Raw genomic sequence first — 72089 nt, 5'->3', positions numbered from 1 at the left:
TATAAAATACCTTAAAATCTAGGTCCACAGTGTCTTCACATTCACTATGACTACTGAACACCTGGAAGGTGACTATCCAAACTAAGATGTGCACTAAATGTAAAACACACACTTGTGCCTGGTTGGTGTGGCTCAGTGGTTGAGCATCGACCCATGCACCAAGAGGTCGCCGGTTCAATTCCTGATCAGGGCACATGCCCAGGTTGTGAGCCAAATCCCCAGTGGGGGGCATGCAGGAGGTGTCCAATCAATGTTCTCTCTCATCAATGTTTCTATCTCTTTCCCTCTCACTTCCTCTCTCTCTAAAATTAATAAAGAAAATAATTATTTTTAAAAATACACACTGGATTTTGAAGACTTAGTATGAGAAAAGAATGTATATTGCCTTGGTAAATTTTTTTATTGACTACATTTGACATGATAATAATTTGGATATATTGGGTTAAACAAAATACATGATGAAAATTAATTTCATCCATTTCTTTTCACTTTTTAAAATGTGGCTGCCAGAACATTTTAAAGTACATGTTTACTCTGCATGTAGGGCTTGCATTGTATTTCCATTAAGCAGAGATGGTTCAAGGGGAGTGGCAGATAGTATATGGATTATTTCCAAACAGTATGGGTTACAAAAAAAAATGTTTTTAATTATCAATAAGATGAGAAAGGGAGCTTCAAATGAGGGACAGTGTGAACAATCTGGATGTTCAAGGCCTGCTGGAGAAACTGATGTATTGAGTGTGTATATAAAGCAACTCTACCCAATTGAGTGTCCACCAGGTCACCTGGGGATATTGTTAATGTGCCATATCTGACTTAGGTCTGGGTTGGGGCCTGAGATTCTGTGTTTTTTACAAGATCCCAAGGCTTTGTGGACCACACTTTGAATAGAGAAGTTTCAAAAGTCTGTTTAGAGTTGGCCAGGTGAAGACGGATGGGAAGGAGTCCACACCATTAGAAGCCTCACCCAAGGCTCTTCCAGCATCTCCCTGCTGTTTATGGCAGGATCTGATTCCTTGGCTGTTAATATTGCGTGTTCAAAATTCCCCACTGCCCAAAGCTGCTGCCCTGCCATGAATGACTAGAGGAAACAAATCAGAGAAAGTGGATTTGGGAATTCATACGATGTCTAATTTACTAAGACACCACCAAGCATCTACCCAGGGCTCTATTATTCATGTTGAGCCTGAGACTTGGACTGGCCAGAACCTCACCCAAAGTCAGGGGCTTCCGCTCTGTATGCCCTGCCCTCTTTCCTCCAGATCCACACTCTGTACTCTGGAGTTCCCTGAGGAGGGAAAATGGGGCACACCGGGCAGCTTAGGGGATTGCAGGCTTGTCTCAGGCAGGCACTTATGTTCAAATTATCACATATAACATACTTGGGATTCAGCATGTCACAAGGCAAAGAAATCGATTTTAGAGAAAAACTATATAGGAGGAAGATATGTGAAAATGGATGCACATATGCCAGACAGTAGGCTGTGGGGGTACAGTAAGCACACAAAGTGAAGGCAGAGACTAATGTGGGGAGCAGTGAAGAAAGGCGATGCCAAGGCACACAAGTCACATTGAGGTGCATGAACTTTATTCTGAGGGTAAAAGAAGCTGGTGTCATAAAGTAACAAGACAAGAATTGGTTTGGGAGGGACCACCCTGGAAGCAGTAAGAAGGAAGGATTTAGGATTCCGGGAACAGATAAGATAAACCTGAACTTGGAGGACTTCAAAAAACTTTTAATAAATTAAGTCAGAGGAAAGATGGCAGCGAGCAGAACCAAAGGGAGGGTGAGTGTATGAGAGAGTGAACTAGTGTATGAGTGAACGTGAAGGTGGACGACCAAACTCGTGCAGTGCAGAGATGAGGAGCAGAAGGTTCCTGTGCTGTGGACAAGAGCAGCGGGCTACAGTGATAAGCGGCTTTTCAGGGCGCTTCTCCCTGCATCGTGGGAGGTCCCACCATTTTGGAAGATCCTGGGTCTTCTCTGGGAGGAGGCAGTGGGAGCTGCTAGGGTCCAGCAACCTGAGCCCACCAGTGCACCTGGCACCATCGGACCAGTGGACACCCTGTGTCAACACAGACCAGAGCACAGTAGTGGAGCTGCCAAGGTGCCAGTTGCGGAAGCCACAGACCGGCTGGGAGACCAGCACCATCCCCCACAGTAGCAGCCAGATCAGAGTCGAGATATACCCCCAGCAACAGAGGTTGGGGAGCAGGTATTTATCCCCAGGCAACAGAAGCACAGACCAGCAGCTGAGACCCATCCCCAAAAACTACAGCAAAAGCTGAGAAAGCTAGGTGTGGAGTCAGATCTCCAAGGAGACTGTGTGAGCCAGCTGCCAACTGTACAGGCAGGGAGCACAGTTCCAACAGGGCCTGAGCTATACAGCTACAGGTGGCACCAGCGACCAGTTGGGAACACAGCTCCAGTGGGGCCCACATAATCCAGCAGCAGCACCTACCAGGATACATCAACACCAGCCACCAGTAGTCAATCCTCCATGATCCACAGCAGACAAGAGGCAACACGCAACAGAACAGTCTGGGAGGCACAGTAGCCTTATTTGATATACAGTGAGCTGCATACACATCCAAACATCCCTCAGCAGGTCTAGAGCTACCAGAAGGCTAAAATGGGGATACGAAGAAACAACACTGAAAGGAAAGAAAGAGAAGGGTCACTAGGAAAGGAACTACAAGAAATGGAAGACAAGGAGAAAAAATGGCAGCGGAGTGAATGGAAGCTACACAGACCATCTCCCAGGACCAAACTGGATTTAAAACGTAAATAAAGACAAATCATCAGGAAGGGGCAACCGAAAGACACCTTGGAGGATCAAATAACCAGGGACACCGACTCAATCCTGGTAGGCTTGCGAGGACGCAAGAGGGAGCCAGGAGCCCACGGTCCGCAGCGGCTGGGGCTGGGACCAGCGGATTCGGCTGGGACCAGGGGACTTGTCTGGAAGCTGCTGCCACCTTGGCTGTGTCCCGCTACCACGGCTGAGTCCTGCAAACTCGGCTGGGTGCAAGCCCTCCGCTGGTGCTGCACGGACTCGACTGGGACCAGGGGACTCGGCAGGAAGCTGCTGCTGCCTCGGCTACAACTGCAGCTAAGTCCTGCAAATTTGGCTGAGTGCTACACCCTCTGCTGGTGCCGCAGACTCGGCCGCCATTAGCTGGGAGCAGCACCATCGGGTTAAAAGTCCCAGGTGGCTCCATGACGCAAAGTCTGGACAGAGGCTAAATTGGCAGCAGCCACTCACCTTGGGCTCCAGCAGAGGGAAGGCAGACTGGACTAGAACTGTGTGGGGACACTCGGGATTTGGAGGGTGCTCAGAGCTTTGGCTGAGTGCAGCCACGCAGGACTGTGGACATCTTACTCCTTCCCAGGGCCCTGGGGAGAGGTGGTGGCCCCTCCCTCAGAGATTCAACCCCACCTGGTGGCCACTGAAATGCTAATTGAGGCCTATTAATAACCAGCAGCTGCCCCACCCTCAGGAAATCCTCTTACACTGAGCACCTGAGAGAGTGTTTCAGGTAACTCAGCAACCAAGTTCTTCAGGTGACCTATACTAATAGCCTCCAGGCCAAAAAGCTAGAGGATAACTACTATTTTCTGGGCTAGCAACACTAAACAGAAAAGCTAAGACTTGACAGTGGTGTTTAAAGTGGGTCCTCACTGCCTCATCCAAACCCAGGAGAGGGAGCCACAAACAGTAGAACACCAACACCCACAGGGAAAATATGGCAGATTCCAAAGCCCGCTGTGATAGCCAAAATGGTGAAAAACAGAAACAAAAGCCAAATGAAAGAACAAGAGACCTCTACCGAAGATGAGATAAATGAGGTACAGTTAAGCAAGTCAAAAGAACTAGAATTTAGAGCCATGATGTTGAGGAAGCTCAACAGCATGTGTAAGGACATGAGCACCATGAGAAAAGACATAGAAATGTTGAAAATCAACAAGTTGGAAATTAAAAACTACCAAGAAGAAATGAAAAATGACATATCAGAAATGAAAAACACATTGGAAGGTCTAAAAAGCAGAGTAGGGGAAACTGAGGACCAGATCAGTGAATTAGAAGACAGGGTAGAAAAAATCGACCAATCAGAAAAACAAAAGGAAAAAACTATTAAAAAACAGGAAGACAGCTTAAGAGAACTATGGGACAACTGGAAACGTAATAATATTCACATCATAGGAGTCCCCGAAGAAGAAGAAAATGAGCAAGGGTTAAAGAATATGTTCAAAGAAATAGTGACAGAAAACTTCCCTGATTTGGTGAAGGAAGGAGGCATTCAAGTTCAAGGAGCACAGAGAGTCCCATGTAAGAAGAACCCAAACAGGCCCACACCAAGACACATAATAATCAAACTGCCAAAAATTAAAGACAATGAGAGAATCGTAAAAGCAGCAAGAGATAAGCAACAGGTTACCTACAAAGGAAATCTCATAAGGCTCTCAACTGACTTCTCAACAGAAACACTACAGGCCAGAAGGGAATGGCATGAAGTAATCAAGGTCATGAAAAACAAAGATCTGAATCCAAGACTACTCTACCCATGAAGGCTATTATTCAAAATAGAAGGTCAAATAAAAAGCTTCCCAGGCAAAAAAAAAAAAAGGCTAAGGGAATACATTAGCACCAAACCAGCACTGCAAGAAATGTTAAAAGGACTGCTGTAATTAGCAGGAGAAATGGGAAGAAAAATAGAACCACACTAAACAAAAATGGCAATAAATAAGTACATATCAATAATCACCTTAAATGTAAATGGACTGATAGCACCCATAAAAAGACACAGAGTAGCTGATTGAATAAGAAAGCATGACTGCCCTGGCCAGTTTGGCTCAGCGGTTAGAGCGTCGGCCTGCGGTCCAGAGAGACCCGGGTTCGGTTCCCGCTAAGGGCACGTACTTCGGTTGCAGTTTGTCCCCGGCTCTGGTTGGTCGTGCGGTGGCAGCCACTCGATGTGTCCCTTTCACATCGATGTTTCTCTCTCTCTCTCTCCCTCCCACTCTATCTGTACAAAAAATGGAAAAATATCCTCGGGTGAGGATTAAAAAAAAATTTAAAAAGAAAGCATGACTCATCTATATGTTGTTTACAAGAGACCCACCTCACAACAAAAGACTCACATAGGCTGAAAGTGAAGGGATTTAAAAAAACCTTCCAAGCAGAAAGGAAAAAATAGCTGGGGCAGCAATACTCATATCTGATCAAATAGATTTCAAAATGAAAGCTATAATTAGAGACAAAGAAGGACACTACCTAATATAGAAAGGATCTATCCAACAGGAAGATACAACCTTGATAAACACCCAATATAGGAGCACCAAAATATATTAAAAATCTTCTGGAGGACTTCAAAGGAGAAATCAATAGCAATACAATCATAGCAGGGGACTTCAATACACTGCTGACATCACTGGATAGATCCTCTACACAAAAAATTAGCAAAGAAACAGATACTCTAAATGAAGCACTAGACCAAATGGATTTAATAGATATCTACAAAGAATTACACCCCAAAATTCTCATTCTTCTCAAGTGCACATGGGACATTCTCAAAGATAGACCAAATGTTAGGGCACAAACTAAGTCTCTACAAGTTCAAGAAGACTGAAATCATATCAAGTATCTTCTCAGATTACAATGGCATGCAACTAGAAATCAATTGCAAAAAGAACATACAAAGACATTTGAACACATGGAAGCTGAATAGAATGTTATTAAACAATAAATGGGTCAGCGAGGAGATCAAGGAAGAAATCAAAAACCTCCTGGAAAACAATGAAAATGAAGACACAACAACACAAAATATATGGGATGCAACGAAAGCAGTTCTGAGAGGGAAGTTCATAGCACTACAGTCCTACCACAAAAAAAAAAAAATCAAGAAAAATCTCTAATAGACTATCTAATCTCACAACTTAAAGAACTAGAGAGCAAACAAAAAGAAAACCCCAGAAATAAACAACATAGAGACTAAAAAAAAAAAACCATTCAAAAGATCAATGACACAAAAAGCTGGTTCTTTGAAAAGATAAACAAGATTGATAGACCTTTAGCCAGACTCACCAAGAAACAAAAAGAGAGAAACCAAATAAACAAAATCAGAAATAAATAAAAGCGAAGTAACAACCAATACCACAGAGATACAAAGAATCATCGAAACATACTATGAACAATTATACACCAACAAATTGGACAATCTAGGAGAAATGGACAATTTTCTAAAAACACACAACCTCCCAAAACTAAACCAAGAAGAGATAGAAAACTTGAACAGACCAATAACAACAAAGGAAACTGAAGAAGTAATCGAGAAACTCCCAGCAAAAAAAAAAAAAAAAAATGCCCAGGCCCACCCAGATGGCTTCATAGGGGAGTTTTACCAAACATTCAAAGAAAATCTAATACCCATTCTCCTCAAACTATTCCAAAAAATCCAAGAAGACAGAATACTTCCAAACTCATTTTATAAGACCAGCATAATCCTAATTTCAAAACCAGAAAAAGACACTACAAAAAAAGAAAACTACAGGATAATATCCCTGATGAACAGAGATGCCAAAATCCTGAACAAAATATTAGCAAATCAAATCCAATAATACATCAAATAAATTATTCATCATGACCAATGGGTTTCATCCCAGGCATGCAAGCATGGTACAATATTTGCAAATCAATAAATGTGATACACCACATAAACAAATGGAAGGATAAAAACCATATGATTAAATCAATAAATGCTGAAAAAGCATTTGACAAAATCCAGCACCCATTTCTGAAAAAAACTGCAAGGTGGGAATAGAGGCATCATATCTCAACATAATAAAGGCCATATATGAAAGACCTACAGCCAACATAATACTGGCACAACATAATGGGCAAAAACTAAGAGAATTTTTCTTAAGAACAGGAGCAAGATAGGGGTGCCCACTTTCACCACTCTTATTAAAATAGTACTGGGAATCTTAGCCACAACAATCAGACATGAAGAAAAAATAAATGGGATCCAAATTGGAAAGGAGGTAGTGAATCTGTCATTATTTGCAGATGACATAATATTATACATAGAAAATTTTAAACACTTTATCAAAAATCTACAACACTTAATAAATGAATTTGGCAAAGTAACAGGATACAAAATTAACATCAAGAAATCAACAGCATTCTTATACACCAATGATGAAATCACAGAAAGAGAAACTAAAAAGACAATCTCATTTACTATCACAGCAAAAAAATTAAGATACCTAGGAATAAACTTAACCAAAGAAGTAAAGGACCTCTTCACAGAAAACTATAGGTCATTGAAAAAAGAAATAGAGGAAGATATAAAAAAGTGGAAGCACATACCTTGTTCATGGACTGGAAGAATTAACATCATTAAAATGTTCATACTACCCAAAGTAATCTATAGATTCAATGCAATCCCCATGATAATACCAATGACATACAGAACTAGAGCAAACACTCCAAAAGTTTATACAGAACCAAAAAAGATCCCAAATAGCCACAGCAATCTTGAAAAAAGAAACATAAAGTAGGAGGTATCCCATTACCAGAGTTCAGGTTATACTACAAAGCCACTGTAATCAAAACAGCCTGGTACTGGCACAAGAACAAGCAGATAGATCAATGGAACAGAATAGAGAACCCAGAAATTGGCCCAAGACAATATGGTCAATTAACATTCGACAGAGGTGGCAAAAGCATACAGTGCAGTCAAGACAGTCTTTTCAATAAATGGTGTTGAGAAAATTGGACAGCTACTTGCAAAAAAATGAAGCTAGAAAACCAATTTACACCATACACGAGAATAAACTCAAAATAGATAAAAGACTTAAATGTAACTTGTGAATCCATAAAAATTTTAGAAGAAAAAGTAGGGAACAAAATCTCAGACATCATATGCAGCAAAATTTTCACTGATACAACACCTAAGGCAAGCGCAATAAAGGAAAAAATGAATACATGGGACTACATCAAACTCAAAAGCTTCTGCACAACAAAAGAAACAACCATCAAAATGAAAAGGGATCCCACTGTATGGGAAACGATAATTGCCAATGATGCATCAGATAAGGGGTTAGTATCCAAAATATATAGAGTACTCATACAACTCAACAAAAGCAAGACAACAAACCAAATTAAAAAATGGGCAGAAGAATTAAATGGACACCTCTCCAAAAAGGACATACAAATGACCAAGAGACATATGAAGAAATGCTCAATGTCACTAATCATCAGAGAGATGCAAATTAAAACAACTATGATGTATGACCTCACTCACACCTGTCAGAATGGCCGCCATCAACAAATCATCAAACAACAATTGTTGGCAAGGGTGTGGATTAAAGGGGACTCTAGTACACTGCTGGTGGGAATTCAGACTGGTGCAGCCTCCATGGAAAACACTATGGTGTTACCCCTAAAAGTTAAAAATTGAACTACCATTTGACTCAGTGATCCCACTTCTAGGAATATACCCTAAGAAACCTGAAACACCAATCAATGTAAGTACCCCTATGTTCATAGCAGCACTATTTACAATAGCTAAGATCTGGAAACAACCCAAGTGTCCATCAATAGATGAGTTGATTAAAAAGCTGTGGTATATGTATACAATGGAATTCTATGCAGTGTAAGAAAAAAAAGATCTTTTATATTTTGAGATGGCATGGAAGGACCTGGAAAGTATTATGTTAAGCAAAACAAGCCAAGCAGAGAAAGATAAATATCACATGATCTTACTTATTTGTGGAATATAATGAACTAAACAAACTGCTGAACAAAATTAACACAGAGACATAAAAGTGGGGTACAAACTGACAAGCTTCAGAGTAGGGAGGATTTGTGGGGGAAGAGATAAAACACAGAACTTACATGCATGTATGACCAGTGAACATGGACAACAAAGCTGGGGATAGGGTGGGGGGAAGGGGAGTAGGGTGTCAATGTGGAAAAAATTAGAAACATCTGTAACAAAAACAAATTAATAAATAAAAATTTTTTTAAAAATAAATTAAGTCAACAGAACTTGGGTATTGAGAGTGGGGAGATGTGCAGAAAAAAAGATAGTTGATGGTGCTATAAAAGAGACCATACACACACACACACACACACACACACACACACACACCAAAATTAGTGTGCTTGGGCTTGGGCTTGGAGAGAAAGATGAGTAGTTCATTTGGGGATGTGATGGTTTTCAAGTGCTCTAAAGAACAGGCAAGTTCACAGATGCAGCCAGCTCCTGGATACATGAATCTAAAACTCAGGAGAAAAGTCATGGCTGGAGACAGATTTGAGAGTCACCCTAATGCAGGTGGACATTATAATCATGAGAGGAGATAATACTGCCCAAGGGTAGTACACAGAGAGAGGAAGGTGGTGAGACAAAGACAAAGACTGAGGAGGAGAGGGAAGGTGCCTGGGATGAAGTGAGATGCAAGCACAATCAAGAGAAGATGTTGACCAAGAATGAATAAGGGCTTCAAGACCCAAGGGTGGTTAATATCACCAAATGTGGGATCCACCAAATAGGAATGGCAGAAGTCCATTAGACCAAGATATTAGGCTGTCTGTGATCTGTTTAATAGCTGTATCAATAGAATATTGGGGTCAGAAGTCAAATTACAAGAAATTACAGAATAGTGAAAAATAAAGAAAACATAAAAAGTAGATTTATTCAGTCCAAAGAGGGGAAAGGATGGAGCAGGAGAGCGACTCAAGGAAGACATAGTTCATGAGAGGGTTCAAAGCCTTTTTTCTTTATTTTTAGTTGTTTTAGAATGAAAACACATTCACTCAAAATTAAGAAATTTTAGTTTGAAAGAATTTGTAAGTTCTGGGGCTGGATCTGACATCTGAGAGAGAACTATAGTGAAAACACACAAACACACGCGTACCAGCATGGCACATAGTGAAAATATACACACACATACACATACACACATTTGAAGTTATCACAGTGACATATACATATACACATCAAAGATATGTCACAGGATGCTAACACATACACATCAAAATTAATGTTGTACCATAATCTTAAAGTCCATGCATTTCTATTCCAAGTTTGTATTCTAATAGGATAGAATAGGTTATTTGATTAGAGAATCAAATGCCAAGGTTATGGTCCTGGCTCTTCTTCCAAACAGTCGTGTGACCTTTCAGTCACTTTGTTCTGAGATTCAGTAACCTTACCTGAAAAATTAGAGAGCTGAACGAGATTGGGAATGACATCTTAAATACCGGCTCTGATGGGTTGACATGGGCTGCTCCGCCTGCTGTGTTGGAAGGTTTCTGAAGCTCTGTCTAGGCTTAACAAGCAAGACTATTATAAGACCAGCGATGTCTGCCATGGCAGGAAAATAGCAGTACTAAGTGTTTATTATTTCTAAACTCCTCAACTAGAACACACCATAATTCATTAAGTGCATTATCATCCTATAATAATGCATTATGACTTTGGTCTAGTAAAATGCTCTATAGTCATTTTTACCCCAGTTAGTCCAAACCCCATCAATTTTTTTTATTACTAAGAAAATAAATGGCTCTGAGATCACTACTTCTGTCATTCTATTCAGAGATTAAGCCTACTTTTTCTGCGTATCTTTCTGATAAGTTTCTGTAACAACTGTACCATTTAGGAAATACATCACTGGTTGTAAAAACTGCCTTCAGATATTTGAAAATGCATTGATTACTGACTATATGAGATCTCAAATAAAGTCTAGAATGTCTTTATTGCGACAAAACGTATTTTCAGGCCAGATCTAGTGATCCTTTGTTGCTAGATTCAAAAGTCATATTATAGTGTTTCTAATACCCAAGTGAGGGATCCAATTCCCCATTCCTTACATCAAGGTCCCTTGTCCTACAATGGTGCTGTTTCCATCACAGACTTGTGTGGCAACTAGTTCTCTAAAGCACAATGATGAAAGATCCTGCCTCTCTCATGTGTCCCCAAACTCTCAAGGACATTTCTTTTCTAACTGCATACTATAAATATAGCTCTGATTACATCTTCAAGTGGACTCCGGCCCTGCAATTAACATGTGACATTTCTATCTGATGGCCTGTAATTTCTGATAATACTGCCTATACCACTCTGAGAAGCTCCAATGAATTTTAAAAGAAAGTATTCTGTCAAGTCCCGGTCATTGTATTCATAAACAGTATTATTACTGTCTCTACTCTTTTCTTTAGCATAGAAGCCCTAAATAGGAAATGATGGGATATTTTCTAACTGCATCTATGACCAGCCCTTGGTCAAAGAACCAGAGAGGCAAGTCACTGGGCTTTCAGCAAAAAAAAAAAAAAAAACCTTATACTCAAAAGGTATTAGTCCACAAGCCCAGTGAACTTTGCCATGAATATCCCTCATTGTTTTTATCAATATTTATAAAATGTGAGTATTTTATTTGTAGAAAGGTTTATTTCATACAAAACCAGGGAGTCCCCTACTCCTCTCCCCATCTGGCTGTCCCCTCGGGAGGCAAGTAGGCAAGCTCTGGCTGTCTGTGAACATCATTTCCGACCCATTTGTCCCTTTAGCTCCTGGAGGAACTCCACTGACCTGTGTGCTTCTCCTCCACTGCCTCGCTTTGATCTCTCTCCTCCTCCCTAGTCATTTCCATCCCATTGCTCTTTTCAGCATTTGGGGACTCTCTCAAGCGAGTTCTCTGTATCACTGATGCAATTATTCACAGGGTCTACTGTAGGACTACTAACCCACTTCAGGTTTCTGCCAACTCCTTTTTTATGTCAAAGCCATTATTCTTGTTTCGGTCTGGCTTCCTGTTTGATTTTTATATATATAAATTTATTTTTGGTACAGATGTTCCTCCTTTTTTCCCCATTGACATCATCCTCCTCATCCCCCCCCCACCTCATCCTCAGCTTTGTTGTCCATGTCCATGAATTATGTGTACATAAATATAAATTTTGTGGTTTATCTCTTCCTTCCCCCACATCCCCTCTTCTGAGGGTTGTCAGTCTGTACCCTACTTCCACGTCTCTGGGTCTACCCTGTTCCTCAGACTGTTATGTTCATTGTATTCCACAAATAAGTGAGATCATGCGATATTTGTCTTTTTCTGCTTGGCTTGTTTCACTAAGCATAATACTCTACAGGTCCCTCCATGTCGTCTCAAAGGATAAGAGATCTTTCTTTCTTAGAAACAGCTGCATAGTACTCCATATGTATATGTACCACAGTTTCTTTATCCATTCACCTACTGATGGACACTTGGGCTGTTTCCATATCTTAGCTATTGTAAATAGTGCTGTTTTCCAGTGACTACACCAGTCTGCATACCCACCAGCAGTGTATTAGAATCCCCTTCTCTCCACACCCTCGCCAACACTTGTTTGATGATTTGTTGATGGTGGCCATTGTGACAGGTGTGAGGTGATACCTCATTGTTGTTTTAATTTGCATCTCTCTGATGATTAGTGATGTTGAGCATTTCTTCACATGTCTCTTGGCCATTTGTATTTCCTATTTGGAGAGGCGTCTATTTGTATGTCCTATTTGGAGAGGTGTCTGCCCATTTTTTAATTCGGTTTGTTGTCTTCCTTTTGTTGAGTTATATGAGCACTCTATATATATTGGAAATTAACCCCTTATCTGATATATAATTGTCAGTTATGCTCTCCCACAGAGTAGGTTGCCTTTCCATCTTGGTGGTTATTTCTTTTGCTATGCAACAGCTTTTGAGTTTGACGTAGTCCCATGTGTTCATTTTCTCCTTTGTTTCTGTTGCCTTAGGTGATGTATCAGTGAAAATTGTGCTGCGTATTATGTCTGAAATTTTGTTGCCTACATTTTCTTCTAAAATTTTTATGGATTCATGAGTCACATTTAAGTCTTTTATTCATTTTGAGTTTATTCTTGTGTATGTGGAAGTTGATGATCTACTTTCATTTTTTTGCATGTAGCTGTCCAATTTTCCCAACACCATTTATTAAAGAGGCTGTCTTAACTCCACTGTATGCTCTAGCCACCTTTGTCAAATATTAATTGAGCATATTGTCTTGGGTCTATTTCTGGGTTCTCTATTCTATTTCATTGATCAATCTGCCTGTTCTGCCAGTACTAGGCTGTTGTGATTACAGTGGCTTTGTAGTGTAACATGAAATCTGGTAATGCAATTCCTCCAACTTTGTTCTTTTTCAAGATTGCTGTAGCTATTCGGGGTCTTTTTAGGTTCTATATGAACTTCTGAAGTATTTGTTCTAGTTCTGTGAAATATGCTGTTGGTATTTTGATGGGGATTGCATTGAATCTATAGATTGCTTTGGGTAATATGTATATTTTAATGATGTTAATTCTTCCAATCCATGAACAAGGTATATGCTTCCACTTTTTCATATCTTCCTCTATTTCTTTTTTCAATGTCCTGTAATTTTCTGCAAATAGGTTCTTTGCTTCTTTGGTTACGTTTATTCCTAGGTATCTTAATTTTTTTTTTTTTTGCCACAGTGGTAAATGCAATTGTTTTTTTAGTTTCTCTTTCTGTGAGTTCATCATTGGTGTATAAGAATGCCATGCATTTCTTGACATTAATTTTGTATCCTGATACTTTGCCAAATTCATTTACTAAATTGGTAAATTTTTGATGGCATATTTAGGGTTTTCTATGTAGAATATCATGTCTTCTGCGAATAAGGACAGTTTCACTTCCTCCTTTCCAATTTGGATCCCTTTTATTTTTTCTTCATGTCTGATTGCTGTGGCTAAGACTGCCAGTACTATGTTAAATAAGAGTGGTTAAAGTGTGCATCCCTATCTTGTTCCTGTTTTTAAGGAAAATGCTTTTAGTTTTTGCCCTTTGAGTATGATGTTGGCTGTAGGTCTTTCATATATGGCCTTTATTATGTTGAGATATGATGCCTCTATTCCCACATTGTGGAGCGTTTATATCAGAAATGAGTGCTAGATTTTGTTGAATGCTTTTTCAGCGTCTTTTGATATGATCATGTGCTTTTTTTTTTTTAATCCTCACCCGAGGACATTTTTCCATTTTTTGTTCAGGTAGAGTGGGAGGGAGAGAGAGGAACAGAGAGAGAGAGAGAGAAACATCGATGTGAAAGGAACACATCGAGTGGCTGCCACCCGCACAACCGACCAGGGACGGGGAAAAACTGCAACCGAGGTATGCGCCCTTAGCGGGAACCGAACCCGGGTCTCTCAGGACCGCAGGCCGACGCTCTAACCGCTGAGCCAAACCGGCCAGGGCTGATCATGTGCTTTTTATCTTTCATTTTGTTAATGTGGTGTATCACATTTATTGATTTGTGAATATTGTACCAGCCTTGCATCACTGGGATGAATCCCACTTGGTTATGCTGAATATTTTTTTTTTCTGGTGGTACGTGATCCTAGTGGGAACCGAACCTGGGAGTCTCTGGTCCGCAGGCCGATGATCAACCACTGAGCCAAACTAGCCAGGGCTGAATAATTTTTTTTGATGTATTGCTGGATCCAATTGGCTAGTATTTTGTTAAGGATTTTGGCATCTATATTCATTAGGAATATTGGCCTGTAGTTTTCTTTCTTTGTAGTATCTTTTTCTGGTTTTGGAATTAGAATAATGCTGGCCTCATAAAATGATTTGGAAGTCTTCCTTCTTTTTGAAGTTTTTGAAATAGGTTGAGAAATATGGATGTTAGTTCTTTATTGCCTGTTCAGTAAAACTCCCCCATTAAGCTATCCAGGCCTGGGTTTTTGTTTGCTGGGAGAGTCTTGATTACATCTTCAATTTTCTTAGTTGTTATTGGTCTGTTCAAGTTTTGTATCTCTTCCAAGTCTAGTTTTGGGAAACTGTGTGTTTCTAGAAATTTGTCCATTTTGCTTAGATTGTCGAATTTGTTGCCATATAATTGTTCATAGTAGTTGTTAACAATCTTTTGTATTTCTGTGGTGTCAGTTGTTACTTCTCATCTTTCATTTCTGATTTTGTGTATTTGGGTTCTCTCTCTTTGTTTCTTAGTGAGTCAAGCTAAGGGTCCAACAATCTTGTGTATCTTTGAAAAAACAGCTTTGTTTTATTGATCCTTTGAATTGTATTTTTGGACTCTATGTCATTTATTTCTGCTCTGATCTTTACTATTTCCTTACTTCTACTTGCTCTGGGGTTTTCTTTTTGTTTGTGTTCTAGTTCTTTAAGTTGTGAGGTTAGGTAGGCTATTAGAAAGGTTTTTTTTGTTTCTTGAGGTAGGCCTGTAGTGCTATGAACTTTCCTCTCAGAACTGCTTTCACTGCATCCTATAGATTTTGTATTGTTGTGTGTTCATTTTGATAGGTTTTCATGAAGTTTTTAATTTCCTCCTTGATCTCCTCGGTACCCCATTCATTGTTTAATAACATGCTATTTAACCTCCATGTGTTCCAATGTCTTTGCATGTTCTTGTTGCAGTTGATTTCTAATTTCATGCCATTGTAATCTGAGAAGATACTTGATATGATTTCAGTCTCTTTGAACTTGTTGAGACTTAGTTTATGTCCTAATATGTGGTCTATCTTTGAGAATGTCCCATGTGCACTTGAGAAGAATGTGAATTCTGCAGTTCTGGGGTGTAATTCTCTGTAGATATCTATTAAATCCATTTGGTCTAGCGCTTCATTTAGAGTCTCTGTTTCCTTGCTAATTTTTTGTCTAGAGGATCTATCCAGTGATGTGAGCGGGGTGTTGAAGTCCCCTGCTATGATTGTATTACTGTCAATTTCTCCTTTGAAGTCCTCCAGAAAAATTTTAATATATTTTGGTGCTGCTATATTGGGTGCATATATGTTTACCAAGGTTATATCTTCCTGTTGGATAGATCTTTTCAATATTATGTAATGACCTTCTTTGTCTTTAGTTATGGCCTTCATTTTGAAATCTAATTTATCAGATATGAGTATTGCTACCCCAGCTTTTTTTCTTTCTGTTTGCTTGGAAGATTTTTTTTCATCTCTTCACTTTCAACCTATATGAGTCTTTTGTTGTGAGGTGAATCTCTTGTAAACAACATATATATATATATATGAGTCATGCTTTCTTTTCAATCAGCTACTCTGTGTCTTCTGATTGGAACATTCAATCCATTTATATTTAAGGTGATAATTGATGTGTACTTATTTATTGCCATTTTTTTGTTTAGCATAGTTGTATTTTTCTTCCTATTTCTTCTACTGATTACAGCAGTCCTTTTAACATTTCTTGCAGTGCTGGTTTGGTGCTAATGTACTCCCTTAGCCTTTTTTTTGTGTCTGGGAAGATCTTTATTTGACCTTCTATTTTGAATGACAGCTTTCTGAGTAGAGTAGTCTTGGATTCGGATCCTTGTTTTTCATGACCTTGATTACCTCATGCCACTCCCTTCTGGACTGTAGCGTTTCTGTTGATAAGTCAGTTGACACCCATATGGGGGTTTCTTTGAACATTAACCTGTTGCTTATCTCTTGTTGCCTTTTGGATTCTGTCTTTGTCTTTAATTTTCGGCATTTTAATTACTATGTGTCTTAGTGTTGGCCTGTTTGGGTTCTTCCTACTTGGAGCTCTCTGTGCTTCTTGAACTTGAATGCCTTCTTCCTTCCAAACAAATTTGGGAAGATTTCTTTCACTATTTTTTCAAATATATTCTCTAACTCTTGCTCATTTTCTTCTTCTTTGGGGACTCCTATAATACAAACATTATTACGTTTCCAGTTATCCCACAGTTCTTTTAAGCTGTTTTCCTGTTTTTTATTTTTTTTTTATTTTGTATTTCTGATTGGTTGATTTTTTTTTTTAATCAGAGGTGTGAGTTTATTAATTAATTTTTGTTACAGATGTTTCTCCTTTTCCTTCACTGATTTCCCCTCCCCCTCCCTCCCTGCCCTGTCCACAGTTTGTTGTCCATGTCCACTGTTCATGCATACATGCATATAAGTTCTGTGGTTTATCTCTCCCCCACTTCCCCCTCTTCTGGGGATTGTCAGTCTATACCCCACTTCCACATCTCTGGGACTACCCCATTCCTCAGACTGTTATGTTCATTATATTCCACAAATAAGTGAGAGCATATGATACTTGTCTTTTTCTGTTTGGCTTGTTCCACTTAGGATGATACTTTCCAGGTCCCTCCATGTAGTCTCAAAGGATAAGAGATCTTTCTTTCTTACAGCTGCGTAGTACTTCATTGTGTATATGTACCACAGCTTTTTCATCCATTTGTCTACTGATGGACACTTGGGCTGTATCCAGATCTTAGCTATTGTAAATAGTGGTGCACAAACATGGGGGTACATATATTCTTTCTGATTGGTGTATCAGGCTTCTTAGGGTATACTCCTAGAAGTAGGATCACTGGGTCAAATGGAACTTCAATTTTCACCATATTGTTTTCCATAATGGCTGCACCAGTGTGCATTCCCACCAGCAGTATACTAGAGTCCCCTTTTCTCCACGCCCTCGCCAACACTTGTTGTTTGATGACTTGTTGATGGCGGCCATTCTGACAGGTAGGTGTGAGGTGATACCTCATTATTGTTTTAATTTGCATCTCTCTGATGATTAGTGATGTTGAGCATTTCTTCATATGTCTCTTAGCCATTTGGAGAGGTGTATATTTAGTTCTTCTGCCCATTTTTTAATTGGGTTCTTTGTCTTCCTTTTGTGGAGTTGTATGAGCACTCTATATATATTGGAAATTAACCCCTTATCTGATATATCATTGGCAATTATGCTCTCCCATACAGTGGGTAGCCTTTCCGTTTTGATGATTGTATCTTTCGCTGTGAAGAAGCATTTGAGTTTCATGTAGTCCCATGTGTTCATTTTCTCCTTTGTTTCTATTGCCTTAGGTGATGTATCAGTGAAAATTCTGCTGCGTATACTGTCTGAAATTTTGTTCCCTACAGTTTCTTCTAGGATTTTTATGGATTCATGAGTCACATTTAAGTCTTTTATCCATTTTGAGTTTATTCTTGTGTAGGGTGTAAGTTGATGGTCTAGTTTCATTTTTCTGCATGTAGCTGTCCAATTTTCCCAGCACCATTTATTAAAGAGTTTGTCCTTACTCCACTGTATGCTCTTTATACTTTTGTCAAATATCAATTGAGCATATTGCCTTGGGTCCATTTCTGGGTTCTCTGTTCTGTTCCACTGGTCTATCTGCCTGTTCTTGTGCCAGTACCAGGCTGTTTTGACTACGGTGGCTTTGTAGTATAACCTGAAATCTGGTAATGTGATTCCTCCAACTTTGTTCTTCCTTTTCAAGATTGCTGTGGCTGTTCGAGGTCTTTTGTGGTTCCATATAAACTTTTGAAGTATTTGTACTAGTTCTGTGAAGTATGCCGTTGTTATTTTGATGGGGATTGCATTGAATCTATAGATTGCTTTGGGTAATATGGACCTTTTAACGATGTGAATTCTCCCAATCCATGAACAGGGTATGTGCTTCCACTTTTTTATATCTTCCTCTATTTCTTTTTTCAATGACCTGTAGTTTTCTGTGAATAGGTCTTTTATTTCTTTGGTTAAGTTTATTTCTAGGTATCTTAATTTTTTTGCCGCAATGGTAAATGGGATTGTTTTTTTTAGTTTCTCTTTCTGTGAGTTCATCGTTAGTGTATAAGAATGCCATCAAATTTCTTGACATTAATTTTGTATCCTGCTACTTTGCCAAATTCATTTAATAAGTCTAGCAAACTTTTGATGGAGTCTTTGGGGTTTTCTACACATAGTATCATGTCATCTGCAAATAATGACAGTTTCACTTCCTCCTTTCCAATTTGGATCCCTTTTATTTTTTCTTCCTGTCTGATTGCTGTGGCTAAGTCTTTGAGTAATATGTTAAATAAGAGTGGCGAAAATGGGCATCCTTGCCTTGTTCCTGTTCTTAAGGGAAATGCTTTTAGTTTTTGCCCATTGAGTATGATGTTAGCTGTAGGTCTTTCATATATGGCCTTTATTATGGCAAGATGTGATCCCTCTATTCCCACATTGCTGAGCGTTATTATCATAAATGGATGTTGGATTTTGTTGAAGGCTTTTTCGTCATCTATTGATATGATCATGTGGTTTTTATTCTTCATTTTATTTATGTGGTGCATCACGTTTATTGATTTGCGAATATTGTACCAGCCTTGCATGCCTGGGATGAATCCCACTTGGTCATGGTGGATAATTTTTTTGGTGTATTGCTGGAGCCAATTTGCTAGTATTTTGTTCCGGATTTTGGCGTCTATGTTCATTAGGGATATTGGCCTGTAGTTTTCTTTCTTTGTAGTGTCTTTTTCTGGTTTTGGAATTAGAATCATGCTGGCTTCATAAAACGAGTTTGGAAGTCTTCCTTCTTCTTGAATTTTTTGAAATAGTTTGAGGAGAATGGGTGTTACTTTTTCTTTGAATGTTCAGTAAAACTCCCCTGTGAAGCCATCCTGGCCTGGGTTTTTGTTTGCTGGGAGAGTCTTGATTACCTCTTCAATTTATTCTGTTGATATTGGTCTGTTCAAGTTTTCTATCTCTTCCTGGTCCAGTTTTGGGAGACTATGTGTTTCTAGAAATTTGTCCATTTCGCTTAGATTGTCGAATTTGTTGCCATATAATTGTTCATAGTAGTTGTTCACGATCTTTTGTATATCTTTGGTGTCAGTTGTTACCGCTCCTCTTTCATTTCTGATTTTGTGTATTTGGGTTCTCTCTTTTTCTTGGTGAGTCTAGCTAAGGGTCTATCAATTTTGTTTATCTTTTTGAAAAACCAGCTCTTTGTTTCATTGATCCTTTGAATTGTTTTTTTGGTCTCTATGTCGTTTATTTCTGCTCTGATCTTTACTATTTCCTTCCTTCTACTTGCTCTGGGATTTTCTTTTTGTTTGCTCTCCAGTTGTTTATGTTGTGAGGTTAAATAATCTATTAGATGTTTTTTTGTTTGTTTTCTGAGGTAGGCCTGTAGTGCTATAACTTCCCTCTCAGAACTGCTTTTGCTGCATCCCATAGATTTTGTGTTGTTGTGTCTTCATTTTCATTGTTTTCCATGAAGTTTTTGATTTCTTCCTTGATCTGCTTGGCGGTGACCCATTCATTGTTTAATAACATGCTAATTAGCTTACATGTGTTCAAATGTCTTTGTATGTTTTTCTTGCAATTGATTTCTAGTTTCATGCCATTGTGATCTGAAAAGATGTTTGATATGATTTCAGTCTTCTTGAAGTTGTAGAGACTTAGTTTGTGCCCTAACATGTGGTCTATCTTTGAGAATATCTCACGTGCACTTGAGAAGAATGTGAATTCTGTAGTTTTGGGGTGAATTCTCTGTAGATATCTATTAAATCCATTTGGTCTAGTGTTTCATTTAGAGTCTCTGTTTCCTTGCAATTTTTTGTCTAGAGGATTTATCCAGTGATGTCAGCGGGGTGTTGCAGTCCTCTGCTATGATTGTATTGCTATTGGTTTCTTCTTTGAAGTCCTCCAGAATATTTTTAATATATTTTGGTGCTCCTATATTGGGTACATATATGTTTACCATGGTTATATCTTCTGTTGGATAGATACTTTCAATATTATGTAGTGGCCTTCTTTGTCTCTAGTTATATCCTTCATTTTGAAGTCTATTTTATCAGATATGAGTATTGCCACCCCAGCTTTTTTTTCCTTTCTGTTTGCTTGGAAGATTTTTTTAAATCCCTTCACTTTCAGCCTCTGTGAGTCTTTTGTTGTGATGTGGGTCTCTTGTAAACAACATATAGATGAGTCATGCTTTCTTATCCAATCAGCTACTCTGTGTCTTTTAATCAGAGCATTCAATCCATTTACATTTAAGGTGATTATTTATATGTTCTTATTTAAGGCCATTTTTGTTTAATGTGGTTCTATTTTTCTTCCCATTTCCCCTGCTAATTACAACAGTCCTTTTAATATTTCTGGCAGTGCTGGTTTGGTGCTACTGTACTCCCTTAGCCATTTTTTTTTTTGTCTGTGAAGCTCTTTATTTGACCTTCTATTTTGAATGATAGCCTTGCTAGGTAGAGTAGTCTTGGATTCAGATTCTTGTTTTTCATGACCTTGATTACCTCATACCATTCCCTTCTGGCCTGTAGTGTTTCTGTTGAGAAGTCAGCTGAGATCCTTATGGGGTTTCCTTTGTAGGTAACCTGTTGCTTCTCTCTTTCTGCTTTTAGAATTCTCTCTTTGTTTTTAATATTTGTCATTTTAATTACTATGTGTCTTGGTGTGGGCCTGTTTGGGTCCTTCTTACTTGGGGCTCTCTGTGCTTCTTGAACTTGAATGCCTTCTTCCCTAACCAAATTAGGAAAGTTTTCTGTCACTATTTCTTCAAATATATTATCTAACCCTTGCTCATTTTCTTCTTCTTCAGGGATTCCTATGATGCGAATATTATTACGTTTCCAGTTTTCCCACAGTTCTCTTAAGCTGTCTTCCTCTTTTTTAATTGTTTTTTTTTCCTTTTGGTTTTCTGATTGGTTGATTTTTTTCTACCCTGTCTTCTAATTCACTGATCCGGTCCTCAGCTTCCTCTACTCTGCTTTTTAGACCTTCCAATGTGTTTTTTATTTCTGATATGTCGTTTTTAATTTCCAACTGTTTGATTTTCAACACTTCTATGTCTTTACTCATGGTGCTCATGTCCTTACACATGCTGTTGAGCTTCTTCAACATCATGGCTCTGAATTCTAGTTCTGTTAACTTGCTTAACTGCACCTCATTTATCTCGTCTTCGGTAGAGGTCTCTTGTTCTTACATTTGGCTTTTGTTTCTGTTTTTCACCATTTTGGCTATCACAGTGGGCTTTGGAGTCTGTCCAATTTTCCCTGTGGGTGTTGGTGTTCTCTTGTTTGTGGCTCCCTCTCCTGCGTTTGGATGAGACAGGAAGGACCCACTTTAACCACTACTGTCAATTCTTAACTTTCCTCTAGCTTTTTTTTTTTTTTTTTTTTTTTTTGCCTGGAGGCTATTAGTAGAGGTCACCTGAAGACCCTTAGTTTTTAAGTTGCCTGAAACACTCCCTCAGGTGCTCAGTGTAAGAGGATTTCCTGAGGTGGGGCAGGTGCTGGTTGTTAATGGGCCTCAATTAGCATTTCATTGGCCACCAGGTGGGGTTGAATCTCTGAGGGAGGGGCCACGACCTCTCCCCAGGGCCCTGGGAAGGAGTAAGATGACCAAAGTCCTGCGTGGCTGCACTCAGCCAAAGCTCTGAGCACCCTCCAAATCCCGAGTGTCCCCACACAGTTCTAGTCCAGTCTGCCTTTCCTCTGCCGGAGCCCAAGGTGAGTGGCTGCTGCCAATTTAGCCTCTGTCCAGACTCTGCGTCAAGTAGCTGCCTGGGACTTTTAACCCAATGGCGCTGCTCCCAGCTAATGGCAGCCGAGTCTGCGGCACTAGCCAAGGGTGTAGCGCTCAGCCAAGTTCGCAGGACTTAGCCACGGTCATAGCTGAGGCGGCAGCAGCTTCCTGCCGAGTCCCCTGCTCTCAGTCGAGTCCGTGCGGCACCAGCTGAGGGCTTAGCATGCAGCCGAGGCAGCAGCAGCTTCCCGCTGAGACCGCTGGTCTCAGCCAAGTCCATGCGGCACCAGCCGAGGGCTTAGCACACAGCCGAGGTGGGAGCAGCTTCCTGCCAAGCCCCCTGGTCTCAGCCGAGTCCATGTGGCACCAGCTGAGGGCTTAGCATGCAGCCGAGGCAGCAGCAGCTTCCCGCCGAGCCCCCTGGTCCCAGTCGACTTTGCTGGTCCCAGCCCAGGCCGCTGCCGACCTTGGGCTCCCAGCCCCCTCTCGCATCCTCGCAAGCCTTCCAGGATTGAGTCAGTGTCCCTGGTTATGAGGTCCTCCAGGCTGCCTTTCAGTTGCTCCTTCCTGACGATTTGTCTTTATTTTCGTTGTAGGTCCAGTTTGGTCCTGGGAGATGGTCTGTGTAGCTCCATTCACTCTGCCGCCATTTTGATTTTTTCTACTCTGTCTTCTAATTTGCTGTTCTGGTCCTCAGCTTCTTCTACTCTGTTGTTTAGTTCCTCCAATGTGTTCTTTATTTCTGCTATGTCATTCTTTATTTCCACTTGGTGGTTTTTAATTTCCAATTGGTTGATTTTCAGTGTTTCTATATCTCTATTCATGGTGTTGATGTCCTTACTCATGCTGTTAAGCTTCCTCAAGATCATGGCTCGGAACTCTATCTCTGATCATTTGTTTAACTGCATTTCATTTATCTCATCTTTGATAGAGTTCTTTTGTTCTTTCATTTGGGATTTGTTTCTTTGTTTCACCATTTTTTACTATCTCAGTGGGCTTTGGAGCCTGCCAAATTTTCCCTGTGGGTGTTGGTGTTCTGCTGTTTGTGTCTCCTCTACATGAGCGTGGAAGGACCCACATTAAACACCACTGTCAAGTCTTACTTTCCTGGGTAGATTTTCAAGCCAAGGAAAGATTCAATTATCCTCTAGCTTTTTGCCTGGAGGCTATTAGGCTCAGTTACTTGAAGAGCCTTGGGTTTTCAGTTTGAAAAACTCCCTGAGTGTAAGAGGATTTCCCAAAGGTGGGGCTGATGCTGGTTTTAATGAGCCTCAATTTGCATTTCTTTGGCCCACCTGGGTGGGGTTGACTCTTCAAGGGAGGGGCCACTGCCTCTCCCCAGAGCCCTGTGATGGAGTAAGATGGCCACCATCCTGTGTGGCCCTGACTAAGCAAAAGCTCTGAGCACCCTCCAAATCCCAAGTGTCCCCACACAGTTCCAGAGCAGTCCACCCTACCTCTGCTGGAGCCCAAGGTGAGTGGCTGCTGCCAATCTAGAGCTCTGTCCCAGCTCTTCACACTCTGGGGCTGGCTTGAGATTTTAACCCTGAGGGTGCTGTTCACAGCTAAGACCACTGCTGTCCATGGGCTCTCTGACCCCTCCTCATGCCTCCACAATTTTACCAGGATTGATTCAGTGTCCCTGGTTATATGGTCCTTACAAGCTGCTTTTCTGTTGCTTTTTCCCAACAATTCATCTTTATTTTAGTTGTACTTCCAATTTGGTCCTGGGAGGTGGTCTGTGTAGCTTCCATTCATTCCACCGCTATTTTCTCTTGTCTGATTTTTGCCTTCCTATAAGCAAGCTGACTTTTGATATTTATTGTCTTATCTCATCTTTAATCTCATGTTTCATAGAATCCAGGCTTAATGGAATTTGATCGAAAGTACAAGCAGATGCTGCTTTAAATTACTTTTGTTTTCTATGGTAAATCTTTGTTTAGATATGTCCTTCCTTTGCCTCCTGTGAGCTCTGTTCTTCTTTTAAGCTTCAAAGCCTTTTCATAAGCCCCAAATTGATATGTGTGGATCTTTCTTCCAGTTCATCCATGCTCAAAAATGAGAATTCCACACATGACTGAAATCTCCAGAAATGGGTGTAATTAAGATCTACAAACCAGATGCTTTCTCAGTCTCAAAGAAAGCTCCCACTATAATAGGGGCAACCAGGACTTGCTCCATTATTTTCTAGACCCAGTCCCAAGTATAAATATAGGGTCCCTTGTTCAAAAACCATTAGGTTCAAGATAGTGACAGCAGCATATTAATCAAAATTTAGGGTCCTTCTGCATGAGAGATGCTGTGTGGCTGCAAAGGCCATACATCCATGAGGCCAGCCTTTGTGGGTGTGACCCCCACCATCCAAAGCAGGGTTCTGGACCACCAAGTAGCACTTATAAGAAAGTATCTGTAAATGGGTTTCTGGAAAAAGATTTTCAAACCTTAGCACCTAAAAGGTTGACTTACAGTAGCTAAAGAGTGAGTTGAAATTTGGAGGATTTCTCTGGAGCCATGTATGTGTGTTGTGAGAAGGCCCCTCCTCAGTGAGTGTGGCATTAGGGAGATCCCTTGAAGAGTTGTCCATGGGCAGATGTGAGCAGGCAGTGAGAGAGCAGCTGCATCTCCATCCAGAGAAATGCAGTAGTGTTTCCAGGGAGAAATTTCTGAGAACCTACACAGGTGCCCCTGGAAAAGAGTCTCAAAGAGTCTCGATCTTGAATGTCTGCCAAGCCAGGAGAGCACCAGATAATGGGAGTGCCAGCCAAGATGTCCCCTGCCTCCTGGTCTGGGTGTGAGGTCCAAGAAGTAAGCAGAGCAAAGATAAGGGAAAAGAAAAGCTTTGTATTGAGGTTTGAACAGTTACCAGTAAGGAAATGAGGCTGTTCTGCGACTTGAGGTAATCAGACCTGTCCTACTATCTGAGGGTAGCTAGACCAGCCAGGTGCCTCACCAGGGGCAAAGGGGAAGAGCCACTCTGGCAAGCTTGCATGCTGTGGCTTTCTAATTGGCCCTCACCACATTCTGCTTGTTTCAGTGCACAGGGTTTCTTTTACAGATCCCTTCAAGTTCTGCAAGTTAGCTGAAGAGACCTGTTGTTGGATGTTTCAATTAAGCACCAGTTGCCTTTTTCATGATCCAGCATCACAAAGGGAGCTAGAGGGAGAAGAGCCTCTGACAACTTCCCTCAGCTTGGTGCAGCTCCAGCTCCAGGTGCTAGGTCTAGGGAGATACACCTGCTGCCTCAGGACACCCTCCCAGGTCCTGACTGCTGCCTTAGCAGGGCTGACACACCTTTCTGCCCACCAGGTCTCATTTCCCATCATCCTGAACCCAAAGAATCTGCTTATTTGAGAACTGTGCCTGCAAGCCTTCCGCTGCAGGGACAGCTTCTCAGATTCTGTTCCTGAAGGTTAAAGGAAAAAGTGCTACTGTCCACACGAGTGTAAGCTGCAAGGATTGGGCACCACTGGGAAATCCCTATTCAGGGTGACTTGAGCCCTTTATGCGCCGACAAATCTCTACCACTGCTGGCCCCTCACTCCAGCACCAGCCCTTTCTGCTCTGAGCTACAACCCACCAGCAAGCTTCAGTGTGTGCACTGGATTCCCATCCCGCCAGTTTAGTATAGCAGAATCACCTAAAGAGCGTTTCACACACCAAAGCCTGGGCTTCGCCCCAGACCAATTGCAACCAAACAACTAGGGAGCGAGGCTCAGACATCTGGGTTTTTCATTACTCTCCAGGCAATTCTAATGTGCAGGATGACTCACAGGCTGTTGCAGGTTTTGCTCAATTCAGTCTCATTTTGCAGAAATTTCTCATAGCCTTTGGCATGTGGGTGACAATGTTTCCTATTTTTCAGTGCTGACATGGTTTTTTTATATATATATATTATTATATTGAGATCAATTCAGATTTGTCTGCAATACAAGGAAGACTCTCCTAACTGTCAGTGTTAGGAAATAACTGTGTAACCTAAGGGAGATATGAAATCTTCCTCCTCAGAGCTTGTAAAAACAAGCCAGAGTCACCTCGTTTTCTGCAGCTGTTTAGGTGGACAGTTATTGGGCCCAAGTTCTTTCTCAGGCTGTGGATTTACACCGGAATCCTAATCAAGCATGGAAGTGAGAGTCCCTCCATCATTAGAAATTCTCTGTGGGCAATTCTTTCCTAGTGAAGGGGTAGAAATGAAGGATGGTCCCTGTGTACATGAGTAAACAAATCCAGACACCTTTGTGATCCAAATTCCTCATCTCTCCATAATTGCAATGTTTTATTGATGTTCAAATTTGAAAAATATATTGTTTACTGCAAGAAAATGTAGAACTACCCCCAGAGGAATAAAATCGATCTTGATGTCTATTCTATGCAAATTTAAATATTAAAATGCAACAATCACAAAATGCATTGGATTACATTCAGCCTCTAACTTTGTCTCTGTCCATTACCCTGAGCAACAGCAATTATTGTCACTTTGTGCCCTAATAAGCTTTCACATTTGTCCACTCTTTAGGCAACTGAGCATGCATTTCCTCAAGGATTTTGTTCACCTTCATTTGCCTTCAGAGCTTGGAATGGAAATCGTACCATCTCAGATATCTGGCTTCCTCAAGCAGACCTTCCCTACCCCAAGTACAGAAAGCAGATTGCTTTGTTCCCTTGCCATCCTGAGCATATCCAGGTGCTGAACACAAGAGGCCGTGAATAAATGATGAAACCAAGTTTTAGCTTAGAGCTTGCTGTGTTCCATTTGCATAGCTATAATGTCAGATTCATTATTCATGAGCATATGTTACAATGGCCCTCCCCTTACAGTTCAATCCTCCACTGCCTTTCACTCCCAGATGTGGAAGATGAACCACCTCTCCTGCAGCTTGGGGCAATTTCTCCTTTCCAAGTGCACAGAGGAATGATGGCCCTGGTTTTTATGCAAGTGTGGATCCTTCAATGCATAACATTTACAACCTAACATAAAATAAAACAGAAGGTTTTGATACTAAAAGTCGTAAGCATATTGGGTCAACAAAAAAAAACTAAGGAGCAGGGACTCCCTTTAGAATTATGGTGGAGGAAAGGGTTGGTCTGATCATAAATAGATGTAAACTATGATGGCGTGTTGTAGGAGGCATGCTGGGAAGCCTTTCCTAATAAAAAAATCTCTCTCCTGGATAGTGCTTCTCAGGCCTGGGACTCCACTATTAAAAACTCTCAGGAGCCCTGTCTGGTTTGGCTCAGCGGTTAGAGCGTCGACCCATGGACCAGAGAGTCCTGGTTCAGTTCCCACTAAGGGCATGTACCTCAGTTGCAGTTTGTCCCCGGCCCAGTTGGGGTCATGTGAGTGGCAACCACTTGATGTGTCTCTCTCACATTGATGTTTCTCTCTCTCTCTTCCTCCCTCTCTCCCTCCCACTTTATCTGAAGATGAATGCAAAAATGTCCTCGGGTGAGGATAAAAAAAAAAAAAAAAAACTGTCAGGAAACATTCTCACTTAGAAGGAAAAGAACCTTGATAAGAATGAAATTCTGGACACTGGGATTTACTTTAGCAGATCGTTATCCTCTCTGTTCATAAGACCAGTCCACTCTTCTCTGGCACTTCCTACATGCCAGGTGCTGTTCTAAGTGCCTTTCACATACTAAGTCATGTGATCCTTAAATAGCCCCGGATATAGATGATATCATCATCATCCTCCCCACCATCTCTATTTTCAGATGAAGAAAGTAAAATAGAAAGGCTGGGGCACGTGTCCAAAGTCACATGAAAGAGTCAAGATTTGAACCCACATGGCCTGATGACAGAATCCGAATGTAAGCACCACACCCTAGGTGTGTTGACCCCTACTCCCCACCACAGCATGCGACCTCCATGAGAGAAAGACCTTTTTGTTTACTTGGTTCTCTGGTGTATTCCAAGCACCTAGAACTGTCCTTCCACATTAGAAACACACTACACATTTGTTAAATGAATGGATGAAGGACTCTGGACTACTTGCTTTACAATTCTTCCAAAGATGACCTCCAACTGAAAGATAAAACTTAAATTACATGATAGGTCTGCCAGGTTATATATGATCATATGTGTCTAGGGCTATAATTTAACAAGGCTCATTGACAAATCACTAATCTTCTTAGCAGTGATAAGTTTAGACCAGATAACATTTTAGATAACAATATAAACACGGTTACTACACAAGTACAAGTATTTTGGCAGAAGTGCTGATGTGTTATTTCTAGTACAGATCTTGGAAGCACTAGCCATGCACTGTACAGGAAATAAAAGTAAAAAGATAGACCTGGCCAATCTGGCTCAGCAGTTAGAGCATCAGCCCACAGACCAAAGAGTCATGGGTTTGATTCCAGTCAAGGTTTCGTACCTCAATTGCGGTTTTGTCCCCAGCTTTGGTGGGGGTCATTTGGGAGGCAACCAATTGATATGTCTCTCATATCAATGTTTCTCTCTTTCTCTCTCTCTCCCACTCTATCTGAAGATACAGTAAATGGGAAAATATCCTCAGGTGAAAATTTTTAAAAAGTAATAAGATCGATTGGATGTTGCAAAAATCAAAGCCTTACTAGATATGGGTTCAAGTCTGGGTATTCTGCTCGTGGTTATATGTGCTTTGGCAAGTTAAGTAACCTCACTGGGCTTCATTCTTCTCATCTATACAATGGGAATAAGTTGAGATATGGCAACATTGACCTTGCAGAGCTATTGGGAAGATCAAGCCAGACAATATAGGTACAAGTGTTTAGCACATAATTGGTTTCCTATTTATTCCAAGTCTCAAGCAAAGGTGGCATGATTTAATGCAAGGTTGGAAGCATAAAGCAATCATCAAGATTTTATTTAAAAAGGAAAACATAAAATTCTCAGTTTCTCTAACCAACTATCCCCAATCCTCTTCTTTGTTTCTAACAGCTCCCATAGTTCTACTTTATTAACTTACTTAACAAATCATTAACAAAATTAATTTATTTACTGGGCTCTCTCTAAAGGCCATGTCTCACCACTTAGTAATTGTATCTTATCAGCTCTCCTTTATAATTAATACTCCACTGGTAAAAGTACCTTTACTGTTCTTCCCTTGCCCAGATATAGAAGGAGACATCGTCAGTACTGACGCTGCTCTGGGTTGGATAAGAAGAATGAGGAGTGACACAAACAACTACCTTAAGAAATACTTTGTTTTTTCAGTATTACAATATATCTATGGATAGCAAAGGGTGGATAGTGCAGCTACAGCATAGAGCAGAAATGAAAGGATTCGTCTGGACCTAGCATCTTTTGTTCTTTTGGTTTATGTCTAATCACTGTCTACTTCTCTCACGGGACCATTAACTTCCACACGCATGGCCTCAAGTCTAAGAAGAAACGTTGCGTGTAGTAAAGTCTTATTTTATTATTAATTAGCTGTCTCTGGGCTCAGGGGATGCTCCATGTCTTTCTGTTTCTGTTGGGGAACAGACCGTCTCAGGGCTATTATTTCTCAGCCCTTTATTGGCAGAACTGGATGAACAAAGGATTTCTCTTCATTTCAATGGAGAGCTGCTCCTGCTAACTCCAGGAGGGATCGCTGGGACTCCCAGCAGAGGGGACAGGGGACGTGACACGGCATTACACTTTTTCACCTTCTAAGTACTGCAGGTATTGTCTCACCTAGGGTAGGCAAGTCAGGACTATGTCTTGCCTCTTCCTGACCAACTCGAAGTCATTGGGGATGGTCTGTGAAGTCAAAGCCTTGCCCCAGGACCTATTATTAAGTGGTAACAGAGTTAAAATTAGATTTCAACCTTTTAAATCCTTGTCAATTTCTCTTTCACAAGATCATTACCTCTTCACCCATGCTCTTTGGTCTACATGTTGAGCTTTGGTGATTTGTCTCTGTCAAAGGTAGCCCATCATTTTATAGACCTGATTTCTTTGAGTGACACCTCTTTGAGGTGGTATTGTTGTGAAGCACACAGAGCAAAGAAAAGCCCTGAAGCAGGTAGGAATCATTCATTCTCATAACTATTATGGTTCCTGTTTGTATGATGGGAAAAATAAAACAGTTGTAAGGACCTGGTGAAATGTTTTTCATAAATTAAGAGCAGAGTCAGCCAATTACTGTAAAAAAGTAATCCATTTGTTCTATCCAAAAAAGCAATACTACTTCCTGATTATAAACATATTTGTTTAATTAAAACTTTGGAATCCATGTTAGTAACAGAAGAGAGCAAGAACCAAGGAATCAGTTGCTTTGATAGAAATACATTTCACAAAATCTTAAGAAAACCAACAGAGGAAAAAATAATAATAATACCCCAAGATTTCTAGTGAATTTTCACTTTACTGCATGAGCATTTTTCCTGCTCCTTTCAGAAAATGGAAACAGCACATTTTCATTCCTATCAAATTTATGACAGGTTTCACTCTCCAAAAGCAAATGTAAACTCTCTCAGAAAGATGACTGTGCTTTACAGTTCCAAAAAGAACTTTTCATTAAGGGGAAACAGGTCTAAATTATCACTAAATCTAAAAACAAAATAGTTTTAACTATTATGTTATTTCAAATATATTACAGACTAGTTGGAATTAACAACCATATCTTTACACATGGTTGGCTTAATGAATGAATGAGTCCTTTATGATGAGCAGCACGCCTGGGCATTAAAAATAATCTTGTGTAAAATTTTTTTAAGTTTATTTTCTTAGTAAACAGATGCCTTCACCATTATCCCTACTATCACCATAAAAAGAGAAAACATGTTGACATTTGATATTTTCTAAGTAGTCCTTAATTTCTAACACGTATAGAATTCTCTCTGAATCTTCCTACTGCAGCTTTAGTCAACAAAATTGAACAATATAGGAATTTAATTATATAAAAGTTTCTGCTCTCAGAAAGTAAAATTCTGAAGAAATCACCAATAGTCTTTAGCACCTACAGACCAATAGTATATACCTATGACATTCATTCAAAGGATCCAAACCTGCTGTAACCTCTTGGAGCACTTACTCTTGGGAAACTGCCTCTGGGAACCTAGCTACTATAATGAGGGAAGCCCAAACACATGGAGAGGTCATGGGAGGTGCTCCATTCTACAACCCCAGATGAGCTTCCGGCTGAACTCTCTGTGACAGACAGTATCACCTACCAGCCACATAAATGAGCCATCTCAGACGTGCCCCACAGACAAACCTTCAGAGACTGTGACCTCAGACAATATCTGAAAACACCTTCAAGAAAGACCCTAAGCAAGAACACTCTAGTTGAACTTAGTCAACCCGTAGAACTGATGATGGGATGATAAGCATTGTTGTCTTACACCACAAAGTTTTGTAATGGTTTGTTGTGCAGAAACAAATCACTGGAAAAGTTCCTATGGGTAGACTTTTTGGTCCTGATTGAATTTCCTTTAGTTCCCTACTGCAGGATCTAAAGTAAGTCTCTGGGTGTGCTTATTTAAACCCAGACAATTTCCTGATTTCTAAATATTCCCATGTGTTTCCCTGTCTCACAGTCATCCTTTCCCCATAGCTGACAACACTGGACACACACCACAGCCCAACCTCCCTGTATTCTGAAACCAAGTCATCTTTCTGGACCTCTTACATCTCAACTCCTTGTCTTGACTAACAAATCTACCAGTGGTTCTCAGCTTAACTATGTATTGGAATCACTTGGAAAGTATTAAAAATGTATATGTTTACTAGTTCCCACCCTCAGAGATTTTCAACTCATTGGTTTAGAACATAATTTCACTGTACTGGCACTTAGACCTTTTGGTCCAGATAATTGTAGATGCTTAGCAGTATCCTGGCCTCGGCCCACGAAACCTCAAGTAGTACACTTACAGTTTTGACAACCAAAAACATCTCCAGACATTGCCAAATGTCCACATGGGGGCAAAGTCACCCCTAGTTGAGAACTGCTGGTCTAGGCATCAAGATATTTCCAAACTCCCTAGAAATTCCGACATGCAGTCAAGGTTGAGCGCTGTTGATCGAAAGTGTGCTGCTTTTTCCATTTGAATATGTCCATGAATCACCAAGGAATCTTGTTAAAATGCAGATTCTGATTCAGTAGTTGTGTGGCAGGCCCAAGATTCTACTTTTTTTTTATTTCTTTATTGATTTTAGAGAGAGAGGAAGGGAGAGGGAGAGAGAAACAGAAACATCGATGAGAGAAAACATCAAGTGGCTACCTCCTGCATCCCCCCCACTGGGGATTTGGCCCACAACCTGGGCATGTGCCCTGACCAGGAATTGAACTAGCGACCTCTTGGTGCCTGGGTCAATGCTCAACCACTGAGCCACACTGGTTGGGCAAGGTTCTGCATTTTTAACAGAATGCTCAAACCACTCATTGTGTAGCAAGGAAGTAGGTTTTGCAATTTGGCGAAGGGCTGTGTGTACACTTAGTACTTTCACCTGGGTACTCCCAAGTACCTTATCCCGATAGCCTTAAGAGATAAATGGTTATTGGTGGTTGTTGAAACGAAGTGCCTATATTCTCCACAGTAGGCAAAGATGACAGAAAACATGGTAGCAGCGAAATTACTCCGAGTTAATTATTCACTTCTTAGGGAACAGTGTACCACAAAGTACATATTGAATTTCACCAGGGTAGAAAGTGCCAGCAGATTAGGAGAAAACTTCCCTACAGTGCGCTGCTTGCAGTTGCCAAGGAAGAAAGCCAAACACTGCCTTGAGCTGCCAGCCTTTTTCAATAACACACTTCACATTGCCAGTCGGCAGAAAGGCTGTGTGTGGGACCACGACTTCCCCCTGCTGCTCGAACCCACCTTCAGCGGCCCCGCCACATTTAAAAGTCCACGGCTTCAACATAAGTCACAAGGGTTAAACAAATGAGTCCAGAGAGCAGATTTTTAGTTTGACGAGGGATTTCAGGAAGTCAATTCTAGTCCCTAAAGGACAGAGGTCAATCTACAACCGAGTCAAGACGAACTAGCCTTCTGGAATTTACACAGAACTGTGGAAAGGTTACGTCTTCCTACACTCACCAGACAGGGATGCCGGGGGTTTGTACAACTGTTCTGCTTTAGCTTTTACCCAAGAGTAATGCTCTCGTTTCATTTTTGTGGTGTTTATTTGCACTAAAATCACTTCAGAAGCAATTCCTCTCTCACCTATAAATTTCACCAGGAACATGACAATGCCAGTGGCTAAGGAGTCTTCTGAGCATATTATTTAAATCGTACTGGCTCCAAAGAGGGAAAAGGCATCTCACTGTCTGGGAATGTACAGTGAAGTACAAACCTATCTATGGGTCCTCTGGTTGGCTCAGTGTGATACCCAATACCCCTGTACTTGGCAACTAAGAAGGAAAAAAAGGGGGGAGGGTGCAAGTGAGTGTACAATCTTGATTATTGACTTTCCAGAGAAAACAATTCTAATTAATTTTAAGAGTTCTTTGAATATAGAAGCTGTCAAGATTTCTCCTACTTTTTATCATGTCCGTTAGACACAATGCTAAACAACTTTAAGTACATGGACACTACTTAATTCTGAAAAGATCTGCTCTGAAACCATATCTACCTCCTTCCTATGGAGAAATGGAACTGACAGAGAGAACGAAGGCTCAGGTTCTCATTGCCTGTCCTTTTCTGGAAAACTTATCCCCAAACAGACTTAGGAACTGGCTCCCAGCTGCCGTTCCTCAACTATACAGGGTATGCAGAAATAGGTTTATAATAATGACTATGCAAAACACAGAGTTTATTCTTGTACTATTGTGTATTAATTATTGTATTATTTATTTTGTATTACAACTGTAAACCTACTTTGGCCCGCCCCTGTATATATACCCCCGGCTCCCCTCAGATCAGCCTCCTGAAACATTTAGTGGTGTCTGGAGACATGATTGGTTGTCCCAATTGAGGGATTGCTACCGGCATGTCATAGGTAGGGCCAGTAATGCCACTAGAGGCCCTGTAATACACAAGACAATCCCCCACAACAAAGAATTATCAGACCCAGCATGTCAGCTGTGCTGCTGTTGAGAAACCCTGTCTTTGATTTTTAGAAGATCTAAAGGCTGCTAGAGACTTCAGGTCTCATCTTACCACCTAAAAGTCTACTCTGGGATGGAAGACATAAAAAGAAGACAAGTGAGGAAAGACATGACTCCATGAGAAGTCATTGTTGTTCCTCTCTGTTACCTGGAGGGGAACAGTGACTGAGACATAGTAGGTTCTCAATAAATATTTGTGGAAGAAAGAAATCAATCCCACCTCTCAGTTCAAGGATGTCCCCACATAGAAAAGCTATAAAATTAGCCCTGGCCAGTGGTTAGAGCATCGGCCTGCAGACCAAAGAATCGCAGGTTTGATTCCAGTTAAGGGCACGTACCTCGGTTGCAATTTGGTCGGGGTTGTGCAGGGGCAACCAGATGATGTGTCTCTCTCACATCGATGTTTCTCTCTCTCTCTCTCTCTCATAGAAAAGAAAAGAAAAACTATAAAATTAGCTTCCTTGTGGTCAGCAGCCTTTTTCAGGCAGCATGGTGCAAAACAGTGTTTCCCAGACTTTAATATGTATATAAGTCCCCTGAGTTCTTTTAAAAATATAGGTTTTGCCCAGCCACTATGGCTCAGTGCTTGAGCATTGACCCATGCACCAAGAGCCAGTTTGATTATGGGTCAGGTCACATGCCCAGGCTGTGGGCCAAATCCCCAGTGAGGGACATGCAGGAAGTGGCCAATCGATGTTCTTTCTCATCGATGTTTCTCTCTCTCTCCTTCTGCCTTACTCTCTCTCTCTAAAATCAATAAAGAAAAAAAAAAACTTTTTTTTAATGTAGGTTTTGATTCACCAAAACCAGGACAAGAACTAAGAGTCTGCATTTCCCACAGGCTTCTAGATGAAACTGATATAGTCTAATTCACACTGAGTTGCAAAAGTAAGCTACCTCTAGACTTCAGCCAGGGCATTGACCAATTCCTCAGTTTCCATGTTTCTTGTAGAAAACAGAGGAAAATATAATCTCTGCTATGCCCACATAAATGGTTGTGATGATTGATCTCTAAAGAGAAAAAAAAGTAAAACACCTAATAAGAAGGCCTCCTGGTAGCTAACTGGCTCAAATTTTTAAAAATAGAGCCTAGTAGCCACTTCTACACTGGGGCCTCTCACAAAAACTGCACTTTAAGGAGAAGCCAGCACTGAACTTCTTACCTGTACTGTTTCTGCCATCTGACCCAGCTCTTATAAAGGAGTTCCTAGAATCCTATTTCAACCAATAAGATGGAGGCTTTCCCATCCAATCGTAGCTGCACAGCTCTATTTTTGACCTATCAGGACAATGCCTTTTGGACCACTCAAACTGCAAAGACTTGGAGTCTTCATTTGCATGAGGATGGACCAATCAGGAACAAGGGGCGAGGTCTCCAGTCCATATCAGCCAGTTCTCCTCTGGCTCCCAGAGTGTACTTTCCCTTTCCACCTACTGCACCTTCCTGGCTGAGCTGAAACTTGGAAGATGTCTCACCAGAGCAGAGCAGACCAGACCATGGAGGAGCAGAGCTGTCTAGCTGGAGAAGAGTCTGGCCCCAGGTCCACCAGGACCCAGGGCTGCCTCACAGCCACCTCACAGCCCTGCTATATCACAATTGAGCTGTTTTGTAATGAATAACATTTCCTTCCTCACCACACCCAAAATTGGGGATTCCTGTTGGCATTGAATTGGTGCCAATGACATGACTAAATAAACTAAGTGGGTCATGTGGGAGGCAACCAGTTGATGTGCCCTGCTCACATCGATGTTTCTTTCTTTCTCCCTCTCTTTCCCTCTCTCTCCCTCCCTCCCACTCTTTCTGAACATAAACAGAAAAATATCCTTGGGTGAGGATTAATCTTCACCCAAGGATATTTTTATACACACACACACACACACACATATATATATATATATACACATATACATATACATACATATATATATATGAACCACAAAAGACATCAGAGATCATACAAACAAAACTCTTCAATTTTTAAGTAAGGAAACAGTCCTAAGGACCTTAACTTGCCAAGGTCCCACTGGCAATGGGCTGTGGAGTTTGAACCCGGTCCTCCCCGACTCCAAATCCAGCCATTTTTCCCCTTCCCCTCCGCGTGCCGGCTGCACACACTGCCTGGAACCTAGCACTGCAGATCTGGCTGTTGTTTTGTTGTCTGCATTTCTTGTGATGGTGTTGCATAACTCCTCGGTCAAAATTGAACCCCAACTGCTCCTTCAGCTTCACCTGCTACTCCATCCATATCCAATTGCCACATCCAGTGAGATTAGTCGTCTGTGACCACATCTCTGAAATCAGCCGTTACATTCTGTGGCTCCAGTTTGTGTATCAAGATGTCCTTATACTGGATTTTGCTCCCCTGATGTCTGAGGGAAGCACAAACCAAATTAACCACAGGCAAAAAGAGCAGTTAGCCTGGTTCCAAACAGCAGAGCAGGCACCAAGCTGGGATTAACCCCCACATTTAGATTCCCGGTGCATGCTCCAAACCTCTTCAGAGAGAACAGAACCCTCCGCTTTTTATACAAACCCTCATTAGTCCAACAGCCTGTTGTCTTAATACTAAAAACCTGCTTATCAATAGCAATTTAGGTGAAGGGAAATTATATTTAAAGAGAAATGTTTTATTCTTTATAGGTTTGCTTGAAGAATCCTGCTCTCCAATTCTCTCAAAATCATCTTGGGTCTGCTTTTCTTCTCCTGCAAAGTAGATAACACCCTTCTGAGAACTCAAGCTGTATTCTTGTCCAGTGTCTTTTGCCTCCCAGTTGAAGCATTTTTCCGAGTCTTGTGGATTTTAAGTGCCATCTAGTGGTCAATCTTTAAATATTAAAAATAATGCAATGAAGTTGAACAAGCAGCGCTGGGTCCCCCAGTGATGAGATAATCTCTTTACCTAACAATCACCAGATGAGCCATATGTGAATTACCAATATTCAAAAAATTTATATACTTTTTTTTTCAAATAATATGCGTATTGGTTTAAGCATCCTTTTTAAATACTGTCTTGTAATTTCACAATGGAAAAGTGTTTGCAAGATCCTTATAATTAGAGTTTTTCTGTTATACACTAGAGACAAATTGGAGTATTCTCCATACATTTTTAATTTGAAAGACAGGTTTTTAAACCATAAGATTAGTTTGGCCCTTCAGGATACATTTCATCAGTGTTTTCTATTTGCTTTGACAACTCTACCCACTTCTTCCATTACAGAGAACTCAGGATTTCATTCCAGGGAGAGACAAAAAAAAGTATTTTCTTGCTTTCTGTTCCTTGGACAAGAGAGAGACTGGAAAGATGCTCACTCCCTTTTCTTCCTCCACCCACATAAGCCTCAGTAACTGCTCCTTCCTTGGTTGGGTCCTCCTGACTTGCTGCCTTCACAACGGTGAATCTTGCTAAGCACTATATAACTTGGGCTCCTCTGTCCATTTTCTGTCCAGTGGCATACAAACCAGGGTGGGCAGAAGTTAAGATACACATCTACAATATGAAAAAATGCCCAATGTCACTAATCATCAGAGAGATGCAAATTAAAACAACTATGAGGTATCACCTCACACCTGCCAGAATGTCCATCATCAACAAATCATCAAACAAAAAGTGTTGGCGAGGGTATGGAGAAAAGGGGACTCTAGTACACTGCTGGTGGGAATGCAGACTGGTGCAGCCACTATGGAAAACAATATGGTATTACTTCAAACAATTAAAATTAATCTGCTATTTGACCCAGTGATCCCACTTCTAGGAATATATCCTAAGATGCCTGAAACACCAATCAGAAAGAATATATGTACCCCTATGTTCATAGCACCACTGTTTACAATTGCTAAGATCTTGAAACAGCCCAAGTGCCCATCAGTAGATGAGTGGATTAAAAAAGCTGTGGTACATTTACACAATGGAACACTATGCAGCTATAAGAAAGAAAGATCTCTTTATCCTTTGAGACAATATGGAGGGACCTGGAGAGCATTATGCTAAGTGAAATAAGCCAATCAGAGAAAGACAAATACCACATTATCTCCCTTATTTGTGGAATATATAGAACAAAATAAGCTGATGAACAAAATAGACCCAGAGACATAGAAAGGAGTATGATTCAGACTGACAGACCTCAGAGGAAGGGGGCGAGGAGGAGGAATGAGCTAAACCAAAGTACTTATATGCATGTATTCGTAACCAACCGACTTAACAACGCTGGGAGCCGGGCAGGATGGGGAGGACGGTATTTAGGGGGAAAAAAGGAGAAACATCTGTAACAAAAATAAATTGAAGGAAAAAAAATTTTTTTTTAAAGAAAGAAATATGTCTACAAACTTATCACCAGATCATAACAGAGCTGAGCTGTGATTTAAATTCCCAGCTCCCAGTCCGATGCTTCTTCAAGATCAAAAGGAGTTGTAGCAGAAATGCACTTATAAGAGTAGACATGTACTCTGAGAAAATATATACAAGTAAAATATAGCCAGAGAGGTATGAAAACAGATGTCTCTTTTACAGCTCAAATGGAGAATTCAAAAGGAATTTTCGTTAAAAAGATTAGATAGCCTTGAACAGCAACTACCATTAAATGTTAGCTCACTGAAATTTACTTTACTTTGTTTTTAATAACATTTGGTTTTTCTGGATGAAAATGTTAACTACAGAAAATATAGCAAGTAGCATAAAGTAGACTATTAGTTAGCTCTCATACATTCTGTACACACAGCCCAATTGAAATCCTTTTATTTTTTCCTATATATGTATAGATATGAAGATTGGAATCATATGTACACAAGGTTTTGTGCTTATTTAACTTAATATTACATTATGACCATCCCATGTCATTAAATATATTCACAACATCAAAATATTCCATTGCATAAATGTACCACCATATTTAATTTAACCAATAGTTATTGATAGACATTAGATTGTTCCCACATCTAAATGATTCTGAGATAAATTTTCCTGTATACAAATAAGACAAATGTGCCCGGTCAGTGTGGCTCAGTGGTTGAGCATCGACCCATGCACCAAGAGGTCACCAATTCGATTTCCGGTCAGCACACATGCCCAGGTTGTGGGCCAAATCCCCAGTGGGTGGAGGGAGGCAAGCAGGAGGCAGCTAGTCAATGTTCTCTCTCATCCATGTTTCCATCTCTGTCTCCCTCTCCTTTCCTCTCTCTCTGAACAATAAAGAAAAAATAAATAAATAAAATTAACATTTCTCTTCCCTTCTTCTAAGTTCCTCCAGCTGGACCAATAACCAAATGCACAAAGGTAGATTAACAAGATAAAATCAAAATGTAATTCATGTGTATGGGGAAGTCACATAAGCCTGAAAATGCCAAAGACAGTGAGGCAGCTTTGGACACATGACCTTTAGGACAAAGGAGAAAGGGGGGGGGGGGCAGTATTAGATTTTAGAAGTGAGAATGGGCCATTTAAAGGTAGGTGAGGAAAAGGAGAACATACAGGCTGGGGCAAAAGTAGGTTTACAGTTGTGAGTACAAGAAACACAGAGTTTATTCTTCTATTATTATTGATTGATTATTGTATTGTTTTCCATATGAACTACTATAAACCTACTTTTGCCCCACCCTGTACATGGCCAACAAAATCTTGCCAGGTGACTCAGACGCAGTGGGACACCTGGCATATCCAGATAACAGGCCCCTGCCTGAAGCCCTCTTACTCACCATACTTAATTCAAATGAGGCTAAGCAGGCAACATCCTAAAATCTTCCTGAAGCAGCTATTTCTGTCTGCATCTCTGGGGCGGGACAAGTGGGAGGGTCATAGGTTCTTTCTGAGTCTGGTTTCTTAATAACCAGCTTAAAATCAATATCCAAAGAAAAGCAGCTTCAGGGTGGCACGACGCTCTTTCCCTTCTTCTCATCCCGTTCTGCAGATTCTGATTTACAGTCTATGCTGGTGTGAACTCTTGCACTTCACGCTGGTCGCTTCCTAATATAACAAGTGGCTAAGTGAGGGCAGGACAAGGTAAGGGTTCCATCATTCATTTGGGAAAGAAAAACCACTGAGCTGGACACATCCTCGGGCAGAGCGAGAGGAAGCCACGCTGTTCCTCACCTGCTCCAACTACCATCCTCACTCCCTGCGCTGGGTAGCAAATGGAGAGGTGGGGATCCCAAAATATCATAAGCACTGGGAGCAGTCCATCTAAAGAGGAGAACTTTAATTCTTCCTCTTCGTCACATAGAATGGAGAGAGGAAGAGTCCCCCTCCCCAAGCTGAGATTCAGAGGCCTGCAGGAAGGGGAGATGCATCTCAGATGAGGCCATTTTTGCAGGAGACTTGCTGTAGCCTTCCCGTGCCTATTTGAGCTAGAGGAGACAAGAAGCAGTAAAAGGTGGCAAACAAAATGGGGACAATTGGAAAACCTGATATGCTGAAGTTATATCATTTCCAGTGGGCAGGGGACCAGATGTGCAAGGTAGCTGGGCCTGTGCTGCCTTATTAGTATTCAAGCATAATCTAGAAACTGTGGAGAGCTCTCTGGGAGCAAGAAGAGGGATGCGGGGTGGGAAAGGAGAACCAGAATCACATCTCCTAGGGAGGCACCTGTGCATTCTGGAGGCCTTCCGGCAGGGGTGTCAGAAAAACCCACGCATAGATGGATCCCAAGGAAAAACAGCACCTCCATGCCTACACAGAGGGAGATCACCCATCCAAAACAGCTGGCTGGGAAAGCTACAGGTGTAAGGAAGGATTGCAGTAGCAAGCCAGTAATTACAAAGGCCTCTGCCTTTTTACTCTGTTCCCTCCCCATCACCCCAATTCAGAGTAGCCAGGAGACCTGTGGGAGCTGACCACGCCACCTTTCCTGTACAAATCCATCCAGCCATGGGCCAGGCATCTGCTGGGAATGAGATAGGAGATGAGATTTATTGAGTTGGACTGGATTGAGTTTTAACATCTACATGTACCCAAGAGGTAGTTAAGAAGCAAGAAAGAGAAGTGCACACGAGCGTGACTAAAAGCAGTGGATGGAGAGAAAATATCTTCATGCTCCTCTGTCACCAAGTTCAGACGGTTCAATAAGCCAATTCGGGTGGATGAAGTCATTGAAATTTCTGAGTCTCTGTGGTTTCATTTGCTTAAAGTTCAGTTTTTACAGTATAATTGAGTTACAAGGTGAGGAATCACCAGTAACAATTAGAAAGGAGATGAAGGTAAACGTCATTGGGGAAGAAACTGCATCAAATTAAACTAAATAGAATTTGTAGTTTTGTTTCAGCTCATGCCTATCACACACAATGCCCAAGGAGCAGAAATAATCAAGTCCAAATAACCATGATCAACAAAAGGAAGAAGAAAAAGAAGAACAAGAAGAAGAATTCAGTTTATTTCATTGGTGCAGTGTAGAGAAAAGAATAAAGCGAGTTGGATTTTATGTTAAAAGATATTTAGTTGGTTAAATGATTTTTCACTCTTCGATTCTCTCAAAAAATCTGATTTGTAAGACAGAGGTCACAATAATACATTTATTCTAATATGGCTGCCTTTCAGAATTTGGTTTCATGAAGTTGAAGAAATTGAAGCCAGATATAATGAGACTACTTCACACAATGCTTTTCCAAGGTTAAAAGAGGTGTTAACTACTTGACAAATCTTCACCATGGCCCACCACAAGGTAAAAATCAAATGAACATTATTTACCCATTATCAGAGATATGTCTTTTGTTAGAATCATTAAACCCAAATATTATTCTCTCCAGGTCATTAATTTGGAATTTTTCTTATGAATGTTAATAATATACTTAGCTTCCTGTGAGACCTTGTAACTATATTAGGGGGGTTTTTTTTGCTTTGTTTTTTTACTTTCTTTGCCTTGGGCATTTAGGATCTTGGAGTTTAATATCTCTGGAAATTTGCGAAGTTTGTCTAAAGAGATGGCCACAGTGACTTAACTTATACATTAAATAGCAACCGGATTATGGTTAATTCCTCATCTGTCCAGAACTTCTTGAACTTCAAACTGTTGCATTCTTAGCAATTTTCTCAAGTCACATCTCCGCTCTTCAGACACTTGAGACAAGTATGTTTCTTCAAAGCAGTTTTAAAGTTCAAATACAGCACATTTCCAACCATTTGCTTCTACAAAACTTCAATGGATAGTTCAAACATTACCAAGTGTTCTGTCTCCTGTAGCTGGAGCAATGTCCACTTGTCCTTTCCATAAAAACCGATCAGGCTTCTATTTATTCAGCAATATATAAGTAATGAAGAGTTGAACAGGCATGAAATTGACAAACTATACTGTTTATGGCATAACAATTCTTTTTTTTTATTTCTTCAAGGTTATTACTGTATTTCATAATTTGCTAATACTCAATTTCACTTTCAAGGATCAGAAAACACTTCTGTGACTACCCTCCGTGTATGACTAGCTCTCCAATGCTGTTACCGAGCCGTACAAACCCAACACTTTGAATTCTTGACAGCACTCTGCCGAGAAATGGCATAGACTCTGCACTGATCTTGCCATTCATTATGCAAGTCTCAAATTAATAAGATGGTGTATTTCCATGAGTGATGTATAATTATAGTCTTTCACTAATCTAATTCAATTCAAATTGGTTTCTCCTATAGTAAGTACGAAATAGCTCAGTTTTACTCTCCATGACAAAGCAAGATCCAATCTCTCTTCCAGATAAGCCAGAGCTGAAGTAGTAAGATAAGGCTAATGTGAACGCACTTCAAGGGCATGAGGTTGCAGGTGAAAAACCCAGGGTTATGTTCAAGGCCAATTTAAAAGCCAGGCAAAGAGTCTGGGGGGTCAATCCATAAAGGCTTAGCAGAGAGGTAGGATGCAGCAAAGGCAACAGGGACACCAAACAAGAAACAAGAATAAGAACAATAAGAACATAACCAGGGGGTTGTTGGAAGCAAAGCCTTTATAAATCTCCAGGTATTGGATAGCACCTGTAGGCCCTTTTTGTATAGGACCCATGGCATTAACGGAACATTTAGAGGCTTCACCAAGACATGTTCACATTCTTTTGTAAAGAGGAGGCTCAAAAGTACAAGGTAAATCTCGGCCTAGATTTTCTGGAGATGACTCTAACCCTAGTATCTTTGGAGTTAACTTTTCTCATTTGGGAAGATTCTTTGCTGTTATAGACTGAATTATGTCCCCCCAAAATCCATATGTTTAAGCCCTCACCCCCAATGTGACTGTAGTTGGAGAGAGGGCCTTTAAAAAGGTAAGTAAGATTAAAGAAGGTCATAAAGGTGAGGCCCTAATTCAACATGACTGGTGTCCTCCCAAGAGGAGGAAGAGACATCAGGAATATAAGCACACAGGGGAAAGGCCGTGTGAGGACACAGTGAGAAGACAACCAACTGCAAACCGAAACATGAGGCCTCGAAGGAAAGCAAATTTACCAATACCTTGACCTTGGACTTCCATCCTTCAGAACTGTGAGAAACAAAGTGCTGGTGTGTAAGCCTGCCATTCTGTGATACCTCAGAGATATTGCTCATTAGGTTCCAAACCACCCCAGTAAAGCAAGTGTCGCATTAAAGTGGGCCCCAATCTTTTTGCTGGCAGAGGGTCTTGCCTTCAATTTGTAGAATACAGAACATCTGTTAAGTACAACAAAGCAAAGTACAGTATAATGAGGTAAGCCCTAAAAAACTAACACATCTGGCTTACCATATAGACATTATATCAGTTTCATACATCCCAACACAGACACGCTAAAATATATGCGAGTATTTTTATTTACCATTATGGTATCTAATTTAACTAATGTTAAAGTCCATTTGCAAGAAACTAGAGTTCCTGTAAGTTTTTTTTTTTTTCTAAACAGCAAAGAACTATATAAGCAAGTACATTATTATTTTTACTGTTTCTACAATCTGTGTAATCACTTATACTGTCGCAAGATTTAGTCACTCTGGTGGTTAGCAGAGTTTTTAATGGTAAGCAAACAAATGAGTAGGTTATTTTCACCACTGGAGTTTACCCAGCTCCTCAAGCTTCCACTCTTGAGCCCAGTGGGTGATATCTATTCTCTTTGTACCTTTCTTTTTCTTAGTTTTGTTTTCACTTTCACTTTTTTCTTCTACTCTCTTTTATTAATTCATTCTACTGATATTTATTGAGAACCTATTACTGTTCCAGGAACTGTATTAGACACTGGGTATAGATACTTTTCCTAACCACATGGAATATAAAGCCTAGTGGGGGATGCAGAAGAGGAGAATTAGCATAACAAATATATAAGTATAGCATCATATATGATGTAAAGAAAATGCATGCGGTTCAGTGAAAGAGGTATGGGGTGTTAGGCAAAAATTTTCTACTGCTTGACATGACCAATGCCATCTAAAGAAGCAAGTTGTTCTCAGCTACCTTCAGTTCACCCTGGTAGGGGTGGGCCCATATCACCAGAAAGGAATATTTGTACATAAATAAGTAGGCCCACTAAGTTGTCTACTGCTTTAGGAATATATAGCTCTTAACAAGCGTGTACCACTAGTTTAAAGTCACCTGTGTTCCTGTAGAATATATATACATGTATACACGGATGTATATACACATATGCATGTGTGCATGTATATATGTATATACATGTATGTACATGTACAGGTAAGTACACACATACATGTGTACATATATACATGAGTATATATGTGTGTGTGTACATATATACATGTACATATATATATTAAGTCCCCATCCCCTTTTCAGAGCAGAGATCCACTCTTTTACTCTCACCCAAGACTCCGTTTCAGTCTAAAAGTTCCCTTCATAAACTGTTCAGTTCCAGAGTTCTCAGCCTCTTTCTTTGGTCTCTGGGCCCTATCCTCCTTGCAAGGTTGGTTCCAGAACACTTTGGAAAATTTTCCCAAATTAGTGTTTAGGGAAGGCTTCTGGTCTAGTTGAAGGTAATGCTAGAAGCTGCTGCAATAGAAAAACTGGAAAGTGTCAGTGGTTTAACACACTAGATTTTTATTTCTCACTCACATATAATCTAATCAGTTGTTTAGTAAACAGCCTTCCACCTAGTGATGCGGAGACCCAGGCTCCTGTCCTTTCATCCCCTCTGTCTCTGTCATCTCCAAAACCTCAGAGTTCTTTTTTTTTTTCCACCTATTGGACAGAAACAGAGAAGATAGAAAAGCCAAGACCACGTTTTAAACCCTGCAGCACAGAAACGGCCACATCACTTATGCATATATTCCATTGGTTAAAGTGTTCACATGACTTCATGCAGATACAAGAGGAACTGGGTGATGTGGTCCCTGACTGGTCAGTCACTTCCCAGAGACAACTCTATGCTGTGGACAGGGAACACAAGAGTTGTTGGGGATTTGGCCATCTCTGCCATCATTTCTGAGGAAAAGACATTGCAGAAGAAATTTGAAGGATAACAGGAGTCAGACCTGTGAAGAGCTCTGGAAGGGTGAACCCAGCCAGCCTCACAATAGAGCATTCTGTGTTCAAACATGGGTAAGAAGAAACTGACATGAAGTCGGTACGAAAAAATAACTTACCAATGTTGAGGTAGAAAAGGGACAGATCTGTGGGCTATGATAGGTCACACTAAGGAGTTTCCATATTTTTATCTTTAAAATATCAAAATGTTTCTAGAAGCCTACTAGTCTTATCCAAGTCACTTTTTAAATATGTATTTAAAAGTCATGAGAAGATTGGCAAGGGGCAAGAGATGAGATTGAGAGGCTCAATCAAGACCGTCATTATCTAAGCCAAAGGCCACGGGGACTGAATGAGTGTAGAGACCGTGAAAATGGAGAGAACAGAAACACATGCCCAAGAGACAATTAATGGGTCATTTGCTTGTCAACATACACATCTTGCTCTTCTCCTGGGAGTCCTATGGCCTATGTGTAGCTGCCGGACCTTGCATGTTGACAACAGTCAGATATACCCAGAAGTTCTAGGGTTCAGGTGGCTAAAAAGGGAGGCCCCAGTGTGATACAAGAAGAGACACCTAACAGGTGGAGGAAATCACAGCATCCTGTGGCTCCCATTTAGGGAGAAATTCTAAATGATAGTGAGTGAAGAACATAAATATTGACAAACCAAAATAAAGAAATACATGTTTGGCTCCATGAACACAGACAAATAAATAATAATAGTAATCTATGTTTCCAGAGCAGCCGGGTTTGTTTGGTATTTATCAGGCTCAGGCAGTAGAATGCCTTTCTTTTACCTAGACCTGCAGAATACTGCTGCGGATGAGAATTTAAATGTTAAGGGATATGCAACTTTTATTTGATCTAAGACTTTGATTTGGAAAGTAAAAATGCTAGGGTTCCTTTTGCACATTGAAATGTCTCACCACATAAGAAATATCTGAGTATCAAAGGATCTGGGAAAAGAAGGTGAAGATAATTCCAAATGTAAGGGATCCGTGAAGATACTCACCTCACAGGATTCAGCGTGTTTGTCTGCCAATTTACCTGGAAGATGATCTACCAGCTCAGCTGCCTCTGAGAAATTTTTGAGAAAAGAAAGCAGTCCTTTGACCTATTTCAGAAACCCGTAGGTAAGAGGTTTATTAATGCTTCAATATAGTTCTGGTGTGTTTTATTTTATTTATTTATTTAAATTCTCACCCAAGAATATTTTTCCATTTATCTTCAGACAGAGTGGGAGGTAGAGAGAGGGAGAAACATCGACATGAGAGAGACACATTGATTGGTTGGCTCCCGCTTGACCCCAACCAGGGCCGGGGACCAAACTGCAACTGAGGTACGTGTCCTTGACCAGAATCGAACTCGCTACTCTTTGGTCTATGGACTGATGCTCTAACCACTGAGCTAAATCAGCCAGGGCAGTTCTGGTGCATTTTAAATAAGCCAGGATTCTATGTGCTATGTACACTGTGTTTCAAAAACACAGATTTGTTTCTGCCCTAAAAGGCTAAGGTACAGGTAATTTGTTAGAAGACATGCTTACCTGAGAAAGGATTTGTGTAAATGGCATGAATGGGAATAAGGTTGGAGGGCTTTACCCAGGGCAGGCAGCCATTATGTGGTATAGAGGCTGTTCCATTCACAGCAGTAGGTACACCAACATGAAATAAGGAAAGAAAAATAATAATGATATCTGAGAAAAACAGCCTTTTTGTGAAAATTCTGGATGACTCGACTAGACTTCCTCACTTAAATAGTATTATGATATGACTACTTAAAGAAATACTCTGGCAACGTTCATTAAAGCCTTACAAGAGATTCAAAGCCACCAGTGTGTGGACATGGGAAGATTCTGATTAAAAACAATGTGTGGGTTGGGTTTTGGTTTTGGTTTTGGTTGTTTTGGTTTTTCACCTACCTTTTTGGCTACAAGAACCTCAGTCATTTTGCAGAAACTTCTGTTGAACTGTTTCGGGAACAGACCGACTTGCCACAATTAAATACTGCAAAAGGTTATAAACCACAGACATTTCTCTCTGCAGGTTCCAAACTCCAATCATAAATATATATATATATATATTTTAATCCTCACCCGAGGACATTTTTCCATTTTTTTGTACAGATAGAGTGGGAGGGAGAGAGAGAGAGAAACATCGACGTGAAGGGACACATCGAGTGGTTGCCACCCGCACGACCAACCAGGGCCGGGGACAAACCGCAACCGAGGCACATGCCCTTAGCGGGAACCGAACCCGGGTCTCTCCAGACCGCAGGCTCTAACCGCTGAGCCAAACCGGCCAGGGCTATATATTTTTTTTTTAAATAATAAAAGAGACAATCCATGTGCCTTCATTTGCAATGGCAGTGTCGTGGGCTAGGACCTTTTACCCAGGAACAGGCAAATTGAGGTTGTCTTGCCAGGGGGACAACTCTGGCAGGGTGTTGAACCTCTCAGAGCCACACCTTCCATTTCTACAAAGCGAAGAAGTTGGAATAAATGACCTCTAACCTCACTCCTTTCTATTCTCATGTGGAGCCTCTCATGTTGAATAGTCAAAGACAAAAGAAAGTGCCATTTAGGAAGGTCCTTGAAGACATTGGTAGACTTGGAGGCTTTGTCAGTGTCTCCCTGGTTGGGGAAGCCACCTGCCAAGGTTCCGTGTTGCAATGTTGGGCTTCCACCTGCAGATCTAACCTTTTACACACCCAGAGCGCCAACCAACGTCCATGGAACCTGTGTGCACACATCAAAGCTAGGGTTCGACTGTGCTTCAGAAACTCCCAGCATGGAGCCAGGAGGAAAATCATGGCTCTAACTTAAAATGTGCCTTTTGAGCAGACTAAATTTGCGTTTAGAAGAAATAATATGTCCCGGTTTTATCGCCTCCCTGAAAATACTTAGATTTCACAAAATGCTCACATTTCATAGGCAAAAATAGAATTAGAAACCATGGTTTTAGTGAATTAACTCTCTCAAAAGAATGGTCTTAAGGAGCAGACGAATTTCTTGTGGTCTCCCAGTGTTTCTGTTTTCGCTGTATGGCTTGTCTCATGGTGTTGCTGGTGGAAAAGAGGCTCTTCCAAGGGATCACGAGGAAGGAATTCCAAGGACCCATGCACAGGAGATTGTGATCTCATGGCAAGATCTATTGGGGAAGTCTGCCCCTGCCCCTGGGATCCCAGTGTCCCATCCCCTCCATCCTATCATGGAAAAAAATCCAACTGTGTCTTCAGCAGAACCAAAATAAAAGCCAGCGTCCAGAGTTTGTTTCATAGCCCTTTGGAGCCCAGTGGCCACTAGACCCTCATGGACACTTGCTCCTGGGCAAGAGAGAACACACAAACGCACTCGGCAAGTGCCAGTCATCGAGGGAGAGGGGGAGGGAAGAAGAGGGAGAAAGAGAGAAGTCTTTGTTTCCTGAGATTTTAACCAGGATTTTTAACTTTTTCAAAATAACTAATCATCTTCTCAAGTTTTCTCAGGCTTGCATTGGGTCTGTCTCTCTAGCCAATGATCTTTTCCCAGGTTAGAGTGACAGTTCTATGTGCTTCAGTACCTCCTCCTGTGCCATTTGACTTTATCTCCCTCTGCTTCACACACACACACACACAATCCAGTACTGGAGGGGGGATAAGAAGGAGGGAGACAAGGGTATTAATCCTCTTGGAGGAACAATGCTGCAATTCCTTGAGGTATGAAGCTGTGGCTTCCAGGCTCAGTGCCCCCAAATGACCATGCTTAACAATTTCTGACTTCCCTTGTTTTCTTTCTTTTAATAACTAGCTAATGACAATAACAATTTCATGATAATAATCTGGGATACAATGCAACAGAAGAGGATGCAGAACCATTTTAAATCACTGTTTTGTTTGCTTTCACTAAGTAGCATTTACAGAATTAGTAGCACCCTGGCCCAGAGCTTTGCAAATCTCAGTCAAGAAATCATTTCAATTGCCTTTTCAGTTTTTGATCAAAATCAGCAAGCAAGATGCTCAGTATATAGAATATAATATAAGAAGCCAAAGCATAAAATTAATAGTTTTTCAGAGATTTTTGAGGGTAGGATGCAATTTTTAAACAGATAGTAGGAAATAAAGAATATATATCATGTAGAATAAGGTTATGCAAAAATGTGTTCCTAGTTTATATGAATATCTAAAGGAGGCTATTTTCTACCTAGTGCCTTTTCAATACCCTGAACTTCTTTCTTTGAATGCTGCAACAAGAACAACTAACATTGATTAAGTGCTTCTCTGTTTTGGATGCTATTTTAAATATTTCATTTACTCATTCAACAAGTAGTTATTGAGCACAGACTATTTTCCTGGCACAGTAGGAGGTACTAGGCATAGAGTGCTAAAATCCTCCCCTACCTACACCCTCATGGGTTGTACACCTAGAAGGGAAGGAAGACATTGAATAAACACACTCATCCATACATGATTACAAACTGTGAACAGCATGATTTAAAAAAAATAAGTTCCCTGAGGCTGTTTGAGTGTCATCCAGTGCACTGAGAGGTCACAGGTTTGATTCCCAGTCAGGGAACATGGCAGGGTTGTGGACTCCACCCTTAGTAGGGGGGCATGCAGGACGCAGCCGATCGATGTTTCTCTCTCAACGATGTTTCTCTCTCTATCTCTGTCTCCCTTCCTCTCTCTCTCTGAAATTAATAAAAACATTTTTTTAATGTTAGATGCTCTGGGAGAGTATAACTGGAAGGTAGAGAAAGAAAACCCTCCCTGAGAAAATATCATTTGAGCTGACACCATCTGGCAGCTGGCGGGAGGGAGAACACCACAGACAGAGAGCGAGGACAAAGGTTTTTGGAGGTGAATACTATCCTTATCCCCATTCCACAAATAGGTAAACTGATACTGAGAGAGAATAACTTTGCCTAAGGCAGTGCAGCTAGTAAATGACAAGCTCAGAGTCAAATACAAGTGGAATGCCGGAGCTCCGATTGGAAAGGAGCCTGTGGAAAATTCATTCTTAGTTGTTGCACTGGTGAGTTCATCACATCTCATGCTCCAGATCGAATGCCCGTCCTCTGAAGATGTCGGGGAAAAAAACTTCCTCCATTGTACAGCATCTTACAATGCCTGTGCAAATCATTATTGTCATTATTATTATTTGGCTGCCTCAGAAACTCCAGGCGTTGAAGCTCTGCCAAAGACAGGAGATATGAGGTTCACTGAACCAGAAGAATCAGATCATAAATCCTGATGCAATTCTGAGAACAGTAAAAAGCAAACAACCCATAACGCTATAGAGCAAGAAGATGAGCAAATATCTCCTTCCCCCTGAATATCAGAATAAAGTGCATTAGACAAATAAAAGGCTGACCATTAGATACAAAGGATATTGAAAAACCACTGATGGAAAACAGGTGAACAAAATATATTCCATTCTCCTGATTGGATGAACCAGGCTTCACAGGAGTTATCTATGGAGCTGTCAGTCATCTGACCAGGCTCCGCTCCTGATCAGTGTCCATCTCTATTTGTTCTTTACTAGTACAGAGGAGTTAATAATTTGTTAAAACAGGGGTGTCTCCAAAGTAACACAGCCAGGTTTAGAGCTGAAAATGGAACTTGGAAATGCCGATAAGCCTGGATGTATGCCAGGTGCTAAACGGTAATTTTCAAAAAAGGCAAAATCCTGACTCTCATACAGAGATAAAATGAACACATGTTAAAGGTTTTACTTGACTCATTATTCAATGAGGAAGCTAGTAAGATGGGGATCTGCTTCAAAGGAGAAGCCAAACAAGAGACACATCTATTGATTGGGAAGATTAAAATGAGCGTGCACATGGAAACAACTCTGGCATCTTCCCTAGCAGAGGAGCGGACTCCATTGAACTACTGGACAAGACAAAATTCACATGTCTACCTACAGAAATTATTTTGCATGGCTCTGAGTTACCCACAATTTACAAAGTAGCAAAACAGTGCAAAGACAACAGAAGTCTAGAACTAGATAACCCTGAAGAGGGACTCTAGAAGGTGCATGCGAAAACAGATTTTTCTCCCATATAGATGAAATAACCACCCTGACAGAACTTGTCATGTCAGTCAAATCAATGCATAATGTAAGGACAAAGAGAAATTTGAAATAAAAGGCTTAATTCTCCCTGTTGAAAGCAAAGAGATTCTCCTCCCCTCCTTTTTCTTAGAGCATTGACTTTGGGAAACATAAAATTGTAAGTACTTTCTCCTCTCTTTGAAATCTATATAAATCTTTTCTGAAAACTAGATAGGCCTTTTGTCAGCTTTATAACCCAGAAATGTCTTTTTCAAAGACCTGGGAGCTGCTTTTTGAAATGCAAACATCAAGGGAGATAGGCTAGAAGCCTAACTTTGGTGGGTGCCTTGTTTCAAGTTGCAAAACTACCTCTTGTTATAATTATATAAGTTTGTTTTTTCTCTAGATAAAGCCAATTAGCTATACAGATGACCACCCCAATCACAAGATGAAGTGAGGATGAAGTACGTGTGACCAAGGGTTCTGTCAAGTCCTCTTACAAGTTACTGTTTATCTTGAGAGCATGTATGTGATGAGATGTATCTGCTGAGCTGTAGAAGGGGGTAAGCCTCCTTTCTGTCTTTGCCATCTCTTAGCATATTGACTGTGATGAGCATCACATTCTGGCTTAATACTTATTCAATAATAAAACTCTTTGCTTTTTCTACTACTTTTGTGGAGAGTATTGGGAGAATATTTTTGTTTTTAGCTATATTTCCGTAAGTGTGGTGGCAGAAATTTGGTCAGTGGGAAGAGACAGACTGCATGCATTCAGAGGATTAGAAAATGACTCTTTAATGCACACAGGTGCTGGCCCAGCCGAATCACCTCCAAAGGCTGAGCCCCGAGCCCAGGTTCCAGCTGCCTTTGATACATGATAAGCTTCCCGGTATTTGGGGACTTTCTTGTTTAGGCAGTTGTCGGATGTAAGGGGATTACAAAAGCCAGGGGTGGGATCTCTGCACTGCCTAAGGGGGTTGTCAGCATAAGGCTTTCCTTCTCAACAATAATGAACCTATGCAGGTAAACCATGAATCCCAAAAGCATCCAAAGATATGAAAATCCTGGGAATCAGACTGCTTGCCCACAACCTGGGCATGTGCCTTGACCAGGAATCAAACCAGTGACCTCTTGGCGTATGGGTCGATGCTCAACCACTGAGCCACATTGGCCAGGCCCTTGATTGTTTTGTTAGAGAAAACGACAGGCCTAAGATGATGTCACTTGCACTAAAGCCCATGACAGCAAACCTAGATTTCATACCTGATCTAATTGTAGTTTCAACCTGTCCCAGAAATGTAATTTTAATCAATCAGTCTGGAATTGTTTGGTCAAAGCCCTGTGAGGTCATCTGTCACAAGGGCCCTCTCCATCCACCTACCCCAGAGTAAGATGAGGCAATCTGCATGACAAAACCCTTGCCATTCCCTCCCCCAATCCCGAAAATAAAATGTCCCTGGCTAAAATAATCCTTTCTTTTCTTTTTTATTTTTTTTTAATTTTTATTTTTTCCTTTATTGATTTTAGAGAGAGAGGAAGTGAGAGGGAGAGAGAGATAGAAATATCGATGAGAGAGAACATCAATTGGCCGTCTCCTGCATGCCCGCCACTGGGGATCAGACCCACAACTTGGGCATGTGTCCCGACCAGGAATCGAACCTCTCTTTTTTGTTAATAACTCTCTTGCCCCATCCTTCTTCCTATAACAACCTGACATTTTGTACAACCCCTTCTTTTGCTAGAAGGGGTGCTGCCTGATTCACAAACTGCTTAATAAAGCCAATTAGATTTTCAAATTGACGTTGTTGAAGTTTGTTTTTCAACAGTTGCTACTATGATCACTGAGCATCGTACGTTGGCTCCCCAAGTATCACCCCAAGTATCACCTGTTGATAGACAAAGCTGAGTTTATGCTTACCACCATCGAGGGAGAAGACCACCTGGCACTGCTTTGGCTGTGTTTGAAACGGAGACGGTAAATCAGAATGTTTGAAGAAGTAGAGGTTTGATTTAAGTCTGGTCTTTCGAGGGGGGTTGAAGAGGCAATTTTAGGGCTTGATTGGGGTTGTGCAAGGATTACAATACAGCGGTCCAGGAGTGGTGGAAACAGCGAGGGGAGCATTTTGAGAAGAGGGGTTTTTAAAAAGCTAAGGGCTTAAACCATCTATTGATGTTTTCCATTAAGGAGTTGATGTGTCTTTTGGGAAATTTCCATAATGAACACTCAACCATTGGCCTGAGTAGATAAGTTATGCTAATGAAGACAGAGAAATAGTACAATGTCATATTAATGTCAACAGTAAGGCACAGCTTTGCTTCTCTGCTTCTCGATGTCCAGCCTAAATGTAGGGGTAGCTGGTTTTGACTGTCAGCAGCGCAGGCCGGAAAATCCTGTGCAGGAAATATCCTCTTTCTCTAACTCAGCTTATTTTCTATTTTGGAACCTGTTCAGTTTTTAATATCCATATTTATTAATATTAACCTGAAAACACACACGAGGTTTCTGAAGCAGAGCAGATTATCCATGAACACAGAAATATATAGAAAGATTTATTTTCCCACAGGCCCCGGTTATACTGGAAAATTAATCTCAGCCTGTTAGGGTCCATCATGCCACTGTTCCCAGGACCTCATCTAGGTTTCAGGGGCTTTCAAAGTACAAGGCAAGTACTTCTGGTCCTCTATGCCATCTGCCCTTCCATCTGACCCTTGGTCACCTGTCCATCATTTACCCCTGAGGTACCCCTTCTTCCTCTCACCTGACATGGTGGCCCTACAGAAACTCTCTCTCTCTCTCTCTCCCTCTCCCTCTCTTTCTCCTTCTCCCTCTCTCTCCCTCTCCCCTTCCTCCTCCCCCTTGCCCCCTCCCCCTTCCCCTCTCCCCCTCCACCCTCCCCCTCTCTCCATGCTGGGATGATGCCACTTTGGGTAAGGTCTGGTTATCTCTCAGAAGCTGTCCAACTGCCCCTCTTGATCCAGACTCAACTTGCAGCCCTCTAAGTCCTTCTGTCTCCCAGAGGTCTATCCAGGGAAGATGATACAGGCCCTTCCACATAAGGAAATACATTTCCTCTCTTTCCTTCTGCCTCTACTCCCTCAACCCAGGGAATCTTAGGAAATGAAGGAAACCATTGCTGCCTCAAACTCCTAACAGCCTTCCTGTGCCTCTCTGCTCTTCTGTCCCAGGGTTTCTCAGCCCCAGCACTACTGACATTCTGAACACATAAGTCTTTGTTGGCGGAGCTTGTCCGGTGCATTATAGGATATTTAGTAGCATACTACACATACCCACAAGAGACCCTCTAGTTGGGACAACCAGAAATGCAACATGTTCCTGCAGGGAGAAGAACCCCATGTTAAGAACCACTACCCTAAAAACTTGAATTTTGGTGAAACAAAAACCAAGAGGAAAGTCCTTAAGTATTTCCTTTCTGCTTGCCTCATTTCTCCCCTGAGCTACTGAACTCTGGACAGGGCAAAGAGATGGGACCAGGGCAAAGAGAAAGAAAATTTGGAGAGGGGAGAAGATAAATTAGTATTTTATAATGGTACCCCTTCATCTGACCACTCCATCTCAGTGCTACTCAGGGTCATCTTGGGGCTCATTAAAAATGCAGAATCTCAAGACTATACTTTCAGGGGTCATTTCTATAGTTTGTTAAAAATGCAGAATCTCAGGCCCCACCCCATAACTACTGAATTATAATCTTGGAGGTTAGAATAAGCAAGCAACCATCAAGATCTCTTATGAATGATTTTTATGCCAGATGAGAACAAGCAAAGGCTATTTATTCAGAATGTGTTATAGCAAGGGAGTCGGCCACCGTCGGTTCTACTCGGGAGTGACTCAAAGGCAAGCATGGGAATAGGAAAGCTTTATAATGGAAAAAAGAGAAGGTCAGATATGCCCCATTTGGAGTTTGTTAGCACAAGAAAGATGGAGCAGGCTAAGTAGGAGTAGGTTGTCCTACCTGATTGGTTGGGAAATATAATTCACTTTCTTGGTTGGACCTGAGTTGGAAGTGGGGGTAAAAATTGGTGACGTGGCCTTTATTGACCAAGTTCTAACTGTTCTGGGCCGATTGCCACTAAGCTTGTGGTTGGGCTTCCCAGGCTGGTTGCTAGAGAGTGTGGGTCAGGTTCTTTTGTCATCTGAAGTCTGGCCCTTGCCTATTCGTGTGTTCCAGCTCTCGGTGACTAAAGCTAGAGAATCATTATTCTTTCTAAAATACCTGGCTGAGTCAGGTGCTGCAGATTATAAGAAGATGCCCTTAGGGAACTGACAGTTGAGGAGAGAGGAAAATGACATAGAAACCACCTGCCAGGCAAACCACACTGAGGCTGGGCAGTAAGGGAGCCTCTGAGGACAGGGAGGAGGGAGTCATTCCCTTTGACAGAAAGATCAGGGAAGCCTCCCAGATGGTGCAGCATGTGTGCTGAACCTTGAAGGATCCATGGGATTTGAAAACAAAAAGGAGAACTAAGATAAACCAGCTACTTCTGAAACAATGAAAGATTGTGAATCAAGGGAGAGAGTCTGTAGGGCTCAGAAATAAAATCTGTTCTCTTTAGGTTGAAGAGAAGGGGTGGGTCATATAAATCTCCTAGCAGCCCACCTATTCTTTGCTGTATCTGTCTCTTTGCACGAGAGAAAACAGAAAGGCCAGAGCCAGTTGCAGGTTGACATGTGTTTAGAAGCAATCAGCCCTTGCCATCTGTCAGGGAGCATCTCTGTCCCTGGCCAGCCCTCAAAGGCTGAAGACATTCCAATAGCAGCACACCTGCAGCAAGTGAAAGCCTGGAAAAGCACAAACCCTAGAAGGGGAAAGAACCTGGGACGGTCATATGAATACATTGTGCAGAGAGTGGGGAAGGGACAAGGAGGAGGGGCCAGAAGGAAGAATGGATCCAACCCAGGGGCAAAAAAGAAGATGCGAAATGTGAAAGGTTGAATGAGGAAGGAAGGGCCAGAAGGAAGGAGCTTTCCCTGAGAGCCCATCATAGGCCAGGAGGGAGAAGGAAGGCATTTCCACAGGGAAAGTGAAGGGGCAGTGGACTATTTCATACCATTGAGCTGACAGTGGCAAGTGGCAAGTCTCCAGTGCTATGTCCCCTCATGTGTAGAAAGTTCTAACGCTCAGGGCCTGTTAACCACCATTCCCATCCATAGCACCGAAGTGGGGAATCCATCATATAAAGCTGCCCAGGGCATCCTGCAGCAGGAGGGAGAGGACCAGCAGGGGCAGTAACACCAGGATCTGCCATGCTTCCTTCCCAGGGAATAAAGAGACTACAACAGCCTCTCCACCACCTCCCCTCAGATCCAATAGTTCCTCTGCCTTCCCCCTTTCATTCCTGGGCATTCCATTTTTATCTTTACAATACAAGGAAAGCCAGGGGGAAACATGGCTATTCTTTTCAGCTCTCTGTCCTCCAAAGGATATGCCAAAAGACAGATCCTCTTAGATTTTAAACATAGTCCAAATAGGGTTACTCCCTCAAATCCACAAAACCATTTTCCCTAATTTCTTTCTCCACAGAAAACACTGTTTCTGATTAATGTTCCCAGTGACTATCCTGAAGCAAAGAGACATGGCCCATTGGTCAGGCAGGCAGGGTTGTCACTGAGAGGACCAGCCCTCAGCAGAAGGGTCAGTTCAGTTAGTCTTTCATGGAGGGAAAACCAAGGAAGGAAATTAATATGTGAAAGCAGCTATTTGTGCCAAGCACGGGGATAAGCACCTTTATATAAATTCATACTTAATTTCAACAACCCTGGGAAGTCAGCACGGCGATCCATGATTGACAGCTCAAACACAGCTTAAAGCAGGTGGTTAACAAACCAAGCCACCCCATCAGGAAGTGGTGTAGTAAGGCATGGACTCGGCTGTGCTGAATCTCAGCCTCTTCTCTCTTTGCCTTTATGACAACTTGTCTCTGCCAACCTAGGCGCTCAGCTTTCACAACGTCTCCTTCAACCCCCAGAGAACCTCGCTCATGGAAAAGAATTGGTTGCCAATCCTTTAAAACTGAGTGTATTTTCCAACATGTGTTCTAGTGAACATTGGTACTATGAACTATGGGTAGCATAGGCAAATAAATTTGGAAAGCACTGGGCTAAGCCACTGTAAACATGTTTTTACTACAGGACTTCTAAGAGCCTTGGTTATGCACATTGTGAAATAAAAAAGTAGATAGAGCAATAAGATGCAGTGGGATATTGGGAAGGTGCAATTTGATTCTCCAAAAGGGGATATTATAAAACAGTGGTTAAGCTCCCAGTCTCTGGGACCAGACAGGTGAGGTTCAAATCCCAGATCTGTCAGTAGGGTCTTGGGCAAGTTACTTAGCCCCCTTATGCATTGTAAAATAAAGATAATAATAGAACTTACCACTTTCATAGGTATGTCAAAAAGATTAAATGAAATTATACCTAAAAAAATACCTTTAGAATAGAGCCTGTGTAACTGCCATGAAAATATGCCTCTCAGATCTCATGCTGCAGGGAGCAAAATTGACTATCTGAATAATGATAGTTAGTTTAAATAAAAACAAGTGATTTCGACTCAGCTGCCAGCCCTCTGGATTCATCACTGTATTTGTGCTGAGATCACACTTTCTCTCTGGCAGTGCACCGAAAAGGCATTTTAGGCATTTCTTACTGGGGAGGGAAGATAAACGAGATAAGAACAGGAGAATCTTCAAAATCAAATTGTATATCTACTAACTACTCAACTAAGCACATATGACTGGCTCTGACTGGCATAGTAAATAGATCCTGCTGGCATTTGGAGACATGAAATAACCTGTGAAACTCTAAGATCCCTTCCTGCCTTAGGTTTCTGAATTTGACTTTGCTCCATGATAACCCAATTCGCCCTGGTGAAGCTAGGAATAAAATGGGGGGAGGCAAGAACTGGATAACAGCAGTTCTCAGTCTTTCATTCATCGGCTCATTCATTCACTTCACAAACAGGAATGAAGCTCTCACTATGTACTTCCTGGTTTCACTCCAGGCAGAGAGAACACAGTGAGAAAAAGATAGAAGTGTAAGAAAGGGCACAGGTTGCTCAGAAAGCTGACACTTTTCATAACATCTAGAATCAGAATTGATGATGGGAGGAGATCATAAAAGCAGGCAGAGGACAGATTCCAATGGGCTTCCTCCAGCGCGGTAAGGGTTGTGTGCTCACTTAGGGGTGCCAGTGAGCTAGATGGACATAGTGATAGCGCAATAATTCACAGTGTTCTGAAGATAATGTCAGTGAGAATGTGCATATACTGCCATTTGGGGAATGTATTGGAAAACCAATGAAAAAACCGTTACCAGTATCTACTAAATTCGTACATATGCATGCTCCTTAACACAACTAAGGCATGCACCTGTCTATCAAAATAAAAGTAAAAATGTTTCACACCCAAAGAAAAAATGGTGCACTTCTTGTTTACAAAAGATGAAGAGCCATGTAGTCCTACTTGGAACTGAGCCCCAAACACTTGGCATAAGAGCACTAGAAATCTCCTGTGTTGGGCCCCAACCGGTTGTTGTAAGACCTTGTCAGTTTAAAACGTGAAATAAAGCAAGAAAGGAGCACAGGAGAATTTGCATGGGAATACATTGCATTAGTACTTTATCACCAGAAGAAAGTAAGCCCATTCTGTTGAAAATCATCCACATACCATTGATTCGAAGCTCTTAGAAATAATAGAAAGGCCCGTGTTTTTTATCATAACAATAAAATAAATACTAAAAAAATAAAACTTTTGAGACAGTTGAGATTTCAGAGAGGCCTCTGGATTTTTCTCTGTCACAAGTACCAGGATAAACTACAGTTGACTAAAAGGAGAGAAACATTCTAAATTAAAAACTAATAATAGTTCCAGGGTGCTTGTATCCTGTGATTGGTCTTTGTGGCCTTGTTTTACTCTGTGCTCAATTTTTTTAAATTCCCGTTTTAAAAACCATGAATATTTTATGCGCTGAGCCTAAATGTCTCATCATCACTGATTCCTTAGACTCTTTCAGCTCTGGAACTGATCATTAGTGAATTCATTTTGTATTCTAGTGGTTGTCAAAGGCAGCTCTGAAGGTGTTACACTGAGTTTTTTATAATGAATTTATTAGGGTGACATTGGTTAATAAAATTATGTAGGTTTCAGGTGTGCAATTCTATAACACATCATCCATAAATTGTATTGTTTTCACCACCCCAAGTCAAAGTTATGACATTAATTGATGAACACTTAAACTCATCATAACTCTGCTGGGATTCAGAACAGCAGAAATTAGAAAGATGAATTTCAGGATTCCATTGAAAAGAAACGCAACTTCAGAGTCATTACTGTTGAATGCTCAGAGTTCCGTGACATCCACACAGAATGCAATAAGGGCCCCTGGATGCAGTCAGGCACAGGGCTCTACTGGGAAAAGGGCTTATTCTGCATGTGTCAAGCCAAGCTGGGCCAAATCAGCAGTCCAACTTCACAGTTCTATGTCCTGGGCACGCATGAGAAATAGGTTTGCCTTATTCTGTTAACTAGTTAAAGATGAGTGTCTCCACAGGGTAGGGAGAAAACTATTTAGGTGGAAGAAATGAAGAGTTCTTATTTCTATTACTACCAAAGGATTTGTAGAAATGGAAAATGTCAGTCTGAAGCTAGCAGACAGGAATCAGGGCCGTGGAATTCCATCAGCTTTGACAGGCCAGTATTAAATGAAATTATGGAGCTAAGAAGGAAATAGAGCAGTTTTCCTTGGAGACAATGGGTACTTGCCTAGCTGTGTTTTTGGAATAGCTCATGGGGAGCTGAACAAGTTTCTTGACATTACAGAACTTTCTGAAAACAGGAAAAGATAATGAAATAATGATGAGATATGTTAAAATCAATAAGTATTCAAAAATCCATAAATGCCATCTCATTGTGGTTCCAAATTTTTCTGGGGTCACATCCTTGAAATCAAAAATCCAATGAGCACAATGACTTTCCTTTTGTTTGCTTGACTCTTCAAAACTCCACGAAGGATCTTATTTGGTTTTTGTTTTCATTTGTACTCTAACCTAATAGGCTTCCAACTGGTCACGAGAAAGACCATGTACCAAAAGGTGTGGAAGACTATGGAGGAACTCAGAAAGTTTTATGAAGACCCTAACTTAGTGAGAGCAAGAACATAATGAACTAAGCTTTTAGGAAATATTGAGTTTATTAAAATAATTAATACCTACAGTCCCTCTGGCCCTCTCTATACTTTTACTCCTCACAGTCTCTGTTTGAGGAAAGGAATACATTTATGTATAATTTATAAATGAGTAAGCTCAGGCTTAAAAAAGTCTAATGAATTTTTAAACTCATAATACTGGTTAATTTTGTACCCAGGTCTCAATCCCAGGCACTTTTATTCCAGAGTCCAATATACCATTTTATCTCCCAATTCCTGGCTCAGTTGACTCATTCATGATGGGTGTACAGTGAGCCTTTCCAGCTGAAGGCAGAACTGTTCTCACTACCACTAATCTTCCAGGCTGCCAACCAACTGACTGAGGCCATGTATTTGAGATGCAATAGTAAGTTTTGGAATAGATTGATGTCCTCATAGATTCCAATGAAGCTACTGGTGATCATAGTAATGTAAATCATAGAACTGTCAACTAGCTTTCTTGTGAATATTGCATTCAGTCTTGCCCCTCAAAATTATTTACAAATGTGGAAGCTTACTATATAATCCATCAGTGATTATATGTTCTTGAATCTAGCCTGTACCTCATATTTCTGTGTGTTTCTTACCTCTTTGAAACATTTTTTTTCTGGTAATCAAAATAATATATGCTAACACAAAAGATCATATTGTCAAATGAGATTCACAAGCACCAGAGATCTTACCCAGTTTTGACTCTTAATAACTTCAAGAATTCAAGTCATTACAAAACACAGGCAGAGTGTGAAAAAGTACAAAACTGCCAACAGCGTGGCTGAGGTTCTTTTTGCTACATTAGGACATGCTCTGGCCCAGAGTACGTATACAAGGTCTTTGTGTGATGGGTACAGGTAGCATTTATACAAAAGGGAGTTGATTTGGTCAGGAAACATCTCTGGGTACTTTGATAAGTACATAATTTTTGTGATATCTTCCCATGACTTATGCTCCAGAAACTCATAGATTCCAAACGGATCAAGTACCTCTTGCTAAAAGTGTGTCATAGATGAGTATCTCTCACTACTAAATATCATTAATCTCTTTGCCAGAAGATGTGTCATAAGCACATTTACAAAGGGACTTGACCAGGTCATCTTTCTCTTTCCCCAGACTTCCCTCCATAAAGTAAGAGAATAAATGAAGGGCTGCTGCTAATTCTTTCCTTCCCAAATAGTAGTCACCTTTGGAAACATAGAAAAATGCAAGATGAGAATAGAAATCAGCTATAATTACTAAGCATCCCCAACTGAGAAATATTTATTATTAACAATACTTTGCCAAGCTTCACTCTAATATTTTGCAATACAGATTACATTTCTATGCAAATTGATTACTAAGAATCATACACTCTCCATAACATACATTCACATCAGCTTATTACTCTTGACAATACATTGAGACTATATTCCCATAACTAAAGAATCTTTTACATTATTTTTAGTGGTCGTATACTATTATGGCATTTGGATACACAACTCATATTTAATAAATAACCATTATTATGTATCTAGATTGTTTTATGCTGGCAGAGTTTTCCTCCCATAAAATTTTCAATTTACTCTAAACTCCCAGTGAAGTATTCAATAGTAGAACTGAGCTGTTTCCCAATGTGAGATGGTATTACATTTTTTTATTTTTTTTATTTTATTACTCTCATAGGAAGCTACACCACCTGGACCTCTGAGTAGCTACCACTAGGGGATCCCTCTGTTAGCTCCACATGGGCCATATTACATGAATAAGAGGCAAACTAGGGTGTTAAGTTCTTGATATTTAGGGGCTGTTTGTTACTTCAAGATAACCTGATCTCTTCCTACTGTTACATTTATAACTGTTTTTCCAGGTTTGTTTGTTCATTTTTTGTTTTGTTTTTTCATTTAAATGTAGTTAATAGTGTTTTTGCTGTATAAAATTTTTTATATCTTGAGCTTTGTAAATTGGGGGTTCCTCCTTTGCTTTTACTAATTAAACCTTTTTGCTAAATAGAGATGAGACAAACATTCATCCTAGTTCTTATGTGGCTTTAGTTTTTACATTTAATTCATTTCTTCTAAACAATATTTTTTTCTAATCATGAGATTAACGTATACTTGAACAAAAAAATGTGAAAAATTTAAAATGAACAAATGAAATAAAGACCAAAATCATGTTATGTTAATATCAAAAGATAACCAGTGCTAAATATTAAAATAGTATGTTGCCAGTAAATTTAAGTGAATAAATGGAATAATACTTTTTTAATTCTTTTCCCCAATTTAATTGAGATACAATTGACATAAAATACTATGCAGTTTCAATGTATATAACATGAAGATTTGATACATGTATACACTGCAAAATGATCATCACAGTAAGATTAGTTAACACAACCATCATCTCCATAGTCACATTTTTTTATGCTATGAACTTTTTTTTTCTTAATTTATTTGTTTTTGTTACAAATGTTTCTCCTTCCCCCCATCCTCCCTTCCACTCCCTTTCCACCCTCTCCCCAGCTTTGTTGTCCCTATCCATTATTCATGCACACATGCATATAAGTTCTGTGGTTTATCTCTCCCCCACAACCCCCTCTTTTGTGATAGTCAGTCTGTACCCCACTTCCTCGTCTCTGGGACTACCCCATTCCTCAGATAGTTATGTTCATTATATTCCACAAATAAGTGAGATCATATGATACTTCTCTTTCTCTGTTTGGCTTGTTTCGCTTAGGATGACACGTTCCAGGTCCCACCATGTCTTCTCAAAGGATGTGACATGTTTCTTTCTTACAACTACATAGTACTCCATTGTGTATATGTACCACAGCTTTTTTATCCATTCCTCTACTGATGAGCATTTGGGCTGTTTCCAGATCTTAGCTATTGTAAATAGTTCTGCTATGAACACAGGAGCACATATATTCTTTCTGATTGGTGTTTCAGGCTTCGTAGGGTATATTCCTAGAAGCAGAATCACTGGGTCAAAATGAAGTTCAATTTTTAATTTTCTGAGGTAACACCATATTGTTTTCCATAGTGGCTGGACCAGTCTTCATTCCCACCAGCAGTGTACTAGAGTCCCCGTTTCTCCACACCCTCGCCAACACTTGTTGTTTGATGATTTGTTGACGGTGGCCATTCTGACAAGTGTGAGGTGATAATTCATTGTTGTTTTAATTTCCATCTCTCTGATGATTAGTGATGTTGAGCATTTCTTCATATGTCTTTTAGCCATTTGTATGTCCTATTTGGAGAGGTGTCTATTTCCTCTGCCAATTTTTTAATTGGGTTCTTTGTCTTCCTTTTGTTGAGTTGTATGAGCACTCTATATGTATTGGAAATTAACCCCTTATCTGATATATCATTGGCAATGATGTTCTCCCATACAGTGGGTAGCCTTTCCATTTTGATGATTGTATCTTTTTCTGTGCAAAAGCTTTTGAATTTGATGTAGTCCCATGTGTTCATTTTCTCCTTTGTTTCTGTTGCCTTAGGTGATGTATCAGTGAAAATTCTGCTGCGTATGATGTCTGATATTTTGTTGCCTACATTTTCTTCTAGAATTTTTATGGATTCATGAGTCACATTTAAGTCTTTTATCCATTTTGAGTTTATTTTCGTGTAGGGTGTAAGTTGATGGTCTAGTTTCATTTTTTTGCATGTAGCTGTCCAATTTTCTCAACACCATTTATTAAAGAGACTGTCTTTACTCCACTGTATGCTCTTGCCACCTTTGTCAACTATTAATTCAGCATATTGCCTTGGGTCCATTTCTGGGTTCTCTGTTCTGTTCCACTGGTCTATATGCCTGTTCTTGTGCCAGTACCAGGCTGTTTTGATTACAGTGGCTTTGTAGTATAACCTGAAATCTGGTAATGTGATCCCTCCTACTCTGTTCTTCTTTTTCAAGATTTCTGTGGCTATTCGAGGTCTTTTTTGGTTCCATATAAACTTTTGAAGTATTTGTTCTAGTTCTGTGAAGTATGTCATTTATTTTGATGGGGATTGCATTTAATCTATAGATTGCTTTGGGTAGTATGGACATTTTAATGATGTTAATTCTTCCAATTCATGAACAAGGTATGTGCTTCCACTTTTTTGTCTTCCTCTATTTCTTTTTTCAGTGACCTGTAGTTTTCTGTGAATAGGTCCTTAAGTTCTTTGGTTATGTTTATTCCTAGGTATCTTAATTTTTTTGTTGCAATGGTAAATGGGATTTTTTTTTTTAGTTTCTCTTTCTGTGAGTTTATCATTGGTGTACAAGAATGCCGTCGATTTCTTGACATTAATTTTGTATCCTTCTACTTTGCCAAATTCATTTATTAAATCTAGTAAATTTTTGATGGAGTCTTTGGGGTTTTCTATGTATAGAACCATGTCATCTGCAAATAATGACAGTTTCATTTCCTCCTTTCCAATTTGGATCCCTTTTATTTTTTCTTTCAGTCTGATTGCTGTGGCTAAGACTTCCAGTACTATGTTAAATAAGAGTGGCAAAAGTGGGCATCCCTGTCTTGTTCCTGTTCTTAAGGGAAATGCTTTTAGTTTTTGCCCATTGAGTGTGATGTTGGCTGTAGGTCTTTCATATATGGCCTTTATTATGTATAGATGTGATCCCTCTATTCCCTCATTGCTGAGCGATTTTATCAGAAATGGATGCTGGATTTTCTCGAAGGCTTTTTTAGCATCTATTGATATTGTACCATTCTTGCATCCCTGGGATGAATCCCACTTGGTCATAGTGAATAATTTTTTTGATGTGTTGTTAGATCCGATTTGCTAGTATTTTTTTCACGATTTTGGTGTCTATGTTCATCAGGGATATTGGCCTGTAGTTTTCTTTCTTTGTAATGCCTTTTTCTGGGTTTGGAATTAGAATTATGCTGGCTTCATAAAATGATTTGGAAGTCTTCCTTCTTCTTGAATTTTTTGAAATAGTTTGAGGAGAATGGGTGTTAGTTCTTTTTTGAATGTTCGGTAAAACTCCCCCGTGAAGCCATACGGGCCTGGGCTTTGTTTGCTGGGGGAGACTTGATTACATCTTCAATTTCTTCTGTTGATATTGGTCTGTTCAAGTTTTCTATCTCTTCCCGGTACAGTTTTGGGAGACTATGTGTTTCTAGAAAGTTGTCCATATCGCTTAGATTGTCAAATTTGTTGCCATATAATTGTTCATAGTAGTTGTTGACGATCTTTTCTATTTCTGTGGTGTCAGTTGTTACTTCTTTACTTTTATTTCTGATTTTATGTATTTGGGTTCTCTGTCTTTGTTTCTTGGTGAGTCTGGCTAAGGGTCTATCAATCTTGTTTATCTTTTCGAAAAACTATCTCTTTGTTTCTTTGATCCTTTGAATGTTTTTTTGGACTCTGTCATTTATTTCTGCTCTGATCTTTACTATCCTTCCTTCTACTTGCTCTGGAGTTTGCTTTCTAGTTCTTTAAGTTGTGAGGTTAGGTTGTCTATTAGAGATTTTTCTTGATTCTGAGGTAGGCCTGTAGTGCTATGAACTTCCCTCTCAGAACTGCTTTCACTGCATCCCATAGGTTTTGTGTTGTTGTGTGTTCATTTTCATTGGATTCCAGGAAGTTTTTAATTTCTTCCTTGATCTTTTCATTGACCCTTTCATTATTTAATAACATGCTATTTAGCCTCCATGTGTTCAAATGTCTTTGTATGTTCTTCTTGCAATTGATTTCTAGTTTCATGCAATTTTGATCTGAGAAGATGCTTGATATGATTTCAGTCTTCTTGAACGTGTAGAGACTTAGTATGTGCCCTAACATGTGGTCTATCTTTGAGAATGTCCCATGTGCACTTGAGAAGAATGTGAATTCTGTAGTTTTGGGGTGTAATTCTCTGTAGATATCTATTAAATCCATTTGGTCTAGAGCTTCATTTAGAGTCTCTGTTTCCTTGCTAATTTTTAGTCTAGGGGATTTATCCAGTGATGTCAGTGGAGTGTTGAAGTCCCCTGCTATGATTGTATTGTTATCAATTTCTCCTTTGAAGTCTTCCAGAAGATTTTTGATATGTTTTGGTGCTCCTATATTGGGTACATAAATGTTTACCAAGGTTATATCTTCCTGTTGGATAGATCTTTTCAATATTATGTAGTGGCCTTTTTTGTCTCTAGTTATGGTCTTCATTTTAAAATCTAATTTATCAGATATGAATATTGCTACCCCAGCTTTTTTTTCTTTTCCGTTTTCTTGGAAGATTTTTTTCCATCCCTTCACTTTCAACCTATGTGAGTCTTTGGTCGTGAGGTGGGTCTCTTGTAAACAACATATAGATGAGTCATGCTTTCTTATCCAATCAGCTACTTTGTGTCTTTTAATCAGAGCATTCAATCAATTTACATTTAATGTGATTATTGATATGTATTTTTTTATTGCCATTTTTGTTTAGTGTGGTTCTATTTTTCTTCCTATTTCTCCTGTTAATTACAGCAGTCCTTTTAACTTTTCTTTCAGTGCTGGTTTGGTGCTAATATATTCCTTAGCCTTTTTTGTCTGGGAAGCTCTTTATTTGACCTTCTATTTTGAATGACAGCCTTGCTGGGTAGAGTAATCTTGGATTCAGATCTTTGTTTTTCATTACCTTGATTACCTCATGCCATTCGCTTCTGGCCTGTAGTGTTTCTGTTGAGAAGTCAGCTGAGAGCCTTATTGTGTTTCCTTTGTAGGTAACCTGTTGCTTCTCTCTTGCTGCTTTTAGGATTCTCTCTTTGTTTTTAATTTTTGGCATTTTCATTACTATGTGTCTTAGTGTGGGCCTATTTAGGTTCTTCTTACTTGGGGCTCTCTGTGCTTCTTGAACTTGAATGCCTTCTTCCTTCCAAACAAATTAGGATAGTTTTCTGTCACTATTTCCTCAAATATATTCTCTAACCCTTGTTCAATTTCTTCTTCTTCAGGGACTCCTATGATGCGAATGTTATAACATTTCCAGTTGTCCCATAGTTCCCTTAAGCTGTCTTCCTGTTTTTTTGTTTTTTTTTCCTTTTGGTTTTCTGATTGGTTGATTTTTTCTACCCTATCTCCTAATTCACTGATCTAGTCCTCAGCTTCCTCTACTCTGCTATTTAGACCTTCCAATGTGTTCTTTATTTCTGATACGTCAGTCTTCATTTCTTCTTGGTTGTTTTTAAACTCCAACTGTTTGATTTTCAACATTTCTATGTCTTTATTCATGGTGCTCATGTTCTTACACATGCTGTCGAGCTTCCTCAAGATCATGGCTCTGAATTCTAGTTCTGTTAACTTGCTTAACTGCACCTCATTTATCTCATCTTTGGTAGAGGTTTCTTGTTCTTTCATTTGGCTTCTGTTTCTGTGTTTCACCATTTTGGCTATCTGATGGTCTTCGGAGCTTGCTAAATTTTCCCTGTGGGTGTTGGTGTTCTGCTGTTTGTGGCTCCCTCTCCTGGGTTTGGATGATGCAGGGAGGACCCACGTTAGACTCTACTGTCAAGTCTTACTTTCCTGGTTAGAGTTGCTAGCCTAGGCAATGGTCCAGTTATCCTCTAGCTTTTTGCCTGGAGGCTATTAGTAGCAGTCACCTGAAGAACCTTGGTTTCTGAGTTGAATAAAAAACTCCCTCAGGTGCTCAGTGTAAGAGGATTTCCCGAGGGTGGGGCAGATGCTGGTTGTTAATGGGCCTCAATTAGCATTTCAATGGCCACCGGATGGGGTTGGATCTCCGAAGGAGGGGCCGCCGCCTCTCCCCAGGGCCCTGGGAAAGAGTAAGATGACCACAGTCATGTGTTGCTGCAACTCAGCAAATGCTCTGAGCGCCCTCCACATCCTGACTGTCCCCCCACAGTTCCAGTCCAGTCTGTCCTCCCTCTGCAGGAGCCCAAGTTGAGTGGCTAATGCTATTTTAGCCTCTGTCCCGGCTCTGTGCTGTGGAGCCGCTTGGGAGTTTAACCCAAGGGTGCCGCTCCCAGCCGAGGCCACAGTTCCCGGCCCAGGCCACAGTTCCCGGCAGAGGCCACAGCTCCCAGCCAAGGGCGCAGCTCCCAGGCGAGGCCACCTCCGACAGTGGGCTCCCAGCCCCCTCTCATGTCTCCACAAGCCTACCAGGATTGAGTCAGTGACCCTGGTTATGTGGTCCTCCAAGTTGCTTTTTGGTTGCCTTTTCCTAACAATTTGTCTTTATTTTCGTTGTAATTCCAATTTGGTCCTGGGAGATGGTCTATGTAGCTTTCATTCACTCTACCGCCATTTTCATGACTCCCCTGATATGAACTTTTAAGATATACTCTCTTAGCAACTTTCAATTACACAATGCAGTATTTTTAACTAGTCACTATGCTGTATATTACATTCCAAGTATTTAATCGTTTTTTATTAATTTATTTTTGTTACAGCAGATGTTTCTCCCTTTTCCTCCTAGATACCCTCCTCCCAACCCTCCCCCCTCCCCAAGCATTGTTGTCTATGCCCATGGTTATGCATACATGCATAAGTTCTTTGGTTTATCTCATGCCTCCCCTCTCTGCCCCTCTCCTCTGAGGTTTGTCAATCTGAACCATACTCCTTTCTGTCTCTGGGTCTATTTTGTTCATCAGCTTATTTTGTTCATTATATGAAATAATACTTTATGTAAAATTTTGAAGCCCAGTTTTCAGTTAAATAAAACATAAATATTTTCTCAGATAAATACATTTTTAAAATTTCTGCTTAGTATTTTAAGTGCATATACCAAATATAATTTTTTCATTCACTAATTGTGGGCCTTAAAATTGTTTCCAATGTTTCACTATTATAAATAACAGTGTGACACCCTAGCTGGTTTGACTGAGTGTTTAGAGTGTCAGCTCAAGGACCAAAGAGTATTGGGTTCCATTCCAATCAAGGGCAGGAACCTCAGTTACAGTTCAGTCCCTGTCCCTGGTCAGGGTCATGTGGGAGGCAACCAGTCGATGTGTCTCCCTCCTATTGACATCTCTCTCTCTCCCCCTCCCACTCTGACTGAAGATAAATGGGAAAATATCCTCAGGTGAAGATTTAAATAAATAAATAACAGTGTACAGATTATCCTTATACAAATACCAGATGCAATGAGAAGGACAACGTAGCAACCAACTGGATCCTGGTGTTAACAATGGATTGCTGCTCTTTTGAAGGTTCACCACAATCTTCAGATCGTATGTTCTTCTGTCTTTTTATCCCTGCCCCAGTCCCCTTTCCCGGCCTGTTGTGTCTTTACCTAGTCTACATGTAGGAAAACTGGGATCTCTATCCACCTGATTGATTTTATTCCTCATTGGTCTTATTTTTAGTTATTTCCAGAATATTATTATGACTTGTATTTATCATTTCAGAAGGCCTCATTTGTGTAAATTTTTATTGTCCCAGTCTTATTCTGGTCACATATCTCATGTCTAATTAGTTCCATATACTTCAATACCAGATGATAGTCTGGCTCAGCTTGATTACAGCTATTGATTCAAGATAATCACGTAGGGGTAATAAAAAAAAGACCATGTCTTTTTTTCATATTTTGGGATTAATTACAAGCTCCTCTGGAGCTCAAAGAGGATCACGTTTTCATAGCTCAGTTCTAAGACTAAAAAGAATGTCAGAAATCACATTTCAGTATACCATTATTTTGTTTTTTGCCCAGCTGGCTACATGGACTTTCAGATTGCAATCTAATCTGTTTTATAAGCTTTTTTACCTAATTCTTGGCTTTTTTCCCAGATTAGATACTGAACACAGTTTTAGCTGCTAATTTCCTTGAACAACAAAATACAGGCAGTCTCTTCTCAAGTCACAGAGATAACGTATAGTTTGCAGTAAAACTAGGAAACACATTGATTTGTATCCCTACTGTTCAAAGATCTTTTAAACATTATCTAGGTAACATAAGTAATAAAGAAATGGACAACTGCCCTTTAAGAAGAGGCAAAAATGATTGGGAATTATTTTATGTTTGTTTTTAACTCAAAAGTACAAAAGTAGACAAGATAATATATTAATACCTTTAAAATCAAAAACTCCATGAATAATGTGGCCAAAGAGTTGCTGGAGAAATTCTGAAATTCACTAACATTTTTATTTAAAGAAGGTGAATGGAAAGGTATAGAGATAACTGAGAATTTCAGATTAAAATGTGTCAAAGCACAGTACAAAATAGACTCAAACATATACTCATCATTCTATAAATGATATGCAAAAGTTTAAAACAGTCTATTTTTATGGGTTCTTATGAGAAATAAAGACTAAGAAATGAGAACTGAATTTAGAAAACTAAATATGGAAATTTACCAAGACTACAAAAAAACAAGCCCTAGCCACTGTTGCCACAAATTGCTCTGAAAGAAAAAAGTTAAAATGAAGAAACTGCTTGAAAACCCTATTCTGTGCCCTGTAACTAATTTTTTTTTTAAATCTTCACCAGAGGACATTTTTGCATTTATCAGCAGGAGAGAAGGGGGGAAGAGAGAGAGAGAAACATCAACATGAGAGAGACACATCGACTGGTTGCCACCCAGCCGGGGCAGAGACAAACCGCAACCTAGGTACATGCACTTAGCGGGAACCAAACCCAGGATTCTCTGGTCCGCAGGCCGATGCTGTAACCGCTGAGCCAAACTGGTCAGGGCCTGTGCCCTGTAACTATTAAAGGTGACAGCAACCTGCTTGCTTTACCCAGTCCCAAATCATTAATTTCTGTTCCCAGTTTGCCCAAGCTCTAAACCTAATTCCAATCCCAGGCTGATAAAAATCCTGTGTAAATTCTCTTTGCAAAACACCACTGAGATGTTGTTTTTAACAGTTCTCTCACTTGTTTAGAAGAATATAAATTAACTGGCTTCCAAGACCGACACTGGCTTCCACTGTGATCTTTGAGAAGTCTACAACACATATTAGCTGAGCTTCCATTCTTCTTTAGTTTTGTTTTTCTTCATTTGTTTGTTGAGGGGTTTTGTTGTTGTTTTATTGTGGTAAGAACACTTCTCATGAGATCCACCTTCTTAACAAAGTTTTAAGTGCATAATACCATATTTTTAACTATAGACACAATGTTGTACAAAAGATCTCTAGAATTTTACATCTTGCAAAACTGAAACTCTATCCCACTGATCAACAATTTCTCATACCTCCCTTTGACAACCACCATTTGACTATTTTAGATATCTCATATGAGTATAATCACACAGTAT

This window comes from Molossus molossus, unplaced genomic scaffold (assembly GCF_014108415.1).
Source record: "Molossus molossus isolate mMolMol1 unplaced genomic scaffold, mMolMol1.p scaffold_m16_p_15, whole genome shotgun sequence".
NCBI lineage: Eukaryota > Metazoa > Chordata > Mammalia > Chiroptera > Molossidae > Molossus > Molossus molossus.
This window is presented reverse-complemented; position numbering follows the sequence as displayed.